Source organism: Corvus cornix, chromosome 2, assembly GCF_000738735.6.
Source record: "Corvus cornix cornix isolate S_Up_H32 chromosome 2, ASM73873v5, whole genome shotgun sequence".
Lineage (NCBI taxonomy): Eukaryota > Metazoa > Chordata > Aves > Passeriformes > Corvidae > Corvus > Corvus cornix.
Window position 1 is genome coordinate 109610427 of NC_046333.1, and position 72089 is coordinate 109682515.

The 72089-nt window shown below is 38.7% G+C and overlaps 1 protein-coding gene across 2 annotated transcripts; it reads right to left on the reverse strand.

Moving 5' to 3' along the window:
• Positions 1-26511: 26511 nt before the first annotated feature.
• Positions 26512-52934, reverse strand: DSC1 (desmocollin 1). Of its 2 annotated transcripts, XM_039549208.1 has the most exons (17): positions 52599-52934; positions 50063-50147; positions 47352-47554; positions 46759-46878; positions 45422-45577; positions 44400-44544; positions 43051-43217; positions 40746-40880; positions 39668-39853; positions 38007-38266; positions 37658-37800; positions 36284-36499; positions 34478-34711; positions 31710-31831; positions 30393-30629; positions 29715-29760; positions 29538-29629 (listed from the first exon to the last, which is right to left on the reverse strand). In XM_039549208.1, the coding sequence occupies exons 1-16, from the start codon at positions 52635-52637 to the stop codon at positions 29722-29724; spliced, it is 2487 nt and encodes an 828-aa protein (XP_039405142.1). In that variant the 5' UTR covers positions 52638-52934; the 3' UTR covers positions 29538-29629; positions 29715-29721. The 2 variants fall into 2 exon arrangements, with proteins under 2 accessions (XP_039405141.1, XP_039405142.1); XM_039549207.1 differs by lacking the exon at positions 29715-29760 and having other exon boundaries at positions 26512-29629; positions 52599-52845.
• Positions 52935-72089: the final 19155 nt, after the last annotated feature.

Sequence of the window (72089 nt, forward strand, 5' to 3'; positions counted from 1 at the left end):
TGACACCACAGGGTTAGTTCTCGGGAATGACTGTAACAATCACTACAACCTGATGGAAAAAGAGTCAGCTAAGCTACAGGTGCAGCAGGAAATATTTCACCTATTAAAAAATTTTAAAAAACTAAAATCCAAACCAAATCCAAAGCAACGCTACACAAGATCATGATTGGCTGTGGTGTTTTGGTATTTTTTCTTAAGGATCTAACCTACATGTATGGAGAGCTTGAAACCTGTCATACTGTTACACAACAGTCACCATATTGGACAATAGAAAATAAAATAGGTACAATAAGACAAGAGAAGAGACAGGTATCCAAAAACTGTCCTCCTTGGAGTGTCAGCCACCTATGACTTTGAACAAAGCTTTTTGGACTAGGACTAGTCTTTGTATATTAAAATAAGGACAGAGCATTCAACTCATCCACAGGGCAGAGGAGAGAATAATTCATACCCTGAACAGCACTCTGAGGACTAGTGGGTACCTCCCAAGGAAGGGTGATTTTTAACTAACTTATTAAATGAACAGTATGTAAGCTGGATCTGGATCAAGGCTCTAATAACTACTTTTGTGATATTCTTTACTGCTCTATCTTATTCTCCTGGTTTTGACCAAGGGTTAATTTTTTGCTGGAGTCCTGAGGGGAGTGGAGCTGGAGCTATGTGGGAGTGACAAAGAGCCTAGTATTATTATTATTATTGTTATTATTATTCAATAACATCTAATGTCATTACTGGGGGTGGGAGGGGGAAGGGGAAGAAGGGTGTTCCTTCCTGGAACATGGAAAAGCATGGTGGATGGAGGGTCTGTCCACTGTTTTTTTCCATTGTGGCAGGCTTGGTGAGCATTGTGGAAAGTAAATCACCCTCTCTTTGTACACTTTTGTTATTACTGTTCGTTTTCTCTTTTCATTGCTGTTTTCAGTAAATCGTTCCTATCTCAGGCTGTGATGTTTGCCTTTTGTGCTTCCAGCTGGAGGAGGAAGGAAAGCAAGTTCTGGCACAATTTCAGAGGGAGCAATAAACTGGGGAATACCATTCCTAAACCATGACATTTATCAGCCTTTCCAGTATGTCACAATACATGGTACAAGAAAATCAGACCCCTTGAATCTTAAAACATAAACATCTGTTCACTGAAAAAGTTCTCTGCACTCCAGAGGAAGTGAATAGCATCTCTTTTTGATTCTTCCCTCTTTCCTTCACCCACAAAATTCTCTGTGATTGTATTCATAAGAAAAATCTCCTGCACAAAGGGATCTGAATCATTTTAGGGTATGCTTGCAAATGTTTTAATCACACATAGTTTTCAACTTTGAAGTGAACCTGAGGAGTGCCTTTAAAACAATTTATACATCCAGTTTTCCCTCCTGGGATTGTCTTCAACCCTGAGGAGATTTTTCAGAAGTTATGTATATCCAGGGGTTGGGCCCTCCAAACTCTCTAAATTCCACAAAGTGCAATTCCTTGACTCCTGACTATAAAACAATCTAATGGTCCAGATGGTTTTTTTCTAAAAGCATTTGACAACCCTTGAGGCAGACATGCAAGATTAAATGCTTTTTTGTACTGTGAGACTACATAGGAGTACAATAACTTTCCTAAGTCTGTCAATATAATGAATATTTTCTGGGTTTGCTTTTTAAAATCTATAAATGGTCTTACAATGAAAGCCATTAAAGAAGCACTCCAGAAATTCTACTTTTCTGGGAAGTTTTTCTTCGAGTAACCCACAAGTTTAATCCAAATGAGATGCTGTCGGACAGCTTTAAAATTCTATTGAAAAGTAGGACATGGCGAAAGGTTTTGTTCTCCTGTGCTTGAGAGGGTGGAAGGAAGAAGCCTTCTTTTTGAGACAAGGCATTATTATTTTCTATTGCTGTTATTGCTGTTGTTTAACTTCACCAGCAGCACTGGGAGAGGAGCTGCAAAACAGAGAAGTGCATTCTGTGTCAGGTAGATAACTGATGGCTGAATGTGTGATATATCTCTTCAGTTATACAGCAGATTGCAGAGGTTTTGAGTGACTGAACAGATTTTTATATTCCCAATGAGCTAAAAGCTGGAAAATAGGATTATCCTTCACTGTGATTTACTTTGCTATATGAAGAGCAACGAGATCAGGTAAAGTCCTAGTAGTAAATGGGAGCACCACAGTGGGTTTGCAGCAGCTGAATCACTTGTCACCATCAAAACAGGTTCAGTGACTCACCACAGCTTGAGTCCATATGCTGACTCTAGTCAGTAAACGAAGTGCAGGAGACTTCAGACTTCCTGAAGATTAGCACTTCTTTCCACCCAGCACCTTGTTCTCTAATTAAGCCAATCTTCTTAAATGTAATGTCAGTATTGGTATATTTTCAAATGGAACAGATGGAGAGAAGTCTAGGCTGCCATTTGTTTAATAGGAGTGGAAACTGTGAAAGTGAGTGTACCACAGGATTCAGCATTAATAGCATGTGATAAAAGGGAGAAGTATCCTGAAATGTGAAACTAACACTTTTATTGAAATCACAGAAAAATTAGGTTGGAAGGCACCTTCGGTCAAAGTAGGGGCAACTTTTAACTTACAACAGGCTGCTCATCCCAAACATAATTCAAAGTACATCCTGGCAAGACAGTGAAGAAGAGTCACATACAGATTTTTTTTTGGTTTTGTTTCTCCCATAGCCCTGAAGAATCAGTCCATTGTATTCACAAGCTCCTTGAGGGTTTTGATAAACTGCTGCTTTAAAATACAGGAGTAAAATGCAGGACATGGCTCCAAACTGTTACATGCTGTGTTTCTGCTCTCACTCTTCTCTGGGTCTTCTTTCCTTGATGTGTTTCTGCATAGCACAGGGTAGGTCACAAGAAAAGGCAGCAGTACTCACAAGGGAAACTGCAGGTATCTGAAGTTGACCCAAGCTCTTCTGTTCTCTGTGAAGAGAGAGGCTTTTGCAGAGCACCAGAGATGAAATCCCACTCTGAGTTGTCCTCTGGAACTCTCTGTCTCTATTGAGCAGAAGACTAATTTCCAGATCTAGGCCACTTTTAAAAGTGTGAATGCCTCCTAGGGTACAAGCTGGCGTCAAATCAGAATCCCAAAGGCCCAAGTGACCTTACTATTCAGGTCACGTATTCATAGCCAACTTTTTGCATGTTGTCAGTGTCTGTTTGCTTGTCTTATCTGGATAGTGCAAGGAGTAATCAGGTATTTTGAAGAAATCTGACCTAGTACTGTAAAGACTATACAGTCCCTTTACACACTGTTAACTTGAATTCAGTAAAAGGAGTTATTTTTCTGCTGCAAAATCATCCTTTCTTTATTGTTTTTTTCTGATGTTTCTTATTGTTAAAATGCTTCACTGCTGTATTCACTTTTCAGCATCTGAGTAAGTGGTAAGTGGAAACATTCAATCAACAAATCTTTCACAATTGTATTTTTCTTGTCTTAGTCAATTTTGAAAAAGGTACTGAAGTTCCTAAGTTTACTTGGTTCTTGTACAAACTTTCCCCTTATGTAAGAAATGATGTCCAAACTGGTTGCATACTGAGAGCTTCACATCTAGGGGGAACAGCAAAGATTGCTTTGGAAAGCCTGAGAAATTATTGTGTGACTTTCTCCATGCTTAGGCAGCCTCTCTGGAAGGCGGCTCCCAAAGTAATTGGTATTGTCTGCAATAATATAAGGAAACTTTGTTTTTACTCCCTCAACCCTTCCTATGCTTCATTTTCCCTGGATGCTCACCCCCTCCCTACACACACTCATCATGAAGGAGCAGTAACTACTTAGACTTCATGTTGTATTTTCCTCATTACTCCTAGACATTTTCATGATGACTCAGCTCTTCCTGGGACCTACACTGACTCACTGAGATTCAGATAAACTCTTTCCTACTCACTTTGCTTCATGGACTGTTGGTTTGGGAAGCATTTAAGAAGCCTGGTTTTTTTAGTTCTCTACCTTCACAGGCGTACAAATAGTCTTGTTTGCAACAGTCATATTTGCAATGCAAATCTGTGTATAAGTTTAAATTCCTTTTGTTTTTTTCCTGCAATGATACCTTCATACAGAGGGAGACTTCCAAGCTATCAGTAAATCTATAAAGAATTTTGAATAAAGTTCTTCTTTCAGTTTGAATAGCAAAATAATTTCTTCTCAGAATGGATGCTCATTTGCCTCAGGTAGAGATCGGCAATGGATACATCAGTAATGGATAGGATGGGAAATATCCTCACTGTCCTACACATTTGATCTACTCTTCCCACACTTTCAGCAACAGTAGAGTAGCACTTGAGTGAGTAACCACTTCGTTTCTTTCCAGTGTACTAATGAGGTTTCGGTTCACAGTTTCAAATACAACACTTGTACATAATATTGATTACTCTTGCACTAGGATTAGAGAGTTGTGGCCATGCAATTTCACAGAGAAATGGTGCTTAAATATGGCATCTTTTGACTTGTATCTAATGGATTTGGATGAGAGAAATGTCCCTAAAAGGTAAAAAGGCAAAAAGGAAAAGAAAATATATTCAACTTGCTCTAGAGCTTGCTGACAGTGGGCAAAATGCGGACATTGGAGGGGACTCTGCCTACAGGTTCAGTAATGGAGTTCCTACTGTCAGAGGAAGGGAGCTCAAACCACTTTATATCTCTGGCAGATACTTTCCCACTTAATGGCAAGAAACTATTCCTATTTATGAAAACTACACTCAAATGCTATATCCTAGCACATAGAACTGAGCTGAGGCAGAAGATTTTTTCTTAGAACATCAATTAATTTTGCATGTGGTGAGATTGTACTTTACACTCTCCTCGTGCACTGTATTTCATCCAAGGCTACCCAAAGCTTTTGTTGATGCTTGAACATAATTCAGCAGGAAGAATGGAGATTTTTCTCTAGTTTTACACTGGCAGACTCTGGTCAGTCTAGACTACCTTGCAAGTCCACTTGTGTTAATGGACCAAGCTTGATTGGTCACATTCTATTTCGAACAGCACTGATTCAGTTTGCTATGATCACTGTCTAGTAATCCTCCACAAACATATGCCGAGGAATAATTTATTAGAAAACCTAATTTTCCTTACCACTGCTTAGGATTAGAACAAATTTCAAACTCTGGCATATAGATAATATAGGATAATATCTGGCATTTATAGTCACAATTATACAACAATAAATGCAGTAATGCTGCTTTATTAGTCCAAACTATGTGAAGTAAGTGAAAAAAGCTTATTAACACACAGCTTGATTTTAGGTAAAATCACCTAAGCGATCTGGAAGTATAAACCTTTTTTCTTAATATTAACTTTTTTATAGCATACAATGCTAAAACCTTGTTTCTGAACATCAGGCAAATTCAGAAACAAGGAATGTTATTTATAGTGTTCTTCAGTGTAGCTATTTCTGCTCTCAGTTATTTTTTCTTTTCTCATTTGCCAGTCTGCCATTAATCTGTAAAACTCTGCTCTATATAATCATTTTCTCCCTTTCAAGACATAGATACAATCGTTTAGGTTCTGCTTACAACTCCAGCGGAAAGAAATTTGATACTTTATCTTTCTGAGTGCCATAAATAAATAGCATCAGATTGTGAAAAAGAGAACACCAATACTTTCAGGCATAGAAAAAAACCGAAAAAGCACTTTCATTTTTACTGTGTTCCCTTGTCGTTCCTTTTAACCTGATTATGCCTGAGATTGTTATGGGAAGCTAAACATCTGACTATGTTTGTTTCTCCTTCTCTGTCTCTCTAAAAGCCTGCAAACATTAACAGTGTTGTGAAACACTGCAGCAAATCTGAAACAGGATTTTCTTTTTCTATCTTCCTATATATTCCAAAGGATTGTGCAAGGTCTCTTCACAAGCTGTTTTAGGAGATGCCTGCAAAGACCTGTGTCTCAGCTTTCCATAGCAGTCCAACGCAGCCTGGAAAGGAATGCTGTACACCATTTGCAGTATAGTCTTTTACACTCACATACATATTGGGGATTAACATTTTGGGGGTGTTTTTTTAGGTTTATTACAATATTTCTTACCAAACAGGATGGGAAGAAGTCATAAGCAGTTTTATTTAGACAAGATCTCTTTTTAAATGTAAAAGCACACAGGCAATTTTCAAATCAATTATTTATCAGGTGTGTTGTCAACTAGATTATAGCACTAAGTGCAACATCCAGTCATTTCCTGAACACCTTCAGGGAGGGTGATTACATGTCCTCCCTGGACAGTCTGTTCCAACACCTGACCACCCCCTGAATAAAGAAATTCTTCCTGATGGCCAGCCTGAACCTCCTCTGGCAGACCCTGGGGCTATGTATGTCCCCTTGTCTTGTACTTACAGTACAGTGTGCCCTCTAACAAGGTCTATTGGAAGTCTTTTTACAGGACCAGTATGACTGTGACAAGATTATTCAAATAATTTTTGATACCAACATAGGTTTTCTTTAAATCTGAGTTTTGGAGGTATGACTGAAGACCTCAGATAGACTCCTACTATGAAACTTGGTCACAAGAAAATGTAGAGAACGATGGAGACACTTTTTTTCCCTACAGTGATCATTATAAGAATGTTCAAAAGTCAAAAATATAGTATGACAGATTTTGAGAAGATTTTTCACCTTTTCTTCAGAGATGTCTTACCAATGTCATATTTTTGCTGTATTTATAGGTGCCCCTTTGGTAAATATAAGGTATCTCAGAAGAGGTTATAAAGTTCAGATATTTCTATACTCTTGCAACTTCTAGTCCATAGGGTTGTCAAATCAGCTTATTATTAAAAAAATACAAGTCTGCAGTATCAATATTATCAGTTCCACCTCGTTTGCATTAGATTGCTGAATACATGTTTGTTTAAAATAATTTCATAATCACTGAATAATTAAGTTGGAAGGGATCTCTGAAGGCCATCTGTTCCAAACCATGTTCAAAGCTGGCTAAGTCAGGTTACCTAGAGTGATGTCCGGTTGCATCTTAAGCATCTCTAAGATTCCAAGCCTGTCTGAGCATCCTCATGTTTGACCATGTACATGAGCTGGTTTGTTGGCTGGGTGGTTTTTTGTAAGTTTTAAATAGCAATAATAATAATAAAATAATCAGAATTTCCAGTTTTCTAGTTTGGGCCCATTGCATCTTGTTTTATCACTGTGCACCTCCAATAAAAGTCAGGAAACCTCTTGTCTGCATGTTCTGATTAGGTATTTATAATATCTTTCCTTAGAACTGGATGGAGAAAGGCATTCATGAAAATTGTCAGTAACAATTATATGCACTGCTCATTGTTGATCAGTTTTATTAATTGACCATCCCTGAAAACAATAATGTGTAGGCAAAAATATATAGGCTGCATAAGTTCCAATTATTTCATTAACTGACTTATTCACTCTGTTTTGTGAAAAATAAATTTTAAAAAAGTAAGAAATCAGCTAGAATTCATAAAGCTTCCAAAGCTTTACGAAATCTAAATTCATTAGATAATTTATTCTTAGGAAATAATTTACCCACTTTGACTTATAATGGAAATTGAAGTGGGGAAAACAGCACCCTCCTAACAAAACTCAGACAGATTGGTTCCTAATTACAATGTTATACGTTCCAGAGTCATGTAGTCTTTTGGGTTTTGTCTGCATTCTTCTCTGAGAAGAGACATCTATATAAAACAGCTGCAGCTCCGAAAGGACTTTAAGTGGTAAATTGATTTGATTGATTCAAATTTGATTACATACTGGAAACACATTTAGTTCAAGTTAAGCACATTAGCGCACATCAGCTAGAATAAAATTCCAATTGCTTCTTTGTTATTCATTAATGGAACTTAATGACTCCAACAAAACATTAATGAAGAAAAAATATTGGCTTGCATAATTCATTTGGAAAAATTAATTAATTGTTGTATTAAGGGCAGCCTACTCCATGGAGTAATTACTGAAACTTTGGTGGGGAGTACTTCATGATATTTATTTGCAAGCTGTTGTTTACTCCTTTCATTTCACATCGATTTCATTTTGCAGATAGTATAGTTTTCTTGCCGAAGGAAATTAAACACACTTTATAATGATGCTTCTAACTAAATATTTGCAATTGATAGGGTCACCACAGTTTTACACTCAGCCTGTTAACATGATGTTTACTACATCCTGCACCTACTGGAAAGATGAGAAAGTTTGTCAAGAGATAATATGCGAAGTGAAGAAAGACCTTTGATAGAGCCAATTCACCAGTTCCAATGTACAACAGAAATAGTCACTTCTGCTCAGCTGAAACTTTCTAACAAGTAGAAAATAACTTCTGGGGCCATATTTTCTTCTTGCTAAAATCCATTAAGAAATATATGAGAATTTCGCATAAGTCCTTAATATTAAGACAATGAAAGCATTACCCAGAAACTTTTTTTTTTCTTTTGTTTTCTTATTTCTTGACAGCTACAGACAGATGTTTTATTTCAATGGAACTTAAGTTTTAGGTAGAGATAGATTTAAATTAAGACAAAAGTCTCTACAGTAGTCAGGTAGTAAGAGCTGCAGTCCAATTCCCTGTCCCTTACTCAAGTTCTAATCCTATGGAATTGTTGGGTCTGATGGAAGACCAAATTCAGTGCAGACATTTACAGCTAAGACATTGCAATGCTTTTTTATTTTTTTGGCCAGTTATTTATTCTGTAAATAAGGCAGAGAGTAGTTCATTGTAATTTCTGCTTTCAAAGGAGTCTTAGTTCTTTACTGGAGCTAATCCTCAGTTGATAAAATTAATTTTAATTGAAATATGACATGAAAGTGTTTTTAGGTGAAGTAGCAGGTGGTATCATTCATTTTGCTGTCCTGTTTACAAAAGCAAAAACAAAGTTTACCTGGAGAGATACAGTTCACCAGAGCCAAGTGTCACTAACCTGATAGTGGGCAGCAGAGAAGAAAAACAATTGCAAATTCCTTTAAATGCTTCCCCAACAGCAGTAGGATTTTTGAGTTTGTTTTGCTTTCATTCCTTCCCTAGAAAAGAAATATTCTTTTATCAGTGTTAGGTGAAAGGGAAATACGTGAGTGAAAATATTACATACTTCTAACCAGAATCCCAGAAGAGCCAGTTCACTGAGCACTTGGAAGGCTCTGCAGGGTCTAGATGTAAAGTGGAACCATATGTCATCATATTTATAAAACTGTACAAAATAAAGCAGAGTTTTGTTCTGTAGCTGGGTTCTTGTTGCTGCTTAGAAATTTGGTGGATTTAATGGACAGTGTTCGGCTGTTGAATCATTGCTTCAGTAGAAAAGCAAAAGCTGTTTGTTTATATGACTTTTGGCATTTGGATCACAGACCATGCTCCACGTATGGTTGGGGTTTCCTTTTTTTTCCTCTTTAGCAATTAATTTTAGCAACTTCTGCTGTCTAACTAGCAAAGAAATTGCCTGACCACAGCAGATATGATCCGAAGCTTACTGTAATTTATGTGATCTTCTCCCTGCATTTAGTAGGATTTGCATTAAATTTTGTACTTAACAGTATGCATGGAACATGGTAGGATACAAAACAGATGGTGGACATGTGTTAGTTAAGGTGGTCAGAGATGGAATTAATTACTAAAATCCTCTAGAAATGGGTTTTTTTAGGTAGCTATTTTTCAACAAATATTAAGTCCTTTCATTAGTACTACTGAGGAATGAAACAAAACACTGCAAGCAATCCTTTATTCTGTTTTGGGTGGGGAGAGAGGGCCAAGAGAGGACCTTTTTCCAGTTACTTTTATGATAACAGAGAAGGACACACTGTTTATGTAAACTGATGTAGAAAGTGAAACTCATTACCAAGTAAAGACATAATTTTCCTTCATCAGAGGTGGAAAAAAAAAAAAAAAGAGGGTTTAGTAGAAGTCTTAAACCTTCTGTTCACTAGCTTCTAATTGCTACTATGTAATGCTTTCCAGTGAAGCTGAAAATGACCCACAACATCAAAGGCTCAGCAGCTTCTGTGCCTTTTACTGTTTGGCAAGACTTTAATGGCACAACAGGCTGGATTTTCTGCTGTTTTTGAGAAAAAAGGACAAAACCAGAAAAGAATCAGAAGAAGAAAAGTGTCGGGTGCTACAGGGGATTCAAGTCTTCCATCTGTCTTCTGACAGTCAGTGCCAGGCAAGCAGCAAATGAAAGAGAGAGACAATGGAAAACATGCTTTTGCTTTTTCTTTTAATTTTCAATGCATGAACACGTAGCGTGCCACACGATGGCAGCACAGGCTGCAAAATGAAGAGGAGTTGCTGTACACAGTAAATTGTACAGAGAAGATTAAACGTTGAAACTCCTGTCTTGCAAATGTTTCTGAGGGGTAGGGTATCGCTGCAATGGGAGCTTTTCCTGTACACAAGTCATGCCTATAGGGATCACTTTTCCAGTAAAGACCATCTTTTTGACATGGCATAGGTATTTCTTCTCAGAATCATAAGGGTTTTATTGTCTCCAGTGACCTTTTACTTTCCCACTGCCCCAAATTTTCTGTGCTTTCTTTAAACAGAAGTAATGCCTTCATCTCAAGATGCACTGCTGCGCTCTGTGACCTGCTCCACCCGCACTAGGTGAAGGTTACAGCTTAGCAGGACAAGGCATACTTGAAGGCAGAGACTGGTTCTAGCAGAAATCTTTGCTTTCCACGTACAGCTGTCTCTGGCACCATTTCAAAGATTTCACTTTTCAAAAGGAAAAGCAAAATGAACTTCAGGAAGGAAAATAGGCTGTAATTTTGAAAACTGATTGAAGGTAGGCTTGGGAGCTGTGATGAAGAAGGGTTGGGTTTGAAAGCTGAGCAAGGTGCCCTTCTCTGCTGCCTTTTTAACTTCCCCTTTGGTTTATTGACTTCCTTTCTGTCCCAGTTTAATCCTGGACATCTGAATTTGTGCTCCTTTTTCATCTGTCAGTGATTAAATGGTATCTAGCAGACAAACACACACCAAATGAAAATACAAAAACCATAACACACAAAAAAAGAAATACCTGTCTAGAAACAAAACTGGATACATCACTTTGTCTCGATGTGGGACTATGATACCTTTTAATTCTGTTTCATCCTAAAATGATTTTGTGGTTTGTTACTGCAGCATTTAGTCTGCATTTCGCTTCTTTGCAGTAGCCCATGACGCAGTTTGGGTTGGAAGTGATTAGTAGCTCTCGCTTTTCTGCCATCCCATGCTGCCATCCTGAGGCCAACTCCTGCACTGCCTGGAGTCACGCACGCTGCAGGCTGGCTGTGTCGGGATGCACAACCACTGTTCATCCCCACCTGCTGAGAGACCACCCCAGATCAAAGTTTGAGTCTATCGAGAATCATCGCAGTTTCAGAGGTAGTTCAATATAATTTTTTATTTTCATTCCAATGAGGTAAATTCAATTTCACTTTTAGTAAGCACTCAAGTTTGTCTTGCACTTTTAGTTCGTATTTTATAGTCTGAAACCATGCAATTACTATTTTTACAACTGAAAGTTAAATTGGTGTAGTTCTTCACTTGATTAATATAATTCTGCCTGGCACAATCATTCTTTGCCTTTTCTGGGTCATAGATTATCTGTCTGTAGGTGGTGTATAACTCATGACTGATTATCTTTGGGTCCTAAATGCTGTCCTAGAATTTGAGAGGATGAGTATGTCACCTTCGTAGCTGCACACTGCTTCTAGTGCATGTTTTGATCATAAGAAAAAGCCCTGAAACTAGATTTGACGTTGCCAATCTTTGGGATAAGACACATGAAGATAAGTGATGCCAGCCAGGTGAATGGACACTGAGAAATACAGCAGAAACTGGGAATTGCAACCATTTGGATACCAAAGGGCATGATGCCAGCTATGTGGATGCGCATGGAGAAGGAGGCAGGAGTCAAAGATGCGTGAGGAGGAGTGAGACTGGTGTGAGACTGGCACATGGGGAGACTGTGAGGGAGTAACAGCCCAGGAGTTCCTTTGTTGGGGATCTCGTCAAGGCACCAGCTCAGGCTGTTTCTGTGTTACTGTGGCATGAAAAAATGGCTTTATGGAATGAGACATCTGAGACTTCACCATGGGAAACCTGGGGTTGAACTGGTGAGGAAACCTGGTCTGACTGTAGGAGTGGGATGTGTGAGGAGAGAAGTGGGGACTTATTGGGTCACTGGAGCTGCCCGCAGTGAAGTGACTTCCATTTCATCAGTGAAAGTCTCTGGCACTGGGAGTGCAAATGCTGGAGAGGGGCTTGTGAATGATAGGACTGGGAAGTTTCCTTAATGAGTGAGCCCCACAAGTTTCTACTACAGCTCACAATGACAGAATGGGTTCAAGGTGACATTTGCTCCTTTTTTCAACAGTGGATTCCTGTTGCCAGGGAAATCATCCACTTTGGCCCCGATAGGAAGAATGAGTGTCAAAATGTAAACCAAGTCCTGTTATAGACTGGACTAGCAGTTAATGTAGTCCTGTATTGTGTTTCTAAAATCAATTGCAGATATTTTAAATTATGAACCATAAAACTAGTTAGTTATTAGTAATAAAATTGCTTGTTTTCAACTAGTGTTGGTCTTCTAATATGAAACGTGGTACCTTTAACTGTTGTCTCTGACATCCTCCCCAATGTAGCTGCAGTGTTTTCTTCTTTGTGTAAAACATTAGATGCTTTAGAACTAATTGCGTAAGAGATAGCCTGTCTTCATGGGACTCACTGAAGTATTTAATTTTAAATATTTTCATATTTATGATCAGTGGATTTGTTCACGATGGAGCTTTACTGACAAGCAGCACAAGATGGAGCTTTAGAACATGCACTTTCTACAGCAGGATCCAAGGTCCACAAGTTCTCTTTCAATCAATAACTGCCATCAAGATCCTCAAAAAACACTGAAAAAACCTCAGCTAAACTTCTTTCCTGAGATTTGACAGCAGAAGAAATGGACATGTAGCAGTAGAAAGTTGTAGGACAGGAGAAACAAAACTTTCAAGCACTCTGTACTTACTGTTGTGGAGTACATTTAGCTGTAAAATTGATTCAGGATCTTTATCCTGTCATCCGAAGTTAAACCAAGAATGTATACAGTCTGTAGCTAAATGCCCTTTTTAAAAACTTCTACAAATAAAAGTACATTAAATATGGAATTCTAGTGCTCTTTTCTGCAGGGGTTTCTTTGGGAAAACTTGAAGGGCTAGATCTAGTGGAAGTCAGCTCTGGAAATACTACGTTCCTTTTAAGCATGGATTGGTACAAGTATTTTTTATCTCTGTGAGTACATGTAGCTAGGTTTGCATTAATTTTTATGTTGTTTTTTTTTCTTTAAAGCAAACTTGTGATATTATTTAATTCTTGCCTATAGAATATTTCTTAGGTAATAAATTAAGAAGTGAGCTTGGAGAAAATCAGCTTGTAACAAATTAGAGAGAATATTATAATTAAAATATTAATGGCTTGTTGAAACTTGAAAATTATGAAAATCAACACAGTAGAGACACTCAGTTGTCATATATGAGTATTAGGATAAGAGAAGAACATATTAACTCAACTGAAATAGAGAGCAAATCTTTCCCTTTGTAGTAACATGAAATAAAGAAATATGAAGTGTTTTACATAAACTATAATATTCTGAGAGAAAAAAGTCATGCTTCCCATTGTACGATGAATGAAAACAGTTGCACTCCTATGAGTACACGAGAGAAACAGTGTAAAAAGTAGCACCATATGATAAAAATCCAGGTGGAATTCTGAGGTGCTGCTACATCTATTGACTGGAGAAGCACCCAGCCGTGTTAGGCAGGGTTGTACAGGACAGCTAATGCTGTCCTTCACCTTCCAATCAAATGTTCTTTTGGTTCGCTTCTGTCATGGTTTAACCTCAATAGGTTGCTCACGCCCCTGCAGAGGGGTAGAGGAGAAAGTAAGAAGAGCAAAAGTATGAAACATGGGTTGAGATTAGGACAGTTTACAAGGGAAAGCAAAGGCTGTGCACACAGCAAAGCAAAGCAAAATAAGGAATTAATTCACCACTTCCCATATGCAGGGAGGTGCTCTGCCATCTTAAGGAAAAATGGGCTTCATCACGTCAGAGTTACTTGGGAAGACAGATTCCACAACTCCAAATGTCCCTTCTTCCTTCTTCTTTCCCCAGTTCTGGTCAGTTGGGGTCAGCTGTCTTAACTGTGCCGCCTCTGAACTTCTTGTGCACTCCCAACCTCCTCACTAGTTTGGTGGGGCAAGGAGCAGAAAATACCTTGATTCTGTGTAAGTGCTGCTCAACAATAACAAAAACACCCCAAACTTACCAATGCTAATTTCATCCCAAACCCCTACCACAGCACCATACAAGCTACTGTACTCTAGCCAAAACCCATTTGAGTACACACTCTGTAGTGTAGGCTCTTTTGGTTTGCTATCTGCTTGTATGGGGTAAGCACAGTGAACCTCTGACCTATGAGTCTTACTATTATCTGGAGTAGCTGGTACCAGCCCTCTTACAGGAATGAAGGATTGAGGCAAAGAAAATTATCTGCTGCAATACAAAAAGCATAAACACTGTTTCTCCAGCACATCACACCATTATGCATTTTTACTCTCAGCCTTCATTTTAGTGGTGTGAATTCCCTTCCTGATGTGTTTTAAGCAGCTGAAATAGTTTGTGCTAATACCTTGGTGAAAGAATTTGTCTAAGCCACTGCTGTTCTGATTCACTGGGAATTGGCCCAAGAGATGAATTCTGCAAGTCTGAAAGAGCACAAAACTTAGAGAACTACCAATTTGCTCTTCCATGCATTTGTATCTTAGGTAATGGTGAAGTTCATGCATTCCAGCCTGGTTCACTTTTCCTGTGAAGCTCAAGAGTTACTACTTAACACTAAGAGGAATTTTTGCCATAATTTCTTTTGCTTCTAATCTTCATTTCCTCTGATAGCTACTATACCAGAATATTATTATTTTATATATAAACATCATAAAGTATTTGGGAATGAACTTGATATGAACAAGAGTGGAAAAAAAGTGATATCACAGTTCTGTCTACGTAGTACAGCGCAGATGAATAGGAACAGATCTGTAAAGCAAACTGCCTGGTGTTGAGGGCAGTGTCCACACTACAGGTATGTCAGGGGAATTCATACTCAGCTGTGGCTATTCTGTCCCACGGACTATTCCATCCCATGGGCTGTGTGTTCCTGTGTGTTTCACTGCTCAAGGTGAGTGTTACAGTGGGGATTCTGTAACACGATGTATCGAACAAGGAGGCCCATGGAAAAGAAATATATAGGGACCGATTTTTGATAGATGTTTCAGAGATGTTTATTTCTCCAGCCACATGGCCGGAGCTCTGCCGAGGAACGGAGGCAATCACGGGACCTGAGGGTCCTTGCCCATGCAGGGGAACACAAACCAACCAATGGGGAACGAGGCTGACCAGGGGCAGGGAAACCCCGTGTCTCCCCCCACGGTCCCTCTCCCTGGGCTACATGGCAGTGGGGAGGGACCCCGACATTTAACTCGTTTATTTTTAACAAAAGAGATTTAAAACTTAACATTGAAAACAACTGGATAAACATAACAAGAACAGTTTCAAAACAAAACAAGCCACCCTCCTGAGTCTTTAAATGTCCAAACAGATTCTCTGGAACATCTTAAGGCTGACAGAAGGGAGACAGGACTCTCTGGGCATGCTTTGTGGGGAAACTGAGGCAGGAGAGTGTTTAATTTCTTCCCTCCCCCTCTTCATCCCCCACTCGGCATTGGAAAGGGATTTTTGGGGAAACAATTGGCAAAGGCATGGTTTTGTGAGGGAAACCATGGGTGGAAAAACAGATTGGGAATACACTGGGGGTAATAGGATATAGGGTAAAAGGGAAAGGTGGGATTAGGAAAGGGAGACTGTAGGGGGGGCTTATACTGTCTAACATCACTATGATTTTTAGCATATGTACTGCCTTTTACAGGAACACCATCAGGCCCAGTGACCTCTGATGCTTGTAACCCTTTTCTACCTTGTACAATTTTGAATTCCACCACCTCTCCATCTCCCAAACTTGGGATGTATTTTTCAGGGTTATTCTTTTTAATAGCAGTTCTATGAACTAATATGTCTTGCTGGTTGTCACATCTTGTTATAAAACCATAATTTTGTTTAACATTATACCACTTTACTATTCCTAAAACCTTAGCTACGGTGATCTTTCCCTTTTTTCGAGTGGCTGCTGTTTTCTGTCTTGCTGTGTTTTTGCTTTCTCTTTTGCTTTCGCTCGCTCTCATGTTGGAATTGTCGGGGCTGCTCGTGCCTGCACGCTCTTCCCGGGGTCGCATTCGGGACCGCGCAGGCCGGGCCAGGCTGCACTGCTCAGCTCCCTGCACGCCATCTCTTCTGCTCTCAGCTGCGCTGCCGCTGCCAGGCACTGCACCCACATCTCAGCCGGGCCCCCGAGCGACAACCCCCCTCCACCCTGCTCCAGCACGTGTTTTGGCTCCTCTCACGGGGCTCGCTCCACCACACACTGCGCGGGGCCGGGCAGGCTCCCGCCACGCCTTGCTCCACTGCCAACACTGCAGCTCACGTCGCTCCACCCATGCGCAGGAACTGCCTCGCTGCTGCTCGGAGAGCACTCGGTCCACATGGCCTGGGTCGCACGGACTCTGAGGTACGCTTCCCTTTGCTAAGACACAGCTGACATTGCTCAACAGTCTCAGTAATTAAATAATATTCATGAAAATATTCTTCCATCAGCATATATTTTGACTCAAAAATTAACTGTGTCCAAACGGTGTTCCAAAAGTCTTTGGTAAAAATTAAATCCCAAGAAACATAGAAAAAGTTCTTAAACAACCATGAAAGGAAATGTTTCAGTTCCTTTTGAGCTTGAATTAAGCTAAAATTTACAAATCGTTGTTCAAGAATCATTTTAAGTTTAAGATAAACGTCCATATGCGGCTCTGAGAGCCAAGAGTCTTTCCACAGTTCCTACACAGTTTAGATATGGAATAGCAAAACAAAAACAAGAAGAGGAATCCAAAGTTTCTAGGGTTCTCTCACACATCAATCGCTTAGGGATTGGGGATCGTTCTGCCCGCATTTCACCACCATTTGTTACAGTGAGGATTCTGTAACACAACGTATCAAACAAGGAGGCCCATGGAAAAGAAATATATAGGGACCGATTCTTGCTAGATGTTTCAGAGAGATGTTTATTTCTCCAGCCGCATGGCTGTGGATCTGCCGAGGAACTGTTATAATCCAGGACCTGAGGGTCCTTGCCCACGCAGGGGAACACAGAACAACCAATGGGGAACGAGGCTGACCAGGGGCAGGGAAACCCTGTGCCTCCCCCCCAGGGCCCCTCTCCCAGGGCTACATGGCAGTGGGGAGGGACCCTGACAGGTGAGGGCCGAAACCAGGACAATGAAAAAGAAGATACAATGGAGAAACAAAGAACTTTGACAAGAAACAGAGATAATGTTGATGACGCGGACCTAAGCAAGCTAAACTAAAGATCCACCCATCAGCTTCTGAACTCTTGCTTCCGGGCGTTCACCGATCACGTTTGTAGTTTGGTGTTCTGCAACTGGTTATTCACTTTGAAGAGCTTAATCTTCCTTAGAGTTTAATCTTCCTTTCATATATTATTTTCTGATGATTGTGTTGGCCCAGTTGCCTCACAGGACATTGTATTTTAATATTCCTTTCCAGAAGAGTAAATTCAAGACTCATGTCTTTTGGCAAAATTAGCTTTACTGGGTGTCTCGTGTGGCAATAGTCAGCTTCAGTTGCTCAACATTTCTCTTCTTCTATTGCATTTATGTTTGATCTTGTTCACAATTGAGTCACTGTTGTGGGAAATTTTGCAATCGTTGTTCTTTGAGAATTTTTATTATCATAGCAATTTTGTTGAGAGCCAATTAAATCATGTTGGTAAGACATGTTTGGACAGTAAAAGGAAGTTGCCTTGTAGCAGCAGAACAATACTCAGTAAGAGTGTCGAATCACATCAAGTAGCAAACCTCATGAACAGATATATATGAATTTCAGGTCGCTTTTTAAAGCAAGTAGCATGACAAAAATAGAGGCTTCATAAAGTCAATGTAAACCTGATATTTGTACATCTGCTGATGGATGCAATACTTTTAAATGCATTTCTCTTCTCTTTCTCATCACTCATCTTGCTTCACCCTTCTCTCCTCATTTCTTTTCTTTTCATCAATTTTGTTCATTGAGCAACTAATAATTTTAGCATTTTGAAGGGGTTGCTGGAATACATGTTTTCTCTGCTCATTTCATCTCATAACTATTCTTTCCTGTGTTTACCTGAAAGGTAAAGGAGCATTTTATATAAATCACAAAGACAAATACATAGAAAATACCATTTTGAGAAATAGAAATAGTTCATTTCAGAATACAAAGAGAAGAAGATAGTATTCTTCCTGTAAATATGAATAATTTCTTTCTCAGTGCATTAAAATGCTAATGATTTTTTAATATAAACTGAAAGAGGTACCTGGTGCAATACTTCAACATTTTTTTAAACTTGGCTTGAAAATTGTTTTGAACAACTCATATTCACACAGCCATTATCTACACCTAAGCTAACTAGTTTTGATATGTGCCTTCTGCCTTGATCTGAACTACTTTTAATATTCTTTTCATTCTTATTATGATGTTATCAGTTGTCCCAGATTCTGCAGCTACTATGTCATCAAAAGTTTTCTGTGCTTCACTAGGAAGATGTTCACCTGTTTCTGCACAGCTACAGACTTACAAGTTGATCCAGAAAAACAAATCCTGTTTTCCTTGTGCATTTGAGTTTCACAGCCCGGGGTGAATATGACCTTAAGTTATATCAACAAATTTGTCACTTGATGATTTTAAATTATTAAACCTGTCTCCTTTCTGCTTTTATTGCAATGAATCTGTCTTTCCATGTGGAGTGACACAGACAAATATGGTAGCTGTTGCTAAAGGCAACCAGAAAAATATTATATCCCCATGTACCTCTAAATTTAGTGAAATACAATAAGAAGTCCTTGATGAACCTCAGGCAGTATTAATTTAAGGATGGCTTCTTACTGTGTTAGACAGAAGAGAGGTTTATAGCAGCTGCCAGGTCTCAAATGCTTTTGACAAACTGCTGGCTCATACAAATCTTGCATTGGGCAAGAGTGCCCCAGTCATCAAAGCAGTTTCTACACTGACATGTTTCTCTGTAGTGCTTTGACATAACTGTCCGAGTCACCCCAGCTTACTGCATGGTGGTGCAGTTCTCAGACCAGTTCTGGTACTAGCAAACTGGATTCATTTAGGAGGAAACTCAACCAAAATCTATGCTCTGTGTGTACATTAAATACACTCATCACTCCTAATGAAGATACAAAGCTTCAACCAGTGCACAGCCCTCAAAGGGCCTTTAATCACCGGAAGGGGATGTTCCAGTCATGGAACAAGGCTAAATCCTGAGTGAGGTCATCTGAAACTACCCTAATCATCCTCAGTGTGTTAGTAGAGGCCTTGGCACCAAACACATTAACATGATGATCCAGAGTTGGTGTGACAGATCGTTTGCTAATGTAAAAGTAATCTGAGATTCCTACAGCCCCTGCTGGACTAGCCTGGTCACTCTTTCATGGAGTGTGCAAGGTGGGTCTGGAAAACTCACCTCATGCCAGCAATTTTAAGCACTATCATATAATGATCCAGCTGTTGGAATTTAAACAATATTTTAAAAGGAAGCGATTGCTCCCTTTTAACCAAGCAGATCTATGCAGATGGAAAATCATTTCCAAATTTTATTTTAACTGCATTTCAGTTGTGTCTTGCAATAATTAACTTGTGCAAAAATGCTTCAGTTTACTTACAGTAAAAGGGTTGATCATGGTTTCAAATTTAGGTCTGTTTTCATGATAGTTATTGATCAATGTTCTCTCTGATTCATTCTAGGACATATTGTATGTAGATGTTTGTGGGGTATGCCCAGCCACTGCCCTGGAGGGACGTCTGCTGAGATAAGGAGATTGCCGAAACCTCCCAGCAGAACTCCCCTGGGAAGGCAGCTACTCTTCAGTTACGGCGAGAAGAAGACAGAGCCAGAATCCTCTGGGAGACCCTATGCAGATCCTTTCTAGCCCATTGGCCTTTACCCTCTGACACCCACCCCCTGTATCCCTATAAAACTAGCCCCCTGCCCCTGTGAGGGCAGAGAGAGCCTGTCCCTGGCCTCCCCTTCACTGGAGTACGGACCAATAAAGCTACCTTCATGCAGAACCAGCCACACGAGCTTCTCGTCTCTCTCTCCCTGGTCTGGCCTGGAGGCTGCCCTGCAGAGCTGAAATCATGAGCTGATAATCACTAAAGAGCTGACAGCTTCTGCACGGGCCCTCCTAGCTGGCAGCTGAGGGAAGACACTGGGCCTCAGGAAGACGATCCTCCCTCCACAGGACCATCTCTCCGGACCAGTCACAGCTTCCTCGGTCAGAGCTACTGACCCCACACCAGCTGCCATAGATATTTATTAAGGCATAAATGTTGAGTGTTTTGCCTATATTTTTTTTGCAGTGGGCCATATAGAGGAAATACATGTTCTGCACATCCTGTGATGGATGTGATGAGTACGGATCTGTTATCCTAATGCCAAAAAAGTCAATTAATTACTTGCATTTTTAATCTGAATTTACATACATTATGGTACATTTCTACCCTATCATACCAATAGCTGTATAATATTTTGTTTCCTGTCTTTTTCAGTTCCGGTTTCTACCCTACTGTTGCTCCCATCATTAATAGAAACAACTTTCAGTCATAGCTGTGGTCCTTGTTAACAGTAACAGCACAGCATGAAGAGCTTCATGCACAGATGTCAGGACAGGGAGTACTCTGTCAGTCAGGTCTGTCAGACTCTGTACTCACATATTTCTATGTACATAAATTTATGTGGAACTGATAGCCACTGTTCCACACCTTCCACAAGTTCACAGTTGAAAACATAACCACAGCTTCCAGGATCAGCTGACTGCACAGGTTATCTCCTGCTTAAATCAAACTTTCATCTGCAATAACAACAAATCAGTAGTTTATTTTATTACAACACCGGCCCTACTTTTTTTTTTTTTTTGACCAATTAAACCATCTCTTATCTCTCAAACAGAAGTAACTGCCTTGCAACTGCTTAACTGCCCAACAGTTTTCAAGGTTCATCATTCCTGTTAAAATGACATCAAAGACATTCTTCACTTCATCTACATATTTCCCTCTTCTTTTTTGCTTATATTATTGTGTGCACACATATGTCCCTGGAAAAATATAGGAAGCATTTAATGGTCTAGAAAATTAGTTCCAAACTTTGTATTTATCAGAATAGTGGCCTGCAGTTTACTCCAGCATACTGTCATAGGAGACACTAGGCTCAAATGATATTAGGAGTTCCAGTTTTTCCATAACTGTATCGAATTCCAGAAAATTTACAGTGCTGCATTCTTGGCAGGCATGTATTACATTGCTGGCTGCACTCTGCAAACCCATTTTCAGAAATATTCTACAGTGCAGAGCTGGCCTGGCATGTTCTCCCAGGCTTGGCACCTCCTTCAATGCCTGCCCATGGCTCAGCAGCAAGGGCTGCTTAGGTGGGGCATAGGCTGGGAACAGTGTAGAGGTGTGCACCCTCACTACAGGGAAGGATGAAAGAATTGAGGCAAACACTGCTACCAGGAACACTCATTCCTGCCAAAAGGTCATCCTTTAGTAAGCAATTCAGTTGACCTGTCCTCTCACATGTTCCTAATTGAAGGGGTGAATACTGCAAAAGTGTTGAGAGCAGATGGCATGGGTTTTTTAAACACTTTGTGGAGTACTTAGGAAGAAATGCATACTCCTCCAAAAGTGGTGGCTCAGAGATCTTCACATTGAGTATTATATCTTAGTCTGATACATGAGTACTGAGATAGGCTGCCAATGCAAACATCTAACAGAAACCAGAGCAGTTTTTGGAAAAATGATATACTTTTAATAATAATGATGAGGGAAATAAAGTTTCATTTACTCACTGTTTACACCTGACTTCATCCAAAGAAAAGTGAGCCTTACAGTGAATGAAGAGGGCACAGCTATTTCTAACATCTTCCTGCCACCATTTCTCTGGTAAGAGTAAAGCATGCTTTTTTCCATTTTTTCCTGATATTCATGTTACAGACCAGTGTGATCCATGCTATACTGTCACCAGTACACAAACAAAGGAGACAGCTGTCCTAGGAAACAAATTATATAGAACATCACTAGTTAGAGAAAAAAATTGGGATTTCTGTCTTAAATGTACATTAGGCTTAATATTTTATCAAAAAAATTTTCCCCCATACAATTTCTGTAAGATAAAAACTAATAAAGCTAACACTGCAGAGGTTAGGATTGTTTGTAGTGCTACCCCACATAATGGTATGATTTTTGAATTTTCATTTTGACATTGTTATTCCCTTTGTGATTATTAATTGTAAAAGATTCTTTGTTGTGTAAATGTTTGCTGGCTGTTAACAGCACTGTGAGTCTGGAGTTCTAGATATCTGGTTAATTTCAGAGAAAACAACTAAAACCTTAACTTCAGTAACAGACAGCCACTGGTTGTCAGCAAAAGTTTCTTATGTTACTACAGAATTTATCAGTAGTGTGAGAAAATCAGGTATCCTTTGATTACTACCTAAAGGCTTCCTGTATTTGCTTTATATTAGTGTTACATGTTTAACTTCCTCCCTTTAGTTTTGTTACTGAGGTAGTGACTGAGCTGTGTGCAAAACAAAACCCAAGATATAAGGTGATCTTAAAACCATGTGTTAGGGAGGCAAAGAAAAGGTGCCAATAGCTTTTGTGTTCTCAAGCACAGGTGGATCATAAAACCTCATCATATACTCTTTTATCTGGTCAAATTACAGCCTCCTTAGAGAAGGAGGAAAGAGTTGGGACTTTATGAGCCTATTTGATTTTTAGCATTTATGTGGTAAGTTTGTCGTGGTTTGGTTGTAGTTATGGGATGCCTTAATTATAGGTTGATCCAGCAAAGTTACCTGTATTTAAAGAGTTGCATAATGCTTCCTTGCTTGCCCAAGACTACTTTCAGTCACTCATAATAATTTCAAGTGATAAAGATCGTTTGCATTGAAAATCTAAGTTGTTTGGCATTAGGCAGAGGCTGACTTTTTTCTCAGCAGCATATTTAACTTTTGCTCAAAAATCTTACGCTTTCTTAGAAAGTGGGGGAGAAAATCACATACACACACACACGCACAACCTTCCTGTTCCAAAGTTTCAGTGTCTCTAATTTTTTAAATAGAGTTTGACTATTTCCCAGGGGTTATTCCACTGTCAAGTATATGTGTATTGGTATCATGCCTGTCCCACTTGATCAAATCGTGAGTCTGATTTGCAATTTGCACACAGCCTATGAGTGTCTGTTGGCTCATATGCAAAGAATGACCTTTCTGAAATGTGCTTTGTCTAAGGATCTTTGAAGCTGACCAAGGCTTTCCTTTCAGTTGCTGCTGTAACCATAGGTGTTTAGAAATTAGATACAGAGGTGAGATTCACTTAACCAAATAGAAACCTTTATCTTCAGATTGAATGGAACTTGATCCAAAACTACATTATCTAAATGTCTGCTAACTAGAAATTCACTGCATTATGATTATCTCATTTGTAGATGTCTACATTTTTAAATACTTATGCTAAGTTTTTTGCCTTTTCCTCACAGACCCTGTAACACCTCTCCTGGTGTGCAGACAGCCCACTCAGATTCAGATTATGCAGAAGCTGGACTGCAACAAGAGAGGGCAAATCACAACAAAGGTGTTTGACATATTACAAAAAAAAAAAAAAAAGACAAAACAGATCTTTTGAGAGGTAAGAAATTATACATAATGAGCATTCACGCAGAGACGTCCTGAGGCCAAGGCTGAGGACAAAAGCAAAGGGGAAGAGAAAACTGGGGTAAGAAAGGGATCTGGAGGCTAGAGCTAAAGAGGACAAGTCCCAAAATAGTATGACAAGGCTGGGATCAGAGAACAGAACAAATTGCTTGGGGAGTTGCTTGAAAATAAGTAATGTTGGTTCTCTATAACATATGAAGCTAGTACTTCAGAGTTGCAGATTTCTTCAAGGTATTCGCTGATAGAAAGAATTGCATAGAGTTTTCAAGGTTCCTCAGCCAAAATAAGACTCCAGATGTTTGAAAGCTGTTCAAAACAATGTATTAGTCTGTAGATCTCCTTGTTTAACTTTGGTGATCATCAGTATTACCTGGGCAATTTTAAATCCACCAAATCTGATTTTTATACATAAGGGGTTCTTTTATGTCCCACTTGAATATATACTGAAAGGTAATAATCAATAAATATTTCAGTGAAAATCAACAGTACTTCTTGGGAAAGCACACATTTGTCCCCTAAAAAAAAAAGAAAAATCACAAAATTTGTAAGGCCAAAACAAAAACCATGGCAAACAATGATAGATTTTGTGGTAGTCTACTTTCAGTAGCAATTCTGTTAGACAAGCTGGTGCCCTTCTCATCTCAGGTACATTTCTAATAAGATAGTTCTTTTAACCTAAAATGTTTGTCTTATATTCATTCAGGAGGCTGTGAATGGGATTAGAAGAGCAAGAACAGCATGTTTTGTAACAGTCTCCAGATAAAAGAATGCTTTGCCCCCTTACTCTCCCCTTAGGAAAATACATAAAACCAGGAAAAATGCAAGATCAGTGAGAGACTTTGAATCCAATTTTCATTGTTATGTTTAAGTATAACCCCAGCTTGAGGCTGACTGAGATTGAGGTGACTCAACTCAGTTTCAGGTCTTCTTTCTTTCCCCTCCCACCAGTTTCTTCACAGCTCAGTCTCCCCAGCACAGAGGATGCAACCACCTCCATCTCATGAGTATGGCCAGCACACAAACGCTGAGCTCAGCCCCCTGATGCTGGCTGCTCAGTGAGGCAGCATGGAGCATCACAGACCCTCTCCGTGCTGCCTGTGTGACCTCACTACTCCTCCTCCTCTTACAGTCCCACAGCACCAAAAAACACAGCGCTGGAAAGAGGTGCATCCTTCGTATGAGCTGAAAAACATCAGTGGCATCAGTATAGACAAGAAGTGAATATTAAGGCAGGTTCACTGCTCTCAAAGCTAAGGAGGAGCCAGGTGTGCTCTCAAGAGGAGCACCTGTGCCCGCTGACCCTGAGCCATGCAGAAGCACCAAAAGGAAGCAGCAAGTGGGTGACAGCAGTGGATGACTCTCTGCTTTGAGGGACAGAGGGACCCATCTGTCAATCTGACCTGCTCTCTAGACAAGTTTGCTGCTTGCCCACTGAGAAGAGCATTAAAGAATAGACAATGTGGGTGACAAGGTAGTGAGTGTCTTCCCTGGATCCCCTGACCAGGAAGAACAAGTGCATGAGGCTTTTCATGGGCAGCCAGAAGCAGCCTCCCATGGTCCTCATGGGGAATTTTAACCACCCTGATACCTGCTGGAATGGCATAAGCAGCAGCTTGGCTGCTTGGAAAGCACAGCTTGGCAGAATAGGACCTGGGGCCCCTGGTGGATACCATGAGCCGATGTGCTTTTGCCACAAAGGAGGCCAATGACATCTTGGGCTGCATTTGCAGCGTTGCCACCTGGTTGAAGTGATCCTTCCCTTCTAATCAGCATTGCTGAGGCCACACCTGGAGTGCTGTGTCCAGTTCTGGGCTCCTCAGTACAAGAGAGACGTGGACATACTGGAAACAGCACAAAGAAGGGACACAAAACAATGAAGGGACTGAAGCCTCTCTCCACACAGAAAAGACTGGAGGAAAAGGCTGAGGAATATGAACTGTTCAGCCTGGAGAAGGTTCAGGGGAGAACTTATTAATGTATACCAGTACCTGAAGTTAAGAGCCAGGCTCTTTTCAGTGGTGCCCAGAACACAGGCAGCACCATCTGAAGATCATGAAGCACATTTTTACTTTGAAGGTGACTGAGCACTGGAACAGGTTTCCCAGAGAGGCTGTAGTCTCCATCCTTGGGAGATACTCAAAATCCACGTGGTCCAGAACAACCAGCTCTAAGTGGCCATGCTTGAGCAAAGAGGTTGGACCAGAGGACCTACAGGGGTCCCTTCCAACCTCAGCCATTCTGTGAATTTCTCTTTCCTTGAAACCAGATAACCAAACCTTACATTCCACTTGTGTCCTGATCACAATAGCATAACCCCCACTATACTGATATTCTGCAGCTTTATGTGCCAAACATGTTAAAATTTGGGTTATCTGCTGCTACTGGTTTTCCTTATGAGGTTTTCAAAATAGGCACTGTGTATTTTTTACAATTTATCATCAAGATGACCAAGTAATGCTTTGTAATTTTAATATCCTGAATTTGCCAAGTATAAACTCCAGCTAGACCCACCCTATGGCTCATGCTGCATGGACAAGTACTACTAGCATCACAGCAGTATAGTGGCCCAAAACCACTTGCATTAAAATTTAAAAATCCAATCCCCTTCAGAAACAGGCATACTTATCTTCATAAACTGGTTCATACGCAAGAAATGAAGAGTTTTTATAGAACATCCTTTTACTTTGCAAAAATTTATTACTCACTGTTGTACAAAATATACCTAAAAATATGATGTTAGGACAATTTTGACACAGCTAGGTAGACTGCAGATTACCTAGCTGAAGGGAAGAAATCTTCACAATTTTTAAGGCAATTCAAGACAGTAACAACAAGTGAATTATACATTTTGAAATATTCCATTTATAAGCTTTACACAAATGTTACCAGGTACTTGGTATCTGTAAACTTTAATGCTTTACACAAAGTTTCCATTCACGTAATTAGAAGATAAAATGAAAATAACGTTTTACAGTACTTTTTGTGAAGTATCTCACATCTATCCTTGGTTTTACAGAAATAGCTGGTTAAACTCGGATTTTTAATTTTTAAAAGAGACAAAGGAGTAGAAATTATTCCAAATTTCTACTTCGTTTAAAAATGGGAAAAGAATTATCTATGTTTGCTGAAATGTAAAAAAAGAAAACCAACAAAACCAAATAAAACATTTTGAAGGTAAATTAGACTAGAAAAGCATTATTTTGATTTAAATAATGTATTATTTTAACTCTAGGGTGGTAAGTTGGCAACCATCTACTTAAAACAGTCAACACTGATTCAATTTAAGCTCATACAGATTTGGTCTATTCTTTTAGAGAAGTACTACTACTATAGTTCATGAGGAAAGAAACCATACTCGCAGGGGTTTCTCTACACCACCCTCCAAGTAATTTTCTAAAGAGTGCAGTCGTTATTTATCCTAGGTCCTTCTCAACCACAGGATTTTTATATAATTTAAAATACAAACAAACAAGAACACCACCAAACATTAAGAGAGGGAGGGGGAGACATTACTATTACCTTAAAAAGTATATAGCTAATAACTAAACATAAAGATGCAGGACACAAAGCAGCAAGAAAATCACTAGGGAACAGATCTTCACCTGGCATAAAGTCAGCATAGCTCCACTGGCAACAGCAGAGCAATCCTGACTTGTATCAGTCACAGATCTGAGTGTCCATGTACAGAATTTATTTATGTTAGTGATAAAGATGAGCAGTGTTCAGAAGAGAAGTGTTAGCACACATTTTTTAAATGAAGTAAGTTTATAACACCTTGCTTCTCATCTAGCATTTTGCTGCTGATGACTGTCACTCCTGCCAGTGGCAGTGTATCTACTTCAGGATGAATTCATTACGACTTTCAAATGATACACTAAAATATATTTAACATTGGTCTATGAAGCCTTAACCACAGCTAGTTCTTACTAGAAATATTCTGAAGCCCATTTACAGTGTGAAACATAAGGTTTTAAAAGTACTATTTTATAATGTTTGTAACTTTTTATACTGTTATGGGTTTTCACTGACCATAATTCATATGGAATGAACTGCAATCACTGGAAGTCAGCAGAAAATGAAATTTAGAGCAGCATGGATCTTGGCTGTTAGCAATTATTCCTTTTACAGATCATTAGCTATAGTAAATTTTTTAAAATATCCCTAAGGCATATGTTTACAGAGCAAATCCTAAAAGCAGACTTATAGCTACAGAAATAAGTAATTGCACAAGTTTCTCATAGGCACCAAGACGTTCTTTTAAGGCACAAGAGAACTCCCAGAGTGCAGAAGACAGATTACTTAACCAGGAGTGCAAACATTAAAAAACCACTTAAAACCTGGGAAGCAGAGGTGGAGTTCCACCTGCTGCTTATGGCAGCATTCAGGTCCCACTGCTGTCATTTGCCAAAGGTATTTCAGACTTTTGTGTGTTTGTATATATATATATATAGTGTATATGTATGCTTAATCTAGTACAGTAACAAATGGGATTCAGATGGTTTCTGCCAGAGATGCGTGTAAACGCTGACCTCTACAACTACCCTGTATTACACTCAAAACAGACGGCTTCTCCCAGTGTAATTTTGCATCTCAATAACAAGAAATCTCTAAAACACTTTATTAATGCAGTGTGCTCAATCCATTTGAGCCGTATCTTCTGTCAAGTTCTACTTCCAAAAAGAAACAGTTTAATGAAGTCCGTACCAGGGCAAGTAGAAAAGGTAGTGGTAGCTCCACTGGACAAAACTCTCAGCAATGGTCATCATTTCTGCAATGATATGATTTAAAAGCTCACAAGCAACTGAGGTACTAACTTATGTGAAGTAAACATGAGATTTATACTGCGTTCATTTGAAGTATGATTGTTTCCTCTACTGCATGATTTTTTTTTTTTTGATCTCTTATTTCCTTAAAAGAAAAATACATCCTCGCATACAATGCTGATACCCTATGTGGTGATGCCATAAATCCCTTAGGATAGCTAGTTTGATGGGTGGTAACCCATTAGGAGAAAAATATATTTTTGAATATTATTTTACATATATACAATATATATATATATTTAATTTTCAATCAAAATGTAAAGTTTTCTAATATATTCATGAGTATTTTTATGTCCAAAATGAAAAAATATTTCGTCTCTCAGTTCTTATAAGTTAAAAGTTAACAAGGTATTTGATATCCACCAACATTATTTGCTTCATTTCTACAAAATTAAAAGAAAACAAAGAAAAAGTGAGTTACAAAGCTTTCCTTCTCCAAAGCCAAATACAAGAAAATTTTGAAGCTGGATAATTAATTAAAAGAATACCAAGTTTTGCATTGTGAGTAATCACAAAGAATGTAAAATGCAATCTTAGTAGAAACTAGCATTACTATATTAACCTAAAGAAAAAATATTTTTAATCCCTTTTTTCTAATAGAATGTGTCCAGTGTAAGAAAATGTAACTTTAAAGCAAGAGTTATTTACACTCTCACCAGTCTGTCTTAATTTGGATAAACCTCTGCCCCCTTCAATTCCAAAGTACCTAATATCACAAAAGTATGACAGCCACTTATTTACAGGGTTTTTTCAGCACAGTGAAAGGCACGTTTATCTTTTGATGCATGTTTCTGCTAATGTCCTAAACTTGGGTTCCAACTGATCTAAGAAGTCAAGTGCCTCTTCTTCATGCTGATCACTGCAGCAGCCTACAGAACCAGCCAAGGATCCTTTTCCTTCATAGTTATATGAAAGGAGATAATCTTCAGAATGCTTCTGTTCTTCATCCTGTCTGCATAGGTGCACCTTCTGGATAGGAACAGAACAGATCTTATTATTTTCTTAAATTGTTATCCTAAACATATTGCAAAAAAATAAGTTCTTTTTGATTTACCTTTCATTCAATTATTTTTAATCAGAGTGTGTCCTCTAATGGATTCCTACATACAAAAACATGCACATGATTGGTCTATATCATTAAGACTACAAAATAAAAGTATTTAATAAAGAAATAATTTCTACTCATCACGTAAGTAACAATAAAAGAGGAAGAACCTGTTTACATAACCTGTTAAGCAACTAAAATGCATTGAAAATTAGAAGACTGATTTATACATAACTAGTTAGGCAAGTAGTGAGAGTTTTTTGATCTCCAAGAAACAGAGTGACTACATTTCTAATGCTGTACATTCATTCCTGCTCCACTGCTAAGTATGAGGTTTAAATTAGCACAAAGCAAGCAGCTGGAATAAAAGCAAACAGACATTCTCAAAAAAACTCACAAAAGCTTCAGTAATTACTCTAAATTATTCAAAATTAAAAATAGCACACTGCATATAGTTTAAGCCAAAAAAAAGAAAGTAATTTACACTTATGTCTGAAATATGTCAAGAATTACTCCTTGAAAGAGCAATATTCCGACGGGGATGCAAAGGAGCAAAAGAGAGGAAAAATGAAGTGAAACCAAAGCCAGAAAGCCACCTTCCTAGCACATTTACATGTCTTCCTTGAAAAGTCTGTATATATTGACCATAACCTACACTTCAAAGAAAATCAGTTTCAGAATACTTACTTCGCCTAAACGAGGATGTGTGAAATTATGCCACTCTGAGTAGGAGTATCTACACGTATCCATCATAGGCTGTCCTCCTCCTTCTTTAACTGATCCCAGAGTCTGATGTCCACCTCCCTTGACTGATTCCAAGGTATGCCCTCTTCCTTTTACCATTTCAAATGTTTGCTGCTCTCCTGTTTTTACTCCATACCCTCCTTGATCACATGTATTTTGTAGAGGAATTATATTGTGATCCTAAACAAAACAAAACAAAACAAAACAAAAAAACAGTAGTGAGGATATCTTTTCCTTGCTTCTTTTTTTTTCTTTTTAATTCAAAAGATGAAACGGCAATCAGATAGAGTCACAACTGAAAATTGAAAAGTCTCCATCTTGGCACTGTGATATTTTGAACAAAAGGCTATCCTTAGATCTTAGTGTATAAAGATCAATAAATCATCTTTGAAAAGGTTACTATGACAGAGTAGAGAAAAGAGAGGTTATCTCCATTTAAATACAAGGTGAGATCAAAAAACTACGGTTTTATCCCAGTGAAATGTATATAATCTATATACTAGTTTATAATGGCACATTATGCTTCACAGGCAACAAGAAATTTGACACTTGCCACCAAAAGATTTCTTGGTTTTCAACATGAAATATCATTTTTAAACTTATCTCCTCTTTTTGGGGAAGACAATGTCAGGGGGTGGAGTACAACAGAAAAGAGGTAGAGTCTAAAGAGCGAAGTTCTTGTGCATGAACGCAGTCCTGGACTGAACTATGTTCATGGCAGATGGAAAGAAGTTTAGATGCCAAAAGCAAGAAAAATTGCATAAACATGGACTGTTTATGAAATCAGCTCCATTTGGGGTCATTTTTCAGGGGAAGGGCAGAAATTGCACATGCAATTTACAACAGCTATCTGCTAAATAAAAAAATCCTTCTCCAAGGAAAAATAACGTTTTGCCATAAACACATATTCAACACAAGCAAAACAATACATTTCCATCTAATCTCATTGTTAAAAATGACAGAAAATGTTATTAAAATGTTCACCTGAAACTTCCAACCAAATCCTTAAAATCTGGAAGAATTACAAGCCACCAGCCTAACGACTACAAGGTATGTTTAAATGTATATGGTGCAACCACCTGTGCCTAAAGTAAGATTTTTCAAATTCTTGTTAAATAGCAAAGTACATCTAATGACCCCTACATTGATTGCTTATTTCCTTTACCAAATCACTTACTTGCAGGTGGTCCTGTTCTCAAACTGCAATGCTACGGACATCTTAATTGCAAGTTTCTCCATTGAAACAAACAGACAACTTACCATCACTTCTTCTCCTGGAGCTTCTGTGTTTGAAATGATTAAATTGTGATTGGCACAATCATCAGTCACCTGCCGGTGCATTACCCCAGCACCACAGCAGCCACAAATTGTGATCAGGATTACTATGAAAAAGGAAGTAATACCATAAACTTTATGTCATAATGGGATCTACTTATATTAGATAATGAATTTTAAGGGCCTAAGCATCAACTATGGTTTCAAAAAGTAATTAATTTCCAAAAATGCCCATGCTCAGAGCTGTATATATTCACTTTTTTTTTCAAACAGCATAGGGAGTATTCACTGCATTGTTGAATTATTTCATTTTTCTAAAGCACAACCTTTTTTCCCAAAAGAAACGCAAGAGTCCTTTATGAAACCACTGTGACTTACACAATTTCATAGTAATGAAAAATTTAGATCCAAATCCAGGTGAAAAATTGCATCTTACACCTACAATATGGTCGTACATAAGATATTTTTCATCTCTGAATATGCAGATGTCAAATTATAAGGAACTAATATGCAAGCTAAATGTCACAATATCAGAAACTTCTGCTTCACAGGAAAGGTCAGCAGAACCCTGGAAGACTTCCAGCACTAAGCTACAGAACAGTCTTATATAATCCCTTGTATTGATTTTATTCTTCTTAATAATACTGCTTTTTGCTGTCAGAGACTCACCCAGAAATGACTTGGAATAAAAGAATCATGTACAACTAATACCTCTCCTAAACAAATGACTAAACCTTTCATGCAGAGAACCATTGTTTTCTTCACTTTTTGTTAGCTTAAAAATAAAGAAGCCCATGAAGAACAGAACAGTTCTGCTTAACTGCCCACTGAGCAATCTGATCTCTGAACATATGAACTTCTGTGAAAATTGGCCAAGAGACACTTTCAAGCTAATTTAGCTTCTGTAGCATCAGCTGTCAGTGAGATCTGCATCAGTGATTCCAGCAGGTTGCCTCCTGATGCTGACAGATGGGAAGAAGACATCCATGACAGCACTGAGGATACACAGAATAAAACCTATCCACAGTCAAGTAAAGGATCTGTTTGCAAGTGCTGCAGTCAAGAGGCAGTGAAAAAGAGGTAGATGATATTTCACCAGTTCCTCTATTTCATGTTCCCACATCTGAGAATTCCACCTTCAGACTACATCCCAAATTTGGGTACTTGCCCTGTTGAGATAAAACATTGATCTAGCTAGCCTTCAAAACATGTCCAGTTCCCAGCGTTCTAGCTACTTAAGTAAGAAGAGCTAGCTGTGATTTAACAGGAGCAAAACATTTTAACTATTACCACAAAAAATGGGTAAGAAGGAAAGAAAAAAAACCCCAAACCTGAAGCCTGAAATAGTAACTACTATAGCATGTCTTCTGTGTTTATTAAGGATATTATTAGTCAGACTATATATGATTGTGGGAAAAAAAAAAAAAGACTTGGGTTTGCTTTTATATATCACCATCATTGTCTCACTGGTTAACAGCAATATTACCCTTCTCAGAATCTGCGAGGTTTTGGGCACCTCCAGTAGTACAACATACACTCAAGGTTTTGGTCTGTTGTGAACTATTCAACCCGCCCTTTAATGTTACTGCACCTCAGCTGGGGCAATCCTGGTTGCATATACAGACTGGGGAATGAGATACTGGAGAGCAGAGCTGCGGGAAGGGACCTGGGGGTCCTGGCCACTGGCAAGTTGAACATGAGTCAGCAGTGCCCTGGCAGCCAGGAGGGCCGGCCCTGTCCTGGGGGGCATCAGGCACAGCATGGCCAGCTGGACAAGGGAGGGGATTGTCCTGCTCTGCTCTGCACTGGGACAGCCTCACCTCGAGTGCTGGGGGCAGTTTTAGGTGCCAGAATACAAAAAAGACATTAAGCTCTTAAGAAACCATCCAAAGGAGGGCCATGAGGATGGTGAAGGGCCTTGAGGGGAAGCCATATGCGTAGCGGCTGAGGTCACTTGGTTTGTTCAGCCTGGAGAAGAGGAGACTGAGGAGAGACCTCACTGCAGTCTACAGCTTCCTCACAAGGAGAAGCACAGGGGCAGGTACCAATCTCTTCACTCTCATCAGCAGTGACAGGACTCAAGGAAATGGCATTAAGCTCAGTCTGGGGAGATTTAGGTTGGATATGAGGAAAAGGTTCTTCACCCAGAGGGTGTTTGGACACTGGAACAGGCTCCCCAGGGAAGTAGTCACAGCAGCAAGCCTGACAGAATTCAAGAAGCGTTTAGACAATGCTCTCAGGCACATGGTGTTGTTCTTGGGGTGTCCTGTGCAGGGCCAGGATTTGGTCTAGATGATCCTGATGGGTCCCTTCCAACTCAGTATATTCAATGGTTCCATGATTATCTGGGCTCTTGTAAAATCCCTTGTGGAATCCCATGTCTCAGATACTCCATATTTTAATCCACAACACAAGAGAAATCACAAAATGCTCTGGGAAATTGATTTCAGCATTCCTAGAAACAGAAATGTTTCTAGAACTCACGAACTTTTTTGAAGTCTTTTGGTTCAAGTGCAAAATGCATCTCACACAAAATAAACAAATGAACAAAAATCTACACACAGTAACTACAGCACAAGATGAGACCAGGAACATGTGATACTGATAAAAATAGAACAGGTACATTAAGTCAGTGACAACAACTATATAACCTGCAAAATGAAAAATGTTCGAAGCAAGTTTGAATGAGGTTCTCTCAGCTAATTTTATAGCTAAGTGAATTGCACTTTGTGTTTAAAAAGAAGTGTACTTACGCAGCAATAATAATGATCCTAAGATCATTGCAAGGATGGCCCAGAGACCAAGGGTAACATTTCCACCAGAAAGCTGACGAGTTCTGCCGTCGCATTCAGTTGGAGTAACACAATCGCAGAGGTTAACTCTTACAATGTTCTCGCCTATCTTTCCTCCATTATCAGTCACACTTACAGGAATTTCATAAATTCCATATGGAGTATCACTCTTTGGTGAAAGATACCAAGAATTATCTGTAAAAAAAAAAAGACAAAACCAGATCTAGGGTCAACAAAACCTGCAACTCAGTTGTTACAAATGCGACCATAATCACAGTTTTCCCTTCTGTTACAGCTATACTGCTACCAGATCCACATAAATTAGCTTAAAGTTAGATTAAATGTGTTGATACAAAACTACAGCTTGAAAGGTTTTATACTTTCAGCAACTTTTAAATGTTAGAACTGAAAAAGCATACCTTATACAACCTCCTGAAAACACATGCTTTGAAACTCTGAAGTTGATTTAGTTCATTATAGGAAATGACACTACTTGGGCTTACTAGTAAAGACCATCAACTAAACTGACATTTATTAAAAAGATTTTTGGTAGCATGATTAGAATAATTATTTGTAAACTTAATTTATACCTCTTCTACTCTTTAGTTCTATGGCTGTATTCAGTGAGAATGACTATTTCCAGTGGGGAAAAAAATCCATTTAATCTGCTGCCCTGTTTAGAGGCAATGATTAATGACCGTATGCTTTAAGGGGGCAAAAGAAATAACTTGTGAAAAAATGTACAAGACTGACACTGATGTACATAATGGCTGTTTTATGATGAGCTATATGAAACAACATGTATCATCCAAAATGTGGGTTTCAATTTGCCTAACATAAAACCTGAAATTCGATGTCTTTGCTTTCAGACTTTTCCATCTTTTGCCTTTCTTTAGTGAACATATGATGGAGCACTTCAGAATCAGACCCTTTTCAACTAATTTATGTCACCATAGTAGCAACTGCATGTTGCTGCTCTTGTTGCCATCATCTGGTAACCACCAGGAAACCACCACCAGCTATAACTTTTTAAATCAACAAATTTTAGGAAACAGTGATTCCTTTGCTAATAAATTGTTCATCTACTTCTATAAAAATTATAAAAATAAAAAAGATATTAAAGGAGATAGTCAAGCTTTCTTTCACCCAGCTCAGCTTTACGAAAAGTGTGCTGGGTAATAGCAGTACTAACAAACTTCAAGAATTTTTTTTTGTCAGCCTATAATCAATTTTAGGTAAAGTTTCAGTTTTCCAGTTCTCCACCATAATAACAGACTAAGAAAAGTTCTGTTTTTCTTCGGAATACTAGCCATTTTATTCTTAAATAGCTTATGAATTATAAATCTATAGTTCCTTTTCCAGTTCCATATAAATTATGAATTTATAGTTCCCCTTTGATGCAATGCATTACATCGGGTTTTGTTCTTTCTCCTAATCTTCTTACATCATAACTTCACACAGCAGCTGATTGCTGACCCAAGGATGCTGGGGACAGATTCTTAATTATGCTTTAAGAGACAGATATGGTATCTTTCCCCTTGCCTTTGGGATGCCAACAGTGCCATCTTCTCTATGGTTCCCTTACCACTAGAGGGGAACTAGAGGAACCACTAAAGACCATCAGTGAGCCCCATAGTAGCTCCACTGACTACACCAATTCCAAACAGAGATTCATCCAATCCATTCTTGCAGACCACGCAAGGGAAAGACAGCAAAGCCTCCTCTGGCAACCTGCAGCTGAGTGAGGAGGAAGAAGCTTTAACCTACCATCGTGTGGAGTTAACTTCCACATGGAAGCCAGGTTTCGGTCAGTTATGCGATACACAAAGGGTGCGCTGTAAGGAGCCTCATCTCCATCCTGTGCCGTGAGGCAGATTGGTTTTCTGTCTCTGCACATGATATAGTCCGTTTGAGTGATTCGTGGGAAGTTCTTGTTGCCAGGCACAATGCAAACCTGAATTGTTCCAGTGCCGGTTTTACCATCTAAGAGATAAAATAACTAGGTTTAGCACTTACTTCTAACATTCACATACTGCTTTCTAGTCCAAACTTTCACAATTAAATATCATCAACTGTAATACCCATGTTTAGAAGTAAGGTGGAAAGCAACTGCTGATTTAGCCAGAGAGAGAGGGAGTTCTTACAGCCCTCTCTTGGCTGCTTCTTTTTGCTTGGCTGATTGCAGATGCATCAGCAGCTCCCACATCTCCATGTTCTGCGTGTGCAGACTGTATTTTGTTGAGCAGGTGGGTCTGTGTGGGAACACATACTACTCTAACAGAAGGATAAGAGGAGAAAGAGCTCATAAGCCAGGAGTAAAGGAGGCTAAGACAAAGAGAGACAAAAGGAGAAAGTGAAGATTTCCAGCTTTTTAACTTCAGGAAGGAGAAAATTAATTATACTTTCCCTACCTTCACCTCCCCTGGGAACACAATCACTAAGGAAACAGGAGACTTCTTTCTGTCCTCTACCCTCTAAGTCACCAGGCATTCATTAGTGGCATACACTATGCCACCAGTCTACATGCAAGAAGTGAATGAACTCTTCCTCCTAATTACAGTTTTTCCAATACACAATTGGTCAGTGCTTGTATATGCCTCCCAGTGAAATTACATCAAGTCTACTTTTTAATCCTTTCTCTAGAAACAGTTGATTGCAGATGCCTTTATCACGTTTACTTCATAGACAACAGAAGTTCTACGCAATTTAGATTTGTATTATTTACATTTAACTTTAATATGCAGACTTGGACAGAGTTAGAATTTTTTGCTGCAAGGTCAACAACTTGTTTGCAAAAAGTCCTCTCTACTTTCTCTGTTGTCTAGCTCATGGATGCCAGGAGATACCATTTAATAAAGAACAGTCAAGAAATAGAAGAAATATAATCCAAAGGAAAATCTCTCATTTTAAAATTACTGAAGGATTTTAAATAGGGCAGATAACTTCTCAAAACAGGGATCTTGCCTGATTTCTAAAGGCTCTCCCTGCTAAATAATATTCTCTAAGCATTTGACAGAGCTATCACAAAGACAAGACAATGGACTAGGTGGGCCACTGGTCTGAACCACTACAGTTGTCCCACTAAGTTTGCACATAAACATCTGTTATAGACCACAGAAAATGCCAACATTAAGTACTCACTTCTGTCTATTGCGAGGACTGTGATATTGCATTGACCTCGTCTCATTTCTCCTATGTCTCGGTCCAAGACCCTAACAGTTCTGACTTCACCTGATCTGTCATCTATGTTGATCCAGTTACACTGGCCAGGTGGTATCCGGTATCTGTGAAGAATAATTTGTCTTGTTAAGGATCCCAAATGTAGCACACGTGTATGTACACACACACATATTTAGATACATGTATTCATATACACTGATGGGTGTGCAGGTGCACACGCATACATACAGCCTCAACAACTATTTCCCCTTTCCCTTATCCCACCCATGCTGTACTCCAAAATAACCCAGTAGGTAAGGTTGTTTCATACCTTATGCCCTCACTGTTTCCAGTTTCTGGATCTTCTGCCACATATCTCCCAATAGCTGTCCCAATATCTTCGCATTCTTTAACGTCCAAGCGCAACAGACAGGGTTTAAACACCGGTCCCTCATCCACATCCAGGACATGCACGGTGACAGAGCAGGTGCTCTGGGAAAGTTGCTGTGAATGGGGAGCCAGCAGGTAGGGTGCCTCATTGTTGACTCCAATCACCAGGACCCTTTGCTTGGCAGTTTCATAGTCCAGTCCCTGTAACAAAGGTGGAGTGTTGGTTTTTTTCCTTCAAACAGTACAAAACTTAACATTGTTTTCCCCACGCCATTATTACAGCTGAAACTGTACCACATTTATTTACAAAAGAAGCCAGCTATCCTCAAATATCCACCTTGAGACAGAGTAAAAGGACATGATTTTAAAAAAAAAAAGTTGAGTTTCAAGCTAGTCAAAGAAAAGGGCCTGAGAAAATACCCCTAACAAGACAAGCAGGTACCACTGCAAAATTTTGGATAAATAGTCCGAAAATTAATTACTAAAAGACCAGAAAGCAATTAAATGTTGTGGAAGATTTTCTTCTTCCATATTTAGTTGGCCATTATTTTAGCTTGCATGTATTTCCTTTCCACCACTAACCAATCACACTTCTTTCTAGTAGCTACAAATCCACCTGAGAATTTAAGGAGCTGGCACTAAGTAGCTACCATTTATTCTTGAGACACCTTCTCCAAAGTCATCATTTGCCTTTAATAGAGCTAATTTTATCCTAAAGTCATAATATTCTCTAGTCTACTACAGCGTTACAATAAATGTAAGAAATTTCAACTGTGTTCATATACCAGGGACAGAGCTTTAGAAAAAATTCTAATGATTACAAGTAACAAAAAACCCACAATAATGTAAATAATAAAAAAATTACTGGCCTCTCTATCTCTACAATTTCAAATTTTAATATTAATCTTTTCTGCTCCTTAGAAGTTACCTTTTATGGCAGTTTTAACAGGTAATGAAAAAGAGGCATGAAGAGGCAAAGGGATGTGCTAGAGTACAATGCAATTGGCATTTTACCTCATATCTGCAAAGCACTTATAACAATGAACAAAACTGACCCAAAATCTTATATGTATATGGACTTCCTCACATGCCAGAAAAGTAAACCTGAAGTCAGGACACTGCAAAATAAAACCTGGAGAGCTTTTTGCTGAAATAGTGAGTTTATTTAACTCCCTTATTTAACTCCCTGAGAGAACAAGACTGGAGAAGGTGCTCAACCTTTCCCTGCTTTGCCACTCTCTTATTTCTGTTAAAAACCATGAAGCATTCCTTAGTTACATCTCTAAGTCTAAACAACTCCAGCTGTGGAACCAGGCAAAAGCATCAAGCTCTTCTGAAATTTTAAACCAAATTCTTTGGATTCCAAGCACACAAAATTGAGGAACAGTCTGGAAGATGAATTATGTGTGTTATGTGCCACACACAAGCCTCAACCGCTGTGCCTAATGCAATCTGCTCTTCAAGAGAGTTCAGGTCAGAAGAAAGTCTGATGAGCCTGAGTTATAGATATTCTTTGAATAAAAATAATTCCTAGATTGTTGGTATTAAACCCAAAACTTGAAAATCCATAAATTTTCCTCTAGCCCTTCAATTTTTACTTACCTTAACAACACACAGTATTCCTTCATTTGTGTTTTTGTCTGTTGTAATTTCAAAGGCGTGGTCATCATTTCCTCTTATAATTTCATATACTGCTCCTGAGCCAGGTGAACCAGGTTCATCAAGATCAACAACAGAGACTCTCAGTATTTCTACACTCACTCTGTTTTCCTCCACTCGTGTTTCATACTTGGAGTACACAAAAAAAAAAAAAATTAAATCAGAGAATACTGTTGCATGAGGCAGGACTAGAAGAACACCATATTTAAATAAGACTACTTCAACCTAAGGGGTCAATTTACCAAACTGCTGTATTGATTTATTTTGTTGATTTGTTTCCATAAATTAGTATATTTTTCCCACTCCTTCCTTATACCCTGCATCAAATAGTAAACCTTTTCTGACAGCACAGTTGAAATACCAGCTTCTTCATACACTCAAACTATCACTGACATAATTAATTCTAGAATTCTCCTTCCAGGAAAGGTAAATTAGCACAGTTTCCCTCAGTTACATCAGCTATAGATTCTAATTTGCATACAACATGATCAAGCTGAGAATTAGAAAAGGCATTGGGCTAAATTAAAAAATATATAAATTAACAAACCAACAAGAACTTGAAGAAAAGCCAAGAAGGATTAAATACATCTCTACTCAGATGGCAAAAGATAAAAGGATTTTTTGTATTTTTTTATCTTTTTAAAGAGCTGTGTTATTCTCTACAAGCCGAAGAAGAGCAGATAAGAGTGATTCTCAATTAATATTGCTGATGATATTCTACAGTAGTGAACAGAAAGGGTAAACTACATGTAATCCTTATGAATAATGAATTATTTTTTCATACATTTTGTATTACAAAATCTCCTGTAGTTTATGAGATGTGTACACTGTTATTGAGACATACTCTTTGCCCTGAATCATATACATGGCTGGAATAAGCAAAGACATTTATATTGGCATTAACTGTCTCAGGGCATTAGATTTCATATTTGAGGGACTGTCCATCAGGAAATTAGAAAGGGGATGAAAATACTTTTTTTTTTTTGACCTTCATAAAGACATTTTACTTATGCAGACTTACTTGTAACTGTTTAAAGGATGGTGCATTGTCATTTGTATCTTCAATTTTGACGACAACTGTTCCTGTAGTGCACAAACCAAAAGGCTGACCTGCCATATCTCTCACTTCAACTAACAAAGTGTAACTGGGTACGAGCTAAAAAGAAGAATAAAAGCATAGAGAAGTTTGTCATACTCACTTTTTAAATTGCATAGTTACACAGAGGAGTAGAACTAAATGTTTCACTCCTGTTGCACAACATTGCTCTAAATTCAGTGCTCCTCACAAAATGAGACAATTTGCTCTGGGGCTTTTTTCACTATAGCTCAAAAGGAAAAGCAGCAAAATATTTTTCCGTGGCTAAGCAGCGCTGAGCTCAACACCTGTTAGTAACGTGCATGCTATATCTTGTATCAAAGAAAGCTTCTCACAACATCAGCACTATTTTCCAAAAACCTGAAGTTTTGGAAGATACAGACGACACACTTTCAGCTGTTATTTGTCTGCCCTTTGGAGCAACAGAGTATTCCCTTAGGTTGCCAGCAGGTAAAGTGTTTCGATGCACGTCTCTTATTTCACTGAGGATGAATGAAAACTGTGCTGCGACCAGCCTCTGTCTGGGCAATACAGGATAAGGCAATGCCTGCCATTTCTCAGTCTGGCACTGAATGAGTCAATGTCCTTATCAGTTCCAAGGGGCTCCCTGATAAGCAGACCACTTAAATCCCTGACTTGAGCCAGAACAGCAGAAAGCTTTTTTTTAATGTGAACAACCAAGGGGAAGAAAAGTGTGGGTGGAGGGGAGGGAACACAAGACAGTACAGAGGGATTAGGCATAAAAAGAGTAAGTCTGTAAATCAAGACAATAACTCCAGTTCTGAATGCCTGGAAGTAGCATTCAGTTTCTCTGGTGCAGGAAAGAAATCTCATGTTGTATTTCATAAGTTTATCTTTAAAAGATAGGCAGTGGACTAGTTTTTCAATCCTTTCTTCTTCACTGTGACAACTTCCTTAGTAGTCACAGTGACACTCACAATCACTGCAATTTGCTCTGGCTAAAAAAGTTGAGCACTGTATCTGCATGTGCAATATTTTGCAACATTCTGTTTTATGTGGACTTTCAGCCATGAAATAATGTAAGTATGCCATAATATAACTCCTTCAATCTTCAGAAAAGATGTGCCTGTAGCAATGTTTTCTAGAATGACTGTCTTATGCTAGAATTATTATTTTGAATTACACGTGCCTGTCATTTTTCTTCTAGCATAAACTATCTCTCACATGACATTCTTTCAAAAAAAAGAAATCTTGTATCTTATTTGCTTGAAAGCTAGCTGCTAAAAATAAATGGGTGGCACTTTATTTTTAAGAAATGGTATATTACTGTTTAGGTTTCAACTATTGGAGATATTTCTAGGTAATAAGGGATGATTGACTACTTCCAGAGAACCTGGTTCATCTTCTCTGTGAAGAAGCAAGAAGCACTGCAAATCAATCTTAATTAGGAGGAAAAAGTAGCTTATGGGACTCCTGAACACAGAAAGAATAAAAAAGTCATAGGTTGAACAGCTGAGCAGTAGGAAGTTCTCTGCCAAGGTTAGCTAGAATATGGTAATCTATGCAGAAACTCTCTGGACTAATTACAGGTCTCTGAAAAGCTTCAGAAGGTCCTTAGAGACATTAACAAAAAATGGGTAACAGAAGCTACGTCTGGTGATTTCCATGCCAGCATTTCACAAAATCATAGGAGGGCTTGGGTTGGAAGGGACTCTAAAGATCATTTAGTTCCAACCTGCCAATGCCATGAGATTCCACCCTATGAGCTTCCATCCACTAGCTCAGTTTTCTCAGGGCTCTGTACAAACTGGCCTTGAACACTTCCAGGGATGGGGCATCCACAACCTCTCTGGGCAACCTGTTCCAGTGCCTCACTAGCCTCTGAGTAAAGAATTTCTTCCCAACATCTAACCTAAGTATCTCCTCTGTTAGTTTAAAACCACTTCATGTTGTCTTATCACTATCTGCCCATGCAAAAAAAGTCACTCTCCTTTTTTATAAGCCCCTTTCAAGAACTAAAATACTGTAATGAGTCTTCTCTTCCCTAGGCTGAACAACTCTCTCAGCCTGTCTTGACAGAAGAGGTGCTCCAACTTTTGGATTTGAACTTCTTCACATCCCTCCTCTGGACCTACTCTAACAAGTCCATGCCCTTCCTGTGCTGAGGAGCCCAGAGCTGGATGCAGCCCTGCAGGTGGGGTCTCACAAGAGCTTAAGAAGCTATCTGTGTGCACTAGATGACAGCTGAGAATGTTCCAGGAAAGATCACCTCTCTGTCCAGCTGTGGCAGTAATACAGAGATGACACCAGTGTCACCATGTAAAGAAAACGCTGGGGTAATTGGTGGGGTTTGTGACACAATGCGGTATTTCAACGTGGTATGCAGAGTATAAGGCTCATCTCTGTCCTCTGCAATCACTTTTCCAACAACAACACCTGTGAACACAACACAGCAATTTTTAGTTCCAGAAAAATCTGCAAATAGTAAAAAATTATTTGAGTGGGTATTTCTGTTTTAAACATGTGAAAATAGCTATTTGATCATTTAGCTCTAAATGAAAATGGTATCTAAAGCACAATAAATAGCAGCAAAAATAAAGTAATGGTGTAAAATTATCTATTTCGTCATCTGGGCTTTTTTTTTTCATTCTTAGACAAAGTTGTGATTATTGCAGCTGTCAAAAAAGAATAATCAAAAGAAATAATGGAAGTTTTTATTTCAATTAATGTTTTTGACATTGACTTCCAATTAAGCATCTCAAACACAGCTGAAAAGCTCTTGTCAGGGGGCTGGAGCTTTCTGACATGGGTCAAACTGCACTACCACCTCACACAGCAATGCTCTACCACACCCCATAGCCCCAGTGGGTTTGGAACTTCTCTTTAAATCAATAGCTCACACAGTAAGAAGTACAGCAGTTTGGAGAATGAAATGCAAGTGGGTTTTGGGGATAATGGGGAAGACACCTCGCTTCCTTTTTTGTGAAGCAAATCAGACTTTCCCCACTCTATGATCCTGGCCTAGGAGATGAATGGGGAATGGGAAACCGTGGCTCTTGCATTCCTTATTTTCTGGGGTCCATCATTCTCCTGGCTTTTGTTGTTTGTTACACAGCACAGGAAGAAACAGGCAAATCCCAGCCTTTTACATGTATGGGCAAAAGCAAAACTTTCTCCAACCCTGCCCTCTCCCAGGAAAAGTCCCACCTTAGTTCGTTAGCTTGGACATACACTGTAAGCTTAACCACAGGAATTTTACACCTTAGAAAATCACCTTTTTAACTGTTTAAGAGACTTTTAAAAACATTTTATAGAAACAGATGTTTTTTGGATAAGTAACATTCTTAAATTTTTCAAATCATTTTAGGTACACTGAATCACAGTTTTTAAAACCTTCTTCTAACAACACTTTTCACTATGACTGAGATGACAATTTGGAATTTCTAATCATTAAGAAATCTTCAGCTGCTCTTTGCAAATTCAGCCTTTGCTGTAACATAATACTCCCCAGGAAATCCCACTGAAATGTCTTAAAAGGCGGGATTACATCTAGTCATACTGATATGTAACTGAGTTGAGTAGTGGTAAGTGTGTTCAGTGATTTAAAACAACTCTTACCAGGTTTGGAATTTTCAGGGACACAAAATTCAAAAAGGTCTTGTGTAAAATATGGAGCATTATCATTATCATCCTCTATCCTGATTGTATGCACAAGTGGTACTTCCGGTGAATAACCATCTGGAGTGGTTGCAAAGCAAATGATCTGTAAGAAAAATTCAGTGCTTAAGAAACATGCAGTATTATTACAGTTTTAGTTCAATGGAGGAGTCAATAAAATGAAATGAAATATAGTGTGCAAAGCTCATCCTTCTCAAGAACATGCTCTTCAGGCACATGGAAGGGGATGTGACTGGTATCTTAGAGTGAAAGCAAAACAAAACCTTTGAATGCTTTCCAATCTTTCCCCCTTCCATTCTTCACACACTACAAGTATTTTAACCACTTTCTCCCTGACCCCTCCTCCAACTCTATCACTTTTTCCAAGTTTCTTGAACACATTTTATTTCAGGTGTTTACAAGGCAACCTCAATTACCAAAATTTAGATGTTATTTACAACAAAACAAGAGTAAGAGCAAAACTATTTGCCCATTGTAACATAATCTAATAAAATGCAGCAATAGGTACTGAAAATTACCTATTTGGAAGCTGTTTCTACTAATTGCCTTCTTACACTTCTCAGCCAGTAGAGAGAGCAGTGCACCTTGTTAACAGAACTGAACAGCGTGACTCAGAAAACCACAGCTGTCTAGAGTTTACCTTTATTTTGTTTTTCTGCAGATATTTTAAACATTCCCTGAAAAATTCTTCCTAGAAGTGATGCAAATCCAATAGCTCACTATATTTATGCTGCAATTAGAGATTAAGCAGTGAAAAGCAAAACTCAAGATCCAAGTGACCAGCTATTTATTTACTTGCTACTGATTTTATCTCTTCAACACCAAGGATATCACTCATGTGATTCCAGATCTTGTTTTCTGCCATTTCCCCTGCAACCCAACTGTCAAATAGTCAAATATATGCATGACAGATTAAGGAAAATATATACATTTAATTATATTTACACAACATAGGCCTGTACCTGAAAACTTGGATACTGTTCACGGTCTACCGCACGAGTAGCAAAGATATTTCCAGTTTCTCTTTCTATGTAAAACAAACCCTTTGGATCTTGATCAATTCCTGGTCCAGTTGCAGAATAATAAATTGTGTAGTTCTGAGCTGTATCTGATTGGACCTATAAGAAGACATTTTTAAGCCCAAGGAAAAACAGTAACAGCATCTCAATACATTTCCCCCTCTTCATGATCATATTTAGCACAAACAAAAACTTCTGAAACAAAAAAACAAACTTGATTTACAGTTCACAGAATAGGAGAACAGCCTGCCATGTGACTGCCTTCCTTTATAATGCGTGTACATGAGAAGGGGAGTTAATTCAAACTCATAAATATCTAGAACTATTGAATTAGAGAAATGGCAGTATGTAAGAAACAAAAATTGAAATCAAATCTCTCTAGAATACTTCACACACGAGGCATATTCAGATACAGAGGGCTTATTTCTGAAGCTGTTCAAGAGACTTCAGTTTTAGTGCATTCACTGAGAACATGGTTTGCACATAAAGAAGAAAAAAGTGAAGGAAGGAAAGGAGGAAGAAAGACCACATAGTCCAAGAGATATGCCAATTCAGATAGCATCTGCATGTCATTACAAGCACCAAGGAGGCAACATTAGACTTATCTATTTATAAACACTCTTCTCTCAAAATACTTTCCTTATTTACTGGATGTCAGAAGTTAGGAGGGTAAGATTAGTAGAAGAATGATTGCTCTACACAGACTCTGTTATTACACTTGTCTCTACACATCTGCTACCAGGCACTCTGTAATCTAGTGAAGGCTAGATGGATCTATGATAACTTTAGTTCTTGCATTTCTCTTTCACGCCTACTTGTTTTCTTCCAGTAAGTACTTTTCTGAACAACACAGGCCATACTCAGTCTTCAAGGCTGAAGGTACACACCTTGAGCTCCAGAAAGGATGTAGACAAGCAGGCAAAATTTACCCCAGCCTGTGTTTACAAAACCTTTTTCTAGGCAATGTTTAGTGGAGGGTTGTTTGCTGCTGCTTTTCTTTTAATTACACAGACAGATTTCCAGGCCAAAGAGCTCTCTTTGATAGTAAGTCTCTCTCCTTTTTTCAACTTTTGCACAATTCCATTTCACTCCAACAACTAAGATTGCAAGTTATTTCAGGCACAAGATCATGAAATATACAATGAACAGGACAGAACAAGATGGAGAAATAATAGCAGGAATGTCATCGGTAGGGAATACAACACAACTCATTTCTTCATCATAAAAGTCACATACAAAACTAGCATGGGTCATAAAATTAAGGTTCATACAAAATGTACCTGCTGTATTTGCAGTGGGAAAGGTCCCAGTGAGTTCTCTATCATGACAGATGGAATAGGGCCCCACCTTCTTTTGGTTCTCTTGAGAACTGTATCTCTAGCATGCCTGGTCTTTGGTGTCTGGGACGAGAAGATAAAAAGACAGATGAGAATACATCCATATATTCTTAACTGCATATATTTTTGCTTAACTGCCATCCTGCATTTCCATCTTTTTCCCTCCATTCCAGTCTTCCTACTGACAATTTGTTTTTCCAAGGTCTTCATTTCTGATTATATCTGTGATAATATTCCAAGCTTTTTCATTTCTTGTAATACTTTGCATGAATAATATCTGGTTTAATTCCTCAAACGTGGCTTTTAAGATTCTTGACATTCCTGATTATGCTACTTGCTAGCATCTCCCATTTGAGAAAGGAAATCTGCTGACTAAAGGAAACAGTAATCAACGATTGCTAAATAAAAATACACTCTCCACCAGTATTTTGCCTGATTATTTGAATTCTAAAATTCAACTACAGATACTCGGCATGAAGCTGTACTCTGTGAAAAAGTATTTCAAATAAGTAAGGTATCTTGAAATAGAACTTAACCTTTTTTTCTTCTTCCACCAAGCTAACGTGTATTTTCTTTTGAACTTGTTCTTGAATGTCCTTAAGTAATATGGTAAAAGTCTTTTTCTCAGCAGACAGAGAAAGAGCAGACGTTGTATACACAGAACCATCTTCTAGAACCTTGAAGTTACCATCACTGGAACTGATAAACTCTGCAGACTGAAGGCATTCTTTCAGATCAACTGTAAGAAAAAATATTCAGACAATAACTCAAACAGCAAAAACCCAATATCCCTCACAAAACGAAAGAAACCCATGCCCCAAGTAAAAATTATATTTATTGACACATAGTCTTCAAAAGCTTGTCATTCAGTATTTAAGCATCACACAGATTTTAAAACCTATTTATGCACTCAGATCCAACCCAGTTTTCATTAATTTCCACTCTTGTTCATTAGTGTTTCCTAAAGGACATGGCTGCTTTGTGGATATTGCTCACAAAACACTATGAAACTGGTAAAACTATAGAAGCATCAGAGATGAAATTATGTACATTAAATGCAAAAAACATTGCAGACATGCCCATTATTGGACCAGTAGCTATTACATTTGCCTCGTGCTCCATGCCCTACAATATCAGTGAAGACGATTAATTAATGCAAATGCCCAATGGTGATATTACATCTTGGAAGTTTTGCCCTCAGGAGGAAAGCACTGACTGGTACTATGTGATTTAATAGGCTTTGGAGGACAAAGGCCTTTAAATTATGAGGCAGACAGATGGGAGAGATAAAGACTAACTCTAGAACAAACAATTAGCAATTTTTTAATATGTATGTGATAGAGTCCCATATAGGTAATTTCAGCATACTTCCCAGGTATTTTTCATTGCATTTGCTATCACTTGTGGCTAAAATAGATTTTTTGTACTTCAGTGAACTCAGTTCACCAGCAAGTAGTTTAGCACTACAGCTGGAGAAAAAGCAAAATCAGGATATAACCACAGCCCTAACCAAGAATGATTTGGTACCCTGAAAAGGATGGAAGTCAGAGACTCAAACTCCAGACAAATGATCATTGCAGAGTACAAGACGTGTGTCACATTCTCAAAATGAAAACTTTGCAGTACTCTTTCAATGGTATCATAGCGGGTGGAACACTGCTGTATGAAAGCTGTTTGCAAAATTCACAAGGATTCAGAATTTCATCCTGTATATGAAGATGACATTTTCAATAAATTACATTTCATTTTGCCTTCAAAACTGCAAGAACAAGTGGGAAGCATAATTTTAAATACGTGATTTCTTCTTCCTCTTGAGTCTGTCCTTTAAACGCACAAATAAAGATTTCCCAGACTTTCTATGGTACTGCAGCAGTGACTCCCATCCTCTTTCATCTGTACAGTGCAAATGGAGTATTGAAGAGAATATCATAGCCTCACCTAAATGTACCTTACACTGCTATTACAGCACTTCATTTCCAAAAATACCAGGCTGGAGATTTTGTTTCTGGTGGTTATATGAGTCAACACTACGCTCAGTTAGCTATAGCTTTGTGGGATTTTTTTTCTTTAAAAACTCTGGTATAAGATATAAAAAACCCTTACAGTAGCCAGGAAAATCCTGACTAACTTCACTGTCAAGGTATGGTCCTTGTATCAATGCAAAATATTTCTCCATAAATGCTTAAGTAATGTCATTTGAGCTATAATGATTGTGTTAAAAGTTTTAGGGGGAAAAGAAGTTTAAGTTCCATGTTATGCAATTTCTTTCACAGCACTGCAGTAACATGAAGTTTTATTTTTATAAATTAAGTTTATTTACATACGGAAATGCTGAAGTCTACGAAAACTCACACAGCTGTAGCAGCCTTCATTTTAAAATTTAAAAGTAAGGTCAATTATTTCCATTATAAAGCTAGATTTTCTGAGCAATTGTGATGAACTACCAATTCACTTTATTTGTTCCTTCTATAGAAATGTGGATTAGGACTGCAGACTTGGAGCATATTCCCCTGTTGTCGGAGGACTCACAAAGGGCACCTCTAAATCCTCAAACTCAGTCTCAAGCAGCACAGAATCCTTTAGCGCCTCCTATGCCACACCTTTCAAAGCTGCCTTTGAAAGACTGGTCTGAAAAAAAAAGGTGTGGGGTGTTTTTTGGTCTCTCCCATTCCTCCCAGTCATCTGCAAGCTGCCCTAAACTGAGACAGACTGTCCAGTCAGATGGGAGCACTCTCCCAAACAGAATGTGCATGCAGGATACCTCTGCAACACAGCCCCTCGTATGCCCTGAATGCCCCAGCACTGCTGAGCTGGGTTCCACAGAGCAGCAGCCTCTTGGTGCCTGATAAAGTGGGCTTTGTCTTCTTTTTTTCATCTTTTCAATTGTCCACATGACTTTCTTCTTCATATGACCATGGGTTATGGGTGCAGTTGGGAATATCAAGCATTTATTTAAATGGTAAGCCTCAGACTCCAAATTTTGAAAATATTAAATTCTGCCATTTTAGTTTTAAATACTGTACCCTGACAATAGCTCTTTATGCAAAAGTCAAATGGATGCATGGAGCCGGTGTTCAAATCCGTAACAAACACAGGGCGTATCCTTCATAAAAAGGCTGATCCAGCTGTTTAGCTGGCTGTCCAGTCATCCATCCATTCCATAAAAAAAGTCTCCTCCACTGGTAATAGCATCTCCAGCAAAGGTGCAATGTTGTGTTGTTAAGCTGGGAATCTCATAGTTTCTCACCTCTGCCAACTAACGTGTCAGCCTCTAGTTCAGAAGGAACATGAAAAATTACTTTCTTGCAAGCTTCACAGCACAAACTCAGCACCTAGAAAACAAATGAAGAAATCAGGAAAAAACCCTACATAATTACACGGTATTTTGAACTAGACACTGATGCTGACTTTGGTTTGTTTGTTTGTTACGACAAGCGAGTGAAACAGCACAGAAAGCACTCCTCCCTAAAAATTCAGGTACTGTGCAGCACAGCATAGAAAGTTTTAAACTGGAAACAAGATCTGACTACTGCTCCTGGATTTGTCCATGGCTCATGTTTTGTTTTTTTCTAAAATCACTGCACCACTGACACTAACGGCAAGAGTTCTCTTTGACTAGAAGATTTTGCCCACACTACTATTTCAGGAGAGAAAAGATAAAATACAGCTTCGCTGTGCACTCCCTCCAACAGCATTCCTGGCCAATTTAGATCCAAGGTCTCTAAATATTAAGGTTTAATTCATCAACACTCAGTTTGGTAGAACTGTGGTGATGCTAAACATTAAAGGGACAAGTGTCTCATTAAAACCACATGATGACACTTGCACTAATATATATCACTTTGCATCTCCAAAGTGCATTCTCAACAAACTAATTAAATCTAGCCTCAGCAATTAGATATGACACAAATAAAATGTCATGTATTGCAGTCCACTCCCATATAACCAGTTACAAAATAGGTCCTCCTAAAAATTCAAATGAGTAGTAGATAACCAGACTTCTTTCTAAAATGAATCACATACAAAGATTTTCCTCAGCATAGAGCAAATGAATCCTGATCTCAGATTATGTGTGTGCTTTTGCCTAGTTTCTATCTCTAGGTTTAAAATTGTAATCCAAAAATCACACAGACAATTAAACAAAGATGTAGAAAAATGTAAATAAATCTATCCACCCTTTTATGTGCATTTACTCTTTCAGGATGAAAGTCCAGCAAAAATGGAAAAGCACTTTTATTTTGCACATACCTTTAGAATTAAAGGTATAAAGGAGTAAATAGTTAATGGAAATCCTGAAAATTACTTGTGATGCTTATTAAGAAAATATTTAAATAAAAATACTTTAAACTCTTAAAGACATTAGGACCCTTCATAAAAAAAAATGCAGTGTCTGCACCATAAAAGCTCTTCATATAGTTCCTTATATATATACAGAGATATAAAAATATGCATATATACAAATAATTTAAATATCCCTTCTTATGTATTAGTAGGCTTTCCATATTAACACACACTTAATAAAACACTCTCTCCTGAAAGACCTTGCACTATTTTTTAAGTTATTGAAATCGCAACATCTTTTTACACTGTTCTGAAATATTTTAAGAATCAATAACATCTAATTTTTAAATAGTAATGCCAAGCTCAGTCTGCTGTCAGTAGAAAGAACGATTGAGGAATTAAACAAAAGTAATTGATAGTTATTCATGGGCATCAAGACATAAGGAAACATCAGGTAAAAATAAGATGTGATGTCTTTTCACTTTACGCAAAGAAGACACCTCAGGATTTTTTTTCTTTGGGTATTGTTTTTTTCTGCTTGACAGAAAATTTTTTTTATTTTTTATTTTTTTCATTAAATGTAAGAGTAAAGTTGCTTGCATTTTTTTGGGTTTTACTTGAATATCCTTGCAAAGGCAGGTACACAGTATCTGAAATAGTAACATTAAAATGTGCATATATAATTAATATTAAAATAATAAATTCACTTCTTCAACACTATCAAGTATTTTTCTTTCACAGGCTCAAACGATCATCTGCCCTCTTTTTGTGAATGCAATGATAAGAGGGAGAGAAGGGGGTAGGAAACAAAAGACAAATCACTTTTACTCATCTACTATAAATTAAAATAAAATTTGAGAGAGAACTCCCCTGCTCTCCCCGGCAAAGACCTTTCTGGAGCTGATAATTATGTACAAATACAATAAACTGAAGGCAAAGGAAATCGCTGAAAAGTGTTCCATGCACAACTAATTCTTTCAAAGGACTCAACACGCTGTGGCACAATCCTTCCCACGGCAAAGGGACAACCAGGTGAGAAGCAGAGGGGGGAGATTTAAATAAAAAGAACTGCGGTTTATTTTTTCTATGAATAACCAGCAGCAGCATCAGCGACCCGAGCGTGTGCCCGTCGCGTAACCTCACGGCAGCTCCAAAAGGCACCCGACCACCCGTCCCAACGCGAGCTGCGCATCCCACTGCATTCCTCCTCGCGCCGAAGCCCCCCGAGGTGCATCCCGCGGCCGCGCAGCCTCCCTGCTGCTCTGCGCCCATCGCAAGGGCCCCGCCGAGGAGAAACCCGACTTGGAGTCAGGAGCCAGAGAGAGATCACCCGCTCGGAAGTCTCTCCGGTGCGTTGCGCACCCGCGCTGAAGCAGGAGCAGCGCGGAGGAAAGGCGCGGCCGGGTGCCTGAGCGGCCGGCCCGCTCCGCTGCGCTCCCCCCGGTGCGCACCCACTGATCCCACTGATCCCACTGATCCCACTCCCTGGCTCCCTCACTCACCAGGAGGCCGAGGATGAGGCGGGGGGCTGCGGGGGCCATGGTGCGCGGGGCTGCGCGGGAAGGGGGGAGCCGCGGCCGTCGGTGCTGCCACGGCGGGCGAGGGAGCGAGTGCGAAGTGGCCGCGGAGGTGGCGGCGTGACTCCGCGGGATCCCGGCTCTGCTGTCCCCTCCCGTCTGCCACAGGAGCCGGCCGGTGGGGAGGGTGGGACCGCGCGCGGCAGCGGCGACTTTAATTACTCCCTTTTTTTTTTTTCGCCTTTTGGGTAATGCCCGTCCCGGGCACGGCGCTGGAACACCCCGCCCGCCCGCCGCCCACCTCCGCGGCGAGGCGCTGCCCGTCCCCTCCCCTCGCTACCCCGCCCCGCCGCGGCGCCGGCTGCGCGCAGAGCGGAGGGGAGACGCGCCCGGGACAGCTCTGCCCCCGCCCCGGCGTGCCGCTCCCGGGCGCGGCTCTCTCGCCTCCCCTCCCTTCTCTCTGCCCTTCCCTTGCGTTCCCTTTCCGTGCGGGCCGCGCTCCGCGGGGCGCAGGTTCCGCGCGGGCGGGTCCCGTCCCGTCCCTTCCCGTCGGGGCGGTGCCGGCCGGCGGCCGCCATGGCGGGCCAAAGTGCCCCGCGCCCAGAGACAAAGTTTTGGATTTTTGGCCGGATTTCTTCTTGTTGGGACCATTGTACTGATCTATGTGAGGCCAAGCGTGCTCGCCTGTGGCTCCTGGAGCTCTTCGGAGCGGCTGCAGGTGAATAAAAGCCGAAATAACAGTAACAAACCCGGAGCCGCGGGTTGCACGCGCAGGAGGTGGGCTTCCCATGGGAGCAGCCTGCACTCAAAAGACCTTTGAGCCTGAAGCAAGGAATTCTATTCTGTTTCCATTGCCGGCTACATTTTATTTATTTCTGAGTTGTAGCCGGTGCCGAAGCACGCCAAAAAGGGGATCGAGTAGACTGCAGTATTTGTTTACATTTGTGTACATTGCAATTCACACTTCAGGAGCAAAAATTCTGGAAAATAAACCTTCTGTTTCTTACAGTTTCAAGCTAATAAGGAAGGATCAGTTGCATCTGACAGCATGAGACATTCACTGCTGGACGTCACCAGTAGTGACTGTAGGTGGCAAGAAGGTGGGGAGGGGTAAAACCATCGGGCGGTGGCAGTGGGATGTGCACGTTTGTGTGAGCATGAGAATGCTGGAATGCCTAAAAGCATGGCCATGTTCCCCCTCTAGTCATGTGGGCATCCATAGAGCTGTGTGACGAACTGGTTACATACAAAGCATTCTGGGTGCAGGGCACTATGATAACCTGTGGTAACCTGTGATAACTTATGATCATTCACAGCTATGTGCTGCAGTACTCCAGGGCATGTTGGTGTTGTAGGATGGCTCTGCTGATGGTTGCACCATAAACATAACAACACTGCACTGAATTCCAGCATACCGACTCTGTGGGAGCAGAGGAAAAAGGGCTGTAACACTTTTTTTTTGTTTTGTTTGAACTGGTAGAGCCTGATTTGTCCTAAGAAGCAACCTCACATACCTGGCTGTCCCACTTCAGGTGTTCAGATAAGCACAGAGTAGGAGCCCGCAGCCCCCTGCAGCCTCACCAGACCCTCCACTTTGCCTTAGTGAGGTTTCCAGCCTTGTGGGAAGCACAGGGCCCAATTTCTATTTTAATTCCTCATGCTCCATTCAAGCGCTTGCAGACGTAGAAAGGGAATGAATTGTCTGGACCTGCAATAATTTCCATCCAAACCTAACAACCCAGAATATTTACCTTGTGGTCAAAACTTCATTTTTGAGCTTTTTAATTCTTTGTTTAGTGTCAGTGTGGGACAAACCCACATCTGTCAGAATAGGTGCCTGGATTGGGTTGACCCAGACTCTCTGTTCCAAAGCCCTAATTAACAATCTTTAAATTCTGGCCTGGCTTCGTACCACTCGTGTTTTCCTCCTCCTACATGCTGTTCAGTATTTGCAGTAACACACTGGACCCCTACACTGAAGGTGATGGTGCTGCTGTGGTTGAGAGAAGCAGGACTTCAAGGGAAGACAGGGCAAATACTGGAAGGAGAGCTATAGGCAGGAATAATAATGAGATGGGATTGTGGCACCCTCAGCCCAAGGCTGCTGGGTTCTTGCTTTTCCTGGCTGTTGGCTTACAGCCACAGCTAGAGAAAGAACACTGGGCTGGATACGCCATCGGCGTTGACACAACTTGGGTTGGTCTCTCGTGTTCCTGTGCTACCATGAGTTTCTCCCAGAAAATCTTGGGTCTTCCTTGATGTCAGTTGCATCAAAGTTGCTCTGCTGTTCGAAAATCCTGTTGGAAATTCCACCTGAGTGAGTAAATGCCTTTTAGTCGAAGCACTTTTTGGAGTCATTCACGCCTTCCTCATCACCAGGAAGCATTTGTACAGCAGAGAGGTATTTGACAATGGGCTGTCCTGCCCATCGGAAGAGTTACATTGTGTAACTGCAGTAAATCCCTGCCCTATACGCTGTGTGTCCCTGAGCTTACAAGCAGATTTCAAGGCTTTTGTTTGATCATGAGGAATCTCTCATAGCTGGAGCTCTGAATTAACCTTCTTCCTTTACCTTGCTTTTGACCATCGGTGTGCATGGATATGCTTGTGTTTTAAGTTCCTGTGAGTGCATCCTTAAGTCTAGAGACAAGCAAAAAGAATGTGAGGGGGAAAAGCATCCCTTTGTTTCATGCTATTTTGGGCACAAAGACCCTACCAATTTCCACAAGAGTCACATAACTGAAGGATGAATCCTCCGATGGTTTTAAGTAAAACTTTGACAGCCCTGGTATGCGTGATAGTTTTGGGGGAAAAGTTTTAACAAAAAAACTTACTTGTAATTTGATTATCTTGGAGTCCAGTTAGTAGAAGGGATTATTAAAGGGTGGGCTCATTGAGCATATGAAATGCTGGAGAAGAGTTAGCATGACTGTCATAGAGGGAAGTCACATCTCAAAAATCAACCATAGTGTAAGACCAGACTCAATACACAATTTACTAAGTTTCACCTGTTCAGTGCAAGAGTTCTATCCAAAAGTTTGATAAAGCCTTTCACCAAAAAATACCCCAAATTAAAATTGCAGTCAGAGTAGAGGTTTTGCTGTGATCATAGGTGGTTTTAAATGGGGAAAAGAAGAATTGTGGAAGTTGTGTTGTAGGGGCAGTTGGCAGCTGGACCTGACCATCTTTTCATAAAGGATGTGGGAAAGGAGATTAGTAGTAACACAATAACAATGGAGAATTAGTCATATTCTTGATAGCCATATCTAAGGTTGGCTACCCAAAGTAAAACAAAAATGTTACCATATTGAGTGAAAAGGTGCTAAATTGATAACTGAAATTTTAAATTAGTATAAGAATGGTAAGATTAACTAAAGTGATACAAATAGAGTGGCAGGCTCTAGCCTTGCTGCTACCTTGCTGAGAATAGATTTTATATAGTTCTCTGCGAATATCTTGAGGTCAGTGACTAAGGTCAATCAAAGGGAAATAAACCAGCAGTAATTCTTTTGAAAGAAACAACATAAACCTCTTCATGTTTGATGTTATGTATGATCTGTAACCACAGTTACCTCCATATATTGAAAAGGGTATATTTGCAGTTCTGTTAAGCTATTTCATAAAAGGAGTAGTAGAAGGAAAAACAGTACCAAAAAAACAACAGGAGAAGATTGTAGCTATGAAGACTAAGTGGAACAGATTCTTGATCTTGGGAAAAAGAAGGAGTATGTTAGAGGTATACACAATAGGTAACAATACAGAGAAAATGAGCTGGGAAGGACTGCATACTTTCTCATAATCTAAATATCAGAATAATTAGATATTGGATATTAAAAGCAGTTTCATCTTTGGTTCAGAAAGTTCTAAAATGTAAATGGTTGGAAGCTAGAAGAGATTATATATATTTTTACAGGTAGGAGAGATCATTCAATAATTTATGATTTCTACTCTTTTTCTGTAAAAATCAGCTACTTTCTACTGCTGAGGTAGCAAACTATTGAGATAGAATGGCAAACCAGTCCTTACTGCTTCCTTTAGTAGTTCAGAGTATTTTTCTCTGTGGCTGTGCTCAGTTCCTCACTACACATGAAGCAATGTAACACCAACAAAGGGTTTGGAAAACATGGAAGCCACTTTTCCCTGAACAGTGGGATGGCGCAACTTTTGCTACTCAAGCAACCCAGAACCTGCAGCCAGATGTTTATGTTGGAAGCATCCTTGGATGTGAAATTTGCTTCCTTGGTAGGCCACCACAGAAGACAGAGTCACAGCATATATTTTGGTCAGGGGTTTCTGTTACTCTGCATTGTTAATAAAATGTGCAAAATGTGCCTAATTTAGGTCAGGCATACTAATTACCTTAAGAGTGCCTGAACAATAAGCAACAATGACCCTTACTGAGAAACCAATTAGCTTTGAAAATTTGGCTTTCATAATCATCAAAGAAGATGGGCTAAAGCTCATCTTTAATTTAGAGAATAATTATTATCAGTGGTCTGAAGCTTTCCACATTACTCATTCCCACATGAGGGTTGGATTGAATAAGACACCGGAGCCTTTAGCCTCACACTTTTGCCCTTCTTGTTTTCATATTAAAATGCAAGCATACTCTGAAATTTAAGATTTAATCTCCAATTTTGAAACTGTTTTCATTTAAATGTTTATCCAAATTTTAGTTTATATCAGTTTTACATCACAGAATAATAAAATGCGTCATCTGTACTTAAGCTAGCTTTTCTTGTTTGCACTTAGTAATTCTCATTATTATTCTTATATGAAAACCACTATTTGCCTAGTAAAAGGTGTACTTTTCATGATCTGAGTATACCTATTGTCACAGCAGATCTTGATTTTGGTATGCATTTTTCAGAGGGGAAATAATCAGGTATTTCATTGTGCAATTTAAAACAAATGCTAGGTAATTTCTTTCTTTGCTGTTAGAGAAAAATACCTCCAAATTTTTATAGAAAAACATTTTTTAGGAATTTAAACACTTTATTAGGTAGTTCTTGTTTTAGCTAAATAATTTTAAATACAGGTCATGAATGTTTAAGTTAAATTGAAATAGTTTATTTAAAACTGCATGGGAATTTTTAACACTTGGATAAAAAACTGTCTCTTCAGGTAAAAAGCCAGGAAAATAGTGACTGCTATATCGGTTTATTTGGAGGTGAGGATCTAGAATTTTCTACCTCTTAGTGACAGTGAAGGAAATATTATAGTTGGGGGTTTTTGCCATGTTCAGGCCAAAACCAAGAGCAAAAGGAAGGAAAAAGCTCACATTAAAAGTAGATTTTTCAAAACTAGTTCAAAAACTTTGTCCAAACCAAAAGAATTTAGAAGTAAGTGGTTGGTGGTGAAGTGTCATAAGCTTAACTAATGAAAAAATTGAGTAGTAGAAGACAAAATATGTCTTGTGAGTAGGAAAATAGTGCAGCTTTTTTTCTGTGTTTAACAAGTGTTTAACTAACTGATCTTCATTATTACCAAAATATAAGTGATTGTTTTCTGCAAGCGTACACACTTGGTCCTGAGTTACAGGAAAAAGCATGAACAGCTTTCAATGCAGAAACCCCTCATAGTAAAGGTATTTTTGTTTCTCAGAAAACCTCAAGTCATTACTCCGGGGTATTTGAAAGTAAGTGAAATCTGAAAACTTATTAGGAAAGGAAGAGGAGGGATGCAAAGTCAAAAACAGAATCATGCCACTGTGTAAATGCAGGAATTTAGACTGAAAATACTGCATGCTGGTCCAGGCATCTCAGATAGCACCTACAGGAGGCAGAGAAGCTATCAAGAAAGGAAATAAAAAGTGGTTTTCATATAATGAAACTAAATCCAGAATCAACAATGGGAGGCCATGGGTAATAGGTCAGATAGGTGAGGAAAAGGACTGTGACAGGGATTTGCAATGTAACAAATGGCATATGGACAATAATGGGAACTATTTAGTCACAGTTTCTTGCAAGCTGAGAATTTAAAAGTTATCAGGGGAAATGCTGAGGCAATAAGATAAAAACAAGTAAAAGCAGGCATGTTTATTTTTACAGTAAATGATCAAATGTTGCATGTTAGTACTGTCATGTTATGGAGAAAAGAAGCATAAATATGTCAGAAAAAGGATCAGAAAAAATAACACAAGGCATGCTCATCAGTGATTGCTAGAGACACAGTCCTGACTGCTTGACTTTGGAAATCCCTAAACACTGATTGGCAGAGTTGGAGAGTATACTGGGAAAAGACAATACACACATGCTTTGTTTCTTATACTTCCCACCTAAACATCAATTTCTATTTGCTGTGAGAGATAGTATGAATGTAATGGGCCTTCAAAAGGGTGTGGTAAGGCAGGTTAATTTTATTTTTCTCTCATAGTGTCTGTCTATTATATTTTCCTGGAGATATAGCAGACATGAGGGCATTAAGTGTTACGAGACAAATGTTTTTGTACTTCTTAAAAAACACATTGGGTACATTTAAAGTTTTGAATTAGTTTTATATCATGCTTTCATCTCTATTTTCCTAGTTACATATATATAGATGAAAAACAGAATGACAGCAACTTTTCAAATACTTTGAAACCAGATTTATTTGTTCTGCCCAGCTTTATTTTGTCTTACATCAAAGATGCATAATAAAATTGCATAGGAGGGGCTGATACAGGAGTTGCTTGAGTGTTGCTCATCATACGTTTTTTCATGTACTATCTTTACTAATCCTATGACTCCTTTTTACTCACAACAGGTGTCAAAGCTGAAACTTCCTAGTCATATTTCTTACATGTAAGAGAAAAATTATAGGGAGAAAGAACTCAGAGAAGATGTTGTTTTTAAAAAAGCCAAGAGCACTCCCTAACACATATTATAATCTGCAAAACAAAGTCGGAGATGTGTTGGAAAACTCTCAGAAACTATGAGAGAAATACATGATACATGGATTTCCTAGACATGGGTTTAGCAAAAAAAATGCTAATAGTTTACAGTATTAATTATACCATGATAGCAGCTTGGGTGTTCTTGGAGACGATACCAGACAGGATTTCTTTACTAAGAAGAAAAATATAACTGCCATATTACACTTACTTTAAAAGCCATGAATCTTCATAAATTCAAGAGTGGGGACTGACCAGAGAGAAAAGTAGTTTGAGACAGTGTTCTTGGAATGAGCAAGCCCAGGTAGGTTCAAAACTCCCACAATAGGTTCAAGTGCAGGGTAGACAAAGATTGGTAATAATCAAAGCTTCCAAATTTTGAGGCAATAAAGCAACTAAGAGGCACTCATGGACTAAAATGCAAATGACACATGGAATCACATACAGAGAAAATTTCAGTAGTCTGAGCTTGAGTTTTAAGTAGAAAATTGTAGAAAATGAATTACTATGGACCTGCCTGGACCACTAAACACCTCAAACAGGACATAGTAGGTGATCAAGGAATTTACTGAAATGAGATTATCAGTGAGTAAGTCAGAAAGTACAAAAATGGAGTCAAAAGGGCAAAATATCTATCTGAGCTAGATCCTTCAAAGGAATGAAACGAAATTATAAGAAGGTTTCTAACCACAGTACTCTAGAAATAAAATGAAGGGGACAAGTGGGGTCATATCCTGAGAATCAGGCAGAGATTAGGGGACACTGAATGTCACACATCTTAATACTTTGCCCCAGTTTTAATAGATGAAATTATATATATGACGAAGAAAAGATTATCCAACAAGAATAGGAAATGGAAATTATAACATCCATGGTGAATTCAAAAATAAGCAGGTATTGTGTGAAATCTGAACAGCCTGGATAGTGTCCAGCAACAGTTATTTTAAAAGAAGCTGCAATTTTGGTCATGTTACTTTATTGCTTCCCATTAGAAAATAGTATGTGTGATACATGTATCTGATAAGGCAAAATGGAATATCCGAAAGAATCCCTCATTTATCCTTAATAAAATATGCAGGTTTTGTATGGAAGAGTAACCAAGAACGTGGAGTTTAAATAAGATAAATTCATTATGATTTTGGCAAAAGTAGATTTACATCTTTCTTTTATATCCTTCAGGTGGGATCAATGAAGTCAATTTAATAATCTATGTTTAAGTTAAGCGGTGACTCAAAGGAATTAAAACTGATATCAAAGGAAAGCAAATGGAAGTGGAAATTAAAACAAGGACTGTGAAATTATTAACATGGTAGCTGAAGGGAAGATTACAATGATAAGGGAGTTGTCCAGATGGGTAGAGGCTAGAAATTATATTTTCCAAGAACCAGTCTTAGAACAAGTTCTGCTTAATATCTTTATTTGTGACACTGCTTTAAAAAAGCTTGGTATTAATAAACCATGGTGTGGATGGTGTAACACTTGAAAAATCCAGCCAATGTTGACAGGAACAGGTGGATTGCACATTGTGAACAGGAATTAAAAATATAGGCTAAAATAGCATAGTAGAAAGTAAAGCATATGGAGACTAAATCCAGAATTTTTGGTTTAAATTGAAGGCTTATCAACTGGAGTTGTCACTTAAAGAGAGGGAACTGGATTTACTGGAAGATCACAGGAGAACTTTCAGTAAAGACTGAGGAAGTTCAGCATTACAGTGCATAGTATTAACAAGATGTTCCATGCTTATAAAATAATATAAATTTGAATCAAAATAGAGAAAGGCTAATATAATAATAGGAAGAGGTACTTTAGAAAGTTTAAAAGGCTATTTAAACTATCAAAGTAGAAGTTTTAGAGAAGATATGATTATTCTTTAATCATATCTTTATCTATTCAAAGATGGAATGATTTTTAGGCATAATGATCTTACAAAAGGCTTTGTGTCTATAAAGTCTGTAACTATTCAAAGAGGGAAACCCTGTATGTGCTTTTCAAATGAAGTAGTAGGCAAGAAACCCTCATTGTCTAAATATGATGCTCAGGAAGTTTATGAAGGGTTTTACAGACTCATACTTGCTTTTAATGTGCTGGCAATATTTATTGCGTTGTCTTTTATTGAATTCAACTTATCCTATGGATAGTGGATTCACTTAATTTGTACATAAGGCAGGAAAGAATTTTTACAAGTTTTGATGCACAGTGTAGACTTCAGGGGAATTTTAATTCCCTTTCTTCCAAGTTTGGAAGGTATCAAAGACAGAAAACAGGAAGGGATATCATCAATATTGTCTTAGAATCAGAAAGTAACTTCTCCTCAGATGCAAGTATCATAAGCCCTTGTTTTGGAATTCCTTCTTTGTTTTTGCATTTTTTTTCCTAGAATGCCTGATATTTTAATTCTTTGGATCAGAGTATTTGAGAATATTTCACACTCTGAATCTTTTTTCTATCACAGACCAAAGTAACATTCCTTCTCTCCCCAGGCAGGCATAGCATGTGCCAAGATATAGCTTTTTATTAAAGATCTAAACCTTTATTAATAAATTCTAAGAAGTCTCTGTCATGTTCTCTGGTGGATGTACAAAGGACAGGTAGATGAACTAGATTTTCTAAAGGGTTCTTGATTATAGACTGTAATTCCATTCTCCACCATGATATTGAGAGCTAGCTAGGGCTTACAACAGAAGTGAGCCTTATTCTCAATTTTATACTGCAGCTTCCTCACGAATACTGTTTTTAAAAATCCATTAACTTTTGCAGAATGGGATACCCAGATATTTGCTGAACAATTTTTGCTGTGGCAGAGCCTAAGACCATGTAGTTGCTTTTTAATATTTAATTTGATATTTAATTTAATTTCATTTCATTTCATTTAATATGAAGAACCTAAATCTAAACATCTATTTTAAGAGTTCTGATCAGAATATATGTGTCAACTACTATAAAAGTAATGAAAAAACCTTGCTGGAACACTTGCAAAAGGCAAAAGTGGCATTCTGACTGAATGCTGGCCAAAATAACTATTGTTTAACTCCAATTAATGAATCAAACACAATTTGTTGAGGCAAATGAGAGAATCTAGTTCAAAGTTGCATGTTATTATTTTTCTGGTAAAGATTTGGCTAAGTTCTGATACATTAGTCTGTCTTTCAGACAGGTTTCTGTTGAAGACAGAGCTGTAAGTCTACATGCTTTTCATGGAACTGTAGACATGTTCCTCTGTTCTCCCTCCTCTCTTTCCTACAGCACCACATGAAACTTTTTCTGGAAGATGAATCTTCCTGGAAGGGAAACTCCATAAGGCAACTTTCAGTATTTTTATATAAAACAGTAATATAAGGAAAAACTCAGGAATTGCCCATGAGAATAAAAACCAGAACAAAAATTAGTCACAACCATTTGGGATTCTATGTGAAAACACAGAATTGCCCAAGGATGTCTTTCTCTCCTCTTGTTTTCTGTGCAAATTTATTATTTAGGTTCATCTGATTAAGAAAAATAGTTATTTTAACAAAGGAAGTATGAATTTAGCAAATTATAAGTACGCCTTCAAACCTTAATTTTCTTATAATCAAGAAGAAAAACTTTAATACTCTAGAGAAAACAGTCTTTTGGTGATGTTTATATACTGTGCATGTCAGAAAAAAAAAGTAATGTTACAGACACAAGGGAGAAAGTAGAATGACTAAACAGGTTTTGAAAATATTACTACAGCTGATACTAGTTTTGTAGCTTTATTGTTTTGTAATTCTATTACTACATTTTCTACTGCTACATCTAGTAGTGCTATGTCTGGTCTGCTTCCTTGCTCTGCCAAATGCAAATATGCTATGCAAGGGTATTTATACTGTGTTAGAGGAACTATGCAAATAGTATAAAGAAAATTAAAAATGTGTACTGAAATGTAATGTTTCAGCTAATGAATGGCATGCATTTAAATAGCCTGGATAGCCTTGAGAATCTGAAATAGTCATTTGCCAAAAAGGCTTCTTTTGACAACTGTGTATATTTTCATTCTATTTTCATTCTATTTCATTAGCTGTTGAGTCTTGCTTTCTCATATGTAAGTAAAGGTAGCAAATTGACATGTTTGCAGGGTACTGTTTTACAGCATTTCATCTTTTTTAGAAGAAAAGAACTAAGACCCAATGTTTCTTTGGTTTCTCTTGACAAAGAAATTTGTGCAGCTCTAACTTACTTCTTCCTTTTCCTCTCACACAAATAATTGTCTTTAAAAGAGTTTCCTAGGACATGTATTGTCCTTGAATATGCCCTTCTCTGGGAACAACGTAATCCCAAGGGTTTACTCTTTTTTTTTTTCCCCTGAGGATCAGTAAAATATGCAGATATTAATGATTTTTGAGAATTACAACATTTTAAAAGTCTCTGTGCAGGGGATTGGGAACTGCAAAAGGGCAGTAGTATCTCTTGTGAATGAGGAAACAGATAACTGTTAATCTCAAGGAAAATAAAAAGAAGGGAGCAGAAAAATTTAAAACTCAATTCCCAATGTTATGCTGCTGAAATAAAAAATAGTGAACTTTCTTTTCACAAGCAAAGTTTTGACATACTGCAAAATGTTCCTTCCTTTCTAATTTTTTTTCTTTTAGCTCATGTGAACTTCTGTAAATGTGTGTTACTGTCATTAGGCAAATTCAGTTAGTGGAAATAGGACTGTCGGTGAAATGCCAATGACATATTTGTTTTAATCAAATGGCAACTGGAGCTTCTGTGACTACAATTAAAAGACACAATGCTACCAATATGTGTGACAGGTTCAATATACAGGCAGTACTTTGGCTTCCTTACTGTTCTCTATGCATCTAGAATTGCTACCAAAAGTAATGGAGAAGGTTTGCAAAAGAGATGCTGTTTCACTAAATATGGGATGAAGCAATGAGGGCTTTTCTAGAGCATCAATTAGATGATGAGTAGATGAGATGAGCACTCTTTTTATTTCTGTTCAAAAGTATACACTCGTGATCAAACTCGTATGTATCAGTGTGACAAGTTTTAGAGGAAAATGCTTCAGAGAGTTTTTCTTTATTACCTTCTTAATTTAACTCCATAATATCAAAAAAATACTCTCTTTAAATGATACGATGTATGGTTTCATTCTGTGCTCTGAAATGAACATTTTAAGAGAAAACATAGTCAGTGATCTCGGTAACGCTACTGCACTATCCACAACATATGAAAAAATTGCATACCTGATTAGCTAATGCTTCTAAATGAAAAATTCCCAATTAGACTGTTTACATTTGGATTCTCCTCAGTTTTCTGTGGCCAGTAAGTTTGTTTACATTTGGATCCTTCTCAGTTTTCTGTGGCCAGTAAAAAACAAAAGCAATTAAAGTATTTGGAGAGATTACTTCATTTCAAACAAAAGAAACTGTTTGCATTATTGATCTAAGAAAGGCGAGCAGATAATGTATCATTTTGAGTTTACTAATTTTAATTTGAATGATTTCGTGTTGGGTATAACCAGTAACATCTGTTCTTTTAGAACTAGTTTAAGTCTTTAAGATTATTTCTCTATATGTTTACCTAACTCTTTAGTTGACTTCAGCACTGCAAAGCAGGGTTTGCCAGTCCTGTATATGTGATCAACACTAGTCTGACAAGGGGTGCAGTTTGAAAAAAAAAAGATGGATATATACCTTCCACATACCATCCATTCTGCAAGGTCAGCTATGACCTTAATCAAGACCATTAAGAATCATCCTTCAGGAAGGTAGGGGAAATGAAAGCTCCTTAGTTGAATTGTATTGAAATGTAAAATTCGTTATTCTTACACATATCTCTTAAACATTATTTAAGGAAATGTAGAAATTATTCAGAAGCTAAGTCAAAGCTGGCATTGAGTCAGTCAAATGGAGTCTTGAGCATGCATTCTTAGAGATTTATGTAAAGATGTATTATGTTGTGTAGCTGACGTTGAAAATCATGTGATGTCCTCGCTGACATAGCTGCAGCTGGATGGGTGACTTCACTGGTGGTTAGGGTACATTGATCTACCAGATTTTGCTACACACAGGAATACATGTAGTATATTTCTCACTCCAGTGATTTTCTTTTAAATTACGTCGATTCCTAAGTTTTACAAATGCTTATTGCACAGCTGGCTTTAGGATAGAGTAAAATAAGCAGGTACATAGGGTGGCCAACTTCTGGGACAGTATTAAACAGCCTTTGTAAGAGACAGAGGAAGTGGATGACTACACAGCCCTGTCTACCTACACTAAATTTGGTGCCTGTTGTCTCCAAAGAACCAGTTCAGATCAATGGTCACCAGCTGGTTTTACCTCCTTCTTGCAACAGCTGTTGCATCTTGCTCTGCTCATCTCTCAGGCTTTATTTGAAGGTCAGCAGCCCCCTTCTATCCCTGAGCCCCCAGCCCAGCCTCATCCTTTCCTTTTTCCCACAGCAGGAGCAGATGTGCGTAGCACACAACATGGCATCCAGCATGGGAGGGTAACGCATGTAACCCTTCCATAAAACTCTCTGGGGGGCGGGTTATGTTGGCTGCTATCTGTGATTTTGAAATCAAATCAGCTTGTAAATGAGGGATTTTTCAAGGACAAAAGCAAGAAAAGAATTCTGGAGCCTTTTGACACTCTAGAGCCTTCTGAAACTTCCATGGTCTGTCTCAGGCCTCTCCCCAGCTTCATTGCCTGGAAGGTTGCTGAGCTCTCACAGGCCACATAATCCCCACAGACCTTTCCTATTTCCTCCTATGCTGCTTCCCCAGTGTTTCCTGAGGCCCTCTAAACCTTCCTACCTCAGCAGATATACAGTGTCTATTTGAACTCCCAGATTCCTCTATCCCAACTCACTCGCATGTGAAATGCCTTTTGCCACCACCTAGTTTTGTCTACATTGTTGAGGTGCCTCAAGCACTTCTGTGATTATTTTTGAGATATACATGCCCAGAAACATGTTGCTGCCCAGTCTTTATCCTACCATAACTCAGATAAATAATTATCTCAAAACAGCTTTCATAAAACTATGAATCATTTATTTTGTTTCCAGTCACCTGAAATTACTAGTAGCCTTTAATTCTGGTCTGTGTTAGTTTGAAAGACTGTCCAAGAGTCTTTCTTCTGGAGTTTAGCTACTGAGTTCTCCATAAGTCATTCCCCCAAATTCCCTCATTCCTCTGTAGGGTAAAATGGTCCCCCTGCAGAAATGTTTCGTGGTGAGGGGATTTGTGGAGATGATCCCCTCTACTCTCAGTCACTACTTGTCTACGGATCCCAGTTTATTGTCCTATATTTGATGGTAAAAAATCAAGCAAATATATCTTTTATCATTTTGGGGGAAAATGTATATAAAAAAATAGATTCTTAAAAAATAAGCACATAATCTTTTATTTTTCCTTTTTAGTAACTTACCACTCCTACTTTTCCTGTCACTTTACATGAAGGCATCTTGTACCCATCTTTAAAGCTCTTTTACCTTCTACTTCTATCTTTGTAGCTGTCCTATTATTTGTTCTGGCCCTAACATGATTGGCTTGCGGTGTTTCATGCATTTCTGTAACAATTTTTCTCTTATCAAATTAGTTGTGATATCTGAAGGCAATTGGCAATTAATAAAGACTAGGGAAATTACCCCTGAAGGCTTTTAAAGTTTTCTTCTACTTGTACCATATCTTGAAAATAAAAAAATAAATTATATTAAAATAAAAGGTGCCTATTTGTTGGAAGAACACAGTTAGGGTGCACCCAGCAATATAATACTATATCACGTCAACTACTGAACCTATATCCTGTAATTTACAGAACCACAAAATCGTGGAATGACTGAGGTTGGAAGACACCTCTGGAGATCATTTTATCCAAACCTTGTATTCAGAGCAGGGCCAGCTGGAGCAGGTTTCTCAGGACTGTGCCCTGCTGGATTTTGAGTATCTCCAGCGATCAAGACTCTACCAACTGTCTGGGCAACCTCTTCCAGTGCTTCACTACTCTCATAGTAAAAAAGTTTTTTCTTTTGCTTAAGTGAAATTTCCTGTGTTTCATTTTGTCATTGTCCCTTGTGCCTCTTAAGGCATCACTTGTATCCCTGAGAGCAGCCTGGGTCCACTTCCTTTGTTCCAACCCTCAAGTGTTTATGCACATTGACAAGATCCCACTTGAGACTTCTCCAGACTCAGAAGTCACAGCTCTCTCACCCTCTGATTCCATGTCAGAGTCAGATGCTCCCAGACATTAATCACTTTTGTAGCCCATTGCTGGACTCTTTGCCCCTTGCCCCAACCCATCTGGATGTTGGCGTGACCCTCTTGTGTATCAGCTCCTCCTCTGTTTTGGGTCATCTGTAAACTTTCTGAGGATACAGTCTCTGTCCTACTTATGACTTTGTCCCACTGTCCAGGTCACTAATGAAGATGTTTAGCAGTATCAGGTCCCTCAGTGCCAGCCTGAGGGTACGCCAGTAGTGCCTGGCCTTCAGCTGGACTTTGTGCATCTGACTGCAACCCTTTGAGCCCAGAAATTGAGCCAGTTTTCTGTCTACCTCACTGTCCACTTATCTAGCCCATACTTCAGTATTTCATCTAAAGATGTTTTGGGAAACAGTGTCAAAAGCCTTGCTAATGTCAAAGCAAACAATATTCACTGAAATTTTTTCCTTGTCCAGAAAGGTAGTCACTTCATCAGGTTGGTCAGACAGGATGTCTCTCATAAATCCATGCTGACTCCTTCCAGTCACATTCTTATATTTAATATGTTTGGGTATGGCTTCCAGGATTACAGGGTCAATCACCTTCCATGGGATTGAGGTGAGTTTTACCAGCCTGTAATCCTCCTGCTTGACCTTCTTGAAGATAGGAATAATATTTGCTTTCTTCCAAGCCTTGGGAACCTCCCGCAATAACCACAGCTTTTCAAAGATTACCGAGAGTGGCTTTGGAATGTCATCAGCCAGCTCCCCCAGCACTTGGTGCCATGGATCTGTGTATGTTCAGTGTGTCTAAATGTTCCTTGACCTGATCCTCCTTCACTGAAGGTAAGCCTTCCTGGCTCCAGACTTTCCCTCTGACCTCAGGGATGTGGGATTCCTGAAGGCAGGTCTTACCAATAAAAGCAGTGACAAAGAAAGTGTGGAGTACCTTGGCCTTTTTCATGTTATACAGAAGCAGCAACTGAACACAAATTTCCACTGCTAGGAGTCAACAAAGCAGAGTTAATATGACCCTCAGATATAATGACATATATATTGAGATTAGGAGAAAAAGCCAGAAAATGTACATTTGTATCCAATACAGTGGTGAGAACACTACTAGAACAAAGTACCTAATTCTTACGGTAAAGAATTTGAAAGCAACAGCTAAAAAGCTGCACTTAGGATCTGAAAATTGGTAGATACTCTACATGGTGAGAGATTGTAAAAGCTCAGCATGCTAAAAAAAGAGGAGTGAAGGAGTTGGAGACTCGTGCTGCTGAAGATCTTAAACCAAGACCAGAAACCTTTACGAATAATTACTCCCTAAGACCGAAAGTATTACTCAAGCACAAATTACTGAGCCTATTGGTAGAGGAGTTGACCCAAAATGTAGGAAAGGACAAAAGATCAGGTACTGTAGCAGTTTTTTCTGTTTAAGTTCTCATAATTTTGAATGGAGATTAACTGTTACATCTGTATACTATATGACGCCAAAGACACCCCAATTGGAAGTTCTAATGACAATTGAAGAAAGAAGAAACATTTTTATGCTTGGCATAATTTTAGTATTAGCTAACAGTACATTCTCTGGAATTATACAGCTTGGAAAAGAGAAGGCTTTGGGGTGACCTAATTGTGGCCTTCCAGTGCCTGAAGGGAGCCTACCAGAAGGATGGAGAGAGACATTTTACAAGGGCATGTAGGGACAGGATAAGGGGAAATGACTTCAAACTGAAAGAGAATAGGTTTAGATTAGATGGTAGAAAAAAATCCTTTACTGTGCACATGCTGAGGCACTGGAACAGGTTGTCCAGAGAAGTTGTGAATGCCCCATCCCTGGAAGTGTTCAAGGCCAGATTGGATGGGGCTCTGAGCAGCCTGGTCTGGTGGAAGGTGCCCCTGTCCACGGCAGGAGGCTTGCAAATGGAGGATCTTTATGCTCCCTTCCAACTCAGGCCATTCTGTGACTCTACGATTTAACTGGTGAGCTTGGGTGTCCACAGTTCTTCCTGAAGTCTTGGCCTTGTGCTTGTGCCGAGAACTACATTGTGACCTGTTGTCATACAACGGGCTGTCCACATGCACAAGTTCCCATCCAGTGGTAATCAGGACACAGAGGAGAAGGAGTGATGATGGGAACGTGGGATGATTTCCTTTTTTTCCATCAGGATATGGTTGGGGTTCTCTGCTTGATGTTGGAGCACTCTTAAGTCTCAGTATACATGCTAGAATATACATAGAACTGTTATACTCCAAAAGCTGTTTTCAAATTGCATAACCAGTATATACTTACTGATAACTTCACATATTTCACCTTGATCATGACTTCCACATGGCTTACATTTGGTCACTTTTTTTCCCATCTACTTTATAATGCTCAAATATAATCTCCAAGTATGTGTCCAACTTTAAAAAACTTTTAACATTGCCTTGCATTACTAGGGCAAAACTTTGAACATGGAATTAGATATCTCGGTCTCTACTTCATGCTTTGGCATTCATGAAGACACACTGTTCTTACTGAGATAATTTTCAAGTTCTATAGAATTTTGTTATGAAGTTCTGGTTTGGTGGCTACAGAAACCACAAAAGAAGACCCTTTGTGATTTCTGCATTATGTAGAGTCCATCTTGGATAAATTTATAATCCCAAAAGTATTCACTTAGAGTTTCTCCATCCTGACTGCATCCCATATTAAAATCTTGCACTTATATCAGGTTAATGTCATAAGGATCTTTCCTGTAAAATCTCAGCATTGTGGCTTGCATTCACATGAATTGTTAAAACTATGACAATAACAGAGTAATTAACAGATGAAATGTTTGCTTAATTAATGTGTTGATCAGATCTTATTTTGTCATGGAAAGAGGAAGCTGACCAGGTCCACCTCATCCACCCTGCATTAGTGATACATTAATTTAATATCATCACCTTAAGTAGCTTATACACACACACATACAATTTTCTTTCACTCACTCATGCTCTTTCATGCTATTCAGTTTTCATGCTTTACAAGGATAGGTGTGGTTGTTTCTTTATTTCTCTAATTCCCTTGCCATGTTCTGTTTGAATTATTCCATTTGTAAGCATAGACAAGTTGGTACACGCACTTTAGTTTCGGCACACGTTTAACATTTATTATTTTAGATGGCTTTTTGAGATTATAGAGAAAGAGGTCCGCAAAACCAAAACACTTTTTGGTCTAATTAATTTATACCCTTTCTTGTAATCAGTTTGGTTTATGTATCTTTTTTCTCTTTCATTTGATCTCTAGTTTTGTCTGATATTCAAAAGAATGAACATCTTATTAAAAAAATTAAACTGTTTTAATTTCCTTCTTCATTGTGTTGCTATGAGCAAATGACATTGAAAAGCTTTTATCTTTACATTATTGCGTTGTTGACTACCACAGAATAAAAGAGCTTTAGCTAATTATGAGAAAATTAAGCAAACCTATGTTCAAATTATATTAAAATAGCATATACTGTCTATATTATTATCTGTATATATATATATATATATATATATATATATATATATATATATATATAATTGACATATGCAGATCCAGCAGACTGCATCGTGAGGGTGCATGACTCTGTGGACAGCATGAACTGTCCATTACAGGGCAAACCTTCCTGGATTTTCTGCTTTGAAACTTGTTCTTGAGTTTTTGTATGAAGAATTAAACTAAACATTAGAACCAGGGGTTGGTCCTTCAGATTTCAGCTGATATCATAAACCATTATTTTGCTGGATTTCAGTATCAGAAATATGGTGATAACAGCCCTCCTTATGGGCCTGACACTGCTTCTTGGAGCTTTTATTAGAAATTCAAACCTTTGCAAAGTAAATGCAAATTAGATGTTCTTGTTTTATGACTTTGTCCTCACTTTTTAGAAGACTAAGTAAAAATTTGAAGATGGTTGCAGAAGAGTACAATCTTGTCACACATGAAAAAATAAGCAAAAAGATTTTAAGGGCAAAGATATTTTTTCATAGTTTTCCATTACAGGGAGCAGCAACCAAAAAGTGCCAATCCAGATGCAGGAAGGAAAAGAAGGAAGAAAATATGGGTGAGTAATCAATAACATGCAACTGGATTTGTTAAAAAGAAAGAAAAAACAATGAATACAGAAACCAGACATTGATATAAATGGTGGTGCTCAAACACAAAAACCAGAGATCCCTGAAATCACTCATCAGTATTACTAAGGTATTTTATACAGTATCATTTATCCATCTGTAAAAAATAAGCCTGTACCTGCAGTAAAAAAGTTTGTGTCTCAGACATTTAGGAATAAAAATGTCCTTTTTTCCAGCTAAACTTATAGGAACTGAGTTTATAATATACACATCTTTTGCTTGGCTATTGTATACTGATGTAGGAATTCATTACAGGGTTCATAGTATTGGACTTATTTAGACTCAGATAC

Bases quoted from the DNA above. Each gene is read 5' to 3' on its own strand.
- DSC1 (XM_039549207.1), bottom strand. From the start codon at position 52,637: ATGGCCCCCGCAGCCCCCCGCCTCATCCTCGGCCTCCTG. The intron at 40,881-43,050 runs GTGATCTTTCCT...TCTTCTTTTTAG, and splicing joins TGCCACAGCTGGACAGAGAG to CTCGTACCCAGTTACACTTT. The intron at 30,630-31,709 runs GTAAGTTGTCTG...TGTTTTGTTTAG, and splicing joins CTCCAGGAGAAGAAGTGATG to GATCACAATATAATTCCTCT.